The sequence below is a fragment of the Triticum aestivum genome, chromosome 6B, assembly GCF_018294505.1.
Source record: "Triticum aestivum cultivar Chinese Spring chromosome 6B, IWGSC CS RefSeq v2.1, whole genome shotgun sequence".
In the NCBI taxonomy this organism is placed as follows: Eukaryota; Viridiplantae; Streptophyta; class Magnoliopsida; order Poales; family Poaceae; genus Triticum; species Triticum aestivum.
Genome location: NC_057810.1, coordinates 656,365,611 through 656,437,699, shown reverse-complemented (window position 1 = coordinate 656,437,699; position 72,089 = coordinate 656,365,611). Strand labels below are relative to the sequence as shown.

Sequence of the window (72,089 nt, the reverse complement as noted above, 5' to 3'; positions counted from 1 at the left end):
AATTAAGAGTTGCTGAATATGTCTATCTGAACACTACTTCTATTAAAATTAGAGTACTCTTAAAACTATCTCATTGTGTGATATCGACTGATGTATCTATGATTTGGGTGTCTTTCTTCAGGAGCAGCCTGGTTGGGTGGTGACGTTTCCGAGTGGCCAAGCAAGAGCTCTTTTTGGTCTACACCTATGCAGTGGTGACTTCTGCTACAATGTGCATCAACACCAGAACCATGTTCCCGATCATGGTATGGTGCTTAGCATCATCATTTGCTTCCATTTGGTGTAGTTGAAGGGCTCCAAAAGTTTGTGTTGTCAAATGCTACCTCATTTTGGGATGTCCCTCTAACTGGTCCTCCCATTATCTTGGTTTGCAGGACGCTGTTGTGTCCCTCACCGACTCTCTCCTTGCCATCACCGAGAGGGTTGTGCAGGCCACTACTCGCGCAACTACTTTGCAGTGTGGAGCATGCCATCGAGATAGACCAAAAGAAGAACATCGCCGGCAACAACACCAATGGGGGCCTCCCTGGTTGCCACCACCGCCGCTGCCGTCGTCGCCCTCCCTGCCGCCCCACACCACACTGCTAGATAGGTCTGTGTGATTTTCCCTTGCCCCCTGCTTATTGCACTCAGGATGTGTTGGTGCCATGCTTTGCCTATATGTGATCTCCTATTCTGTTGTAAAATTCTTTTTGCTTATGATTTCTTACTGTAGTGTGAAATTTTAATTGCTTGGGTTGTTACTGCTATGAAAATATATTGCTATATTTAGGTTTGTTACTTTAGTCTCTCTTCCTCCCTTGTTTTATAATGGTATGAAATTCTATTTTGCTGCAAGATCGAAGAGATTCTTTTTGAACACAATCTGTGTCATGAGGACTGAATTACATGTAGCTATGATATCTTTTAATTTTGATCATCTGTATTTTACAAGAGTTCCAGTGTATATTTATTTTTCATCCTTATGAGAATAAGGATGCACCTTGAATTATATGCAGTTTTCAAGACCATCGTTTGGAATTTTATGCAGATTCTTTTGATGAAAATATTTAGTTTGTCGTAAAATTCCAATGAATACAATTCTGGATGAGGACAGAATAATGTGTAGCTATGATGGATGTTCTTATTCCAGTGACTCATCATCCGGAGATAATAGTAAGATGAATTATCAATTATGGCTTTCTTTCAATATATCATACTGAACCTTCATCCTTTGGGCAGCACTTGCATGCAATGGGCTTTGGCGCTCTTGGTCTTTTTAGTTTTTTCTGAACCTTCGGAATATAAACCATATCTTAGTAGGTTGGATATTGATGACACAGGTGGGGTGTGGCAAGCCGCACACAAGACTCATGGGAGAATCCTTGGCTCCTCGGAGTTTAGAAATTCCTGGCTGTCGGGTGTTTTTATGCGCATGCTTTTTTTATGCGTTCTCGGCCATCGGATCTGCCTCCTGGATGACCTCGGTCGTAGGATCAAAGTTGAGCATTGTAGATTGAAATAGTGTCAAACAAGGAAGCCACCGCGTGTAATTCTCAAAGCCCATCGAGTTGTGATTTCGCGTGTTGGGTGGTAAGTGGCGTCGTGTAGATGGCTGCAAGACAGATAGGGGTGAGGAGGTCGTCTTCTTCTCTTCTTCCTGGTCCACATTTCCCGGATTGAAAAAAAAACCTAGCTGCCACTCCCCATCGTGCAATCGTCACCGTGCTTCCGCCCCTCTTCTCAGTTCCTCTTTCGTCGCTGAGCTTGTCGCTGCCACTACACTCCCCATCGAGCTTTGCCTCTCGCCATCCTTGGGAGGAGAGTGGCGGACGAAGCTATCGTTGCCTCCCCACTAGGTCGCATCAAAGGACCATGATCTCGTGCAGAAGTGAGACTCCATTGCCGGGATGTGTGTTAGATGCATCCTTCCGAGTGTCGAGAGGAGCCCTTGTAGCATGCTCCTTCTTGGATGCAGCACCCTGCTGCAACACAAGAGTGAGCGGCGGGTCGAGGTGGTCGTGGCCGTGACCGGCACCCTCGCGCCAAGGCGCGTTGCCGATCTAGTTAATATGAGCCGGGACGACGAGTTCCTGACAAGGAAGGTTGATGCAGTGCGGAAGTGTCTGGCCGGGCAGGAATGTTGTCCGGCAGGTGACCAGGCATCAGATCGCGGCCCGGCGGCCGTCTGGCTAACAGCAGACTAGGTGGTACACGATAGCATCATCCCGCGCCTTTGTCCCAAATATCTCCTAATCCTAGTTTCTACTAAGGTTCATACATAATCAGGGGGGTAAAACGTTGATTTGCATTGCTCTAAGTATTGTATATATATCTTCTGAATCATAGGAGCAGGTTTCTCTGAAAATGAACTCTTGCGCTAGCACACACACATATATAACTCCACGGGCTCGTGGGATGCATGTGCCCGAACAGACTATCATGTATCACTGATAGAATCTTGGTCATAATGTGCCACACCAACGTGTCCTCCGGATATGAATTTAATTCAAAGCTCGAGGAGTACTTTATGATCTAGACAATCAAGGGGTAAAACAATGATTTGCATTGCTCTAAATATTGTATATACTAGAAGCATACTCGCGCTTTTCCACGCCGCTTTCTTTTCGTCGGGGAGATATTTATAGGCAACAAAATTGGTGTCGTTCATTGGCAGTCTTATTGGTTATTTGTTGCAGTAGTGTGGAAGTAGACTCAAGCATCTTAATGTTGTTTCATATAATCTCACAACAGTCATGAAGTAGTCTTGCTGAGTAATCAGAGCGAGAAGCAGAGCAGTCTTGAAGCTGTTCCATATGATCTCACATCAGTTTTGAGGTTGCGGTACTGTGTTAGTATTCTTCTTCCTCCTCTTTTTGTGAAAATAAATATATAAGAGGATGTGTTTGTGGCAATTGCTGATTCTCAACTCCTATGTTAGCATCCGGTTCCAACTTGTTAGATAATAACGAGAAATAAACGAGACAGAGAAACACGGATTTTTACGTGGAAACCCTTGCGGGAGAAAACCACGGACGTACGAAGGCGCAATCACTATGAGGAGGAGTATTACAAGCACGAGACGACAGGCCGTCTGAGGTGCGACTACATGGGGTATATAAAAGGGCAATACATGAGAGTCCTTGGAGGACAAGTAAACGAGTTGTACTCGTACGCGTCGACGTCAACGCAACGCCCACACCGGTTGTACTACGTCTAGTCAACCCGGTACTAGAATTTGGATCACAATTTAACAATCTCCATCTTGAGCCAAATTCCCTCCAGTAGTCGAAGAAAGTTAATAACTCCATCCAAATCAGCATAAACACCTTGTGCGTCAAAGTCCATAGGACTAGTGAGAAATACCAACTAAGCCTGAGCAAAACTCAAACTTATTGGTCGGAACTGGCTTTGTCATCATATCAGCAGGATTATCATGAGTACTTATCTTGCATACCTTCAAATTGCCTTCAGCAACAACATCTCGAATATAATGAAATCTGACATCAATGTGCTTTGTCCTCTCATGATACATTGGATTCTTTGTAAGATATATGGCACTTTGACTGTCAGAAAATATGGTAGGGCAAGATGAATCTCCACAAAGCTCAGTGTATAAACCTCTCAACCAGATAGCTTCTTTGCATGCCTCAGAAATAGCCATATACTCGGCATCAGTAGTGGAACAAGCCACAATAGACTGCAAAGTTGCTCTCCAACTCACAGCACAACCACCAATGGTGAAAACATAACCTGTGAGTGATCTTCTCTTATCTAAATCACCAGCAAAATCAGAATCAACAAAACCAATAAGTCCATCTCCAGTTTTCCCAAACTGTAAATAAGCATTAGAAGTACCACGCAGGTATCTGAAAATCCACTGAACTGCTTTCCAATGCTCTTTTCCAGGATTAGCCATGTATCTACTGACAACACTCAATGCATATGATAAATCAGGACGAGAACAAACCATGGCATACATAAGTGAACCAACTGCACTTGAATAGGGAACTCTAGACATGTACTCAATATCTGCATCTGACTTAGGACATAAAGCTGATGACAATTTGAAGTGTGCAGCTAACGGTGTACTCACCGGCTTGGCATTATGCATATTAAAACGACGAAGAACTTTATCAATATATCCCTTCTGACTTAGATATACTTTTCCAGACGGTCTATCTCTGGATATTTCCATGCCAAGAATTTTCTTTGCTGCACCCAAATCCTTCATCTCAAATTCATTACTCAATTGCTTCTTTAGTTCATTAATCTCTGACATACTCTTTGCAGCAATAAGCATATCATCAACATAAAGGAGCAAATAAATAGTTGAACCGTTGACAGTTTTCAAATAAACACAACTATCATAATTAGACCTTTTGAAACCTTGAGAGAGCATAAAGGTGTCAAATCTCTTGTACCACTGTCTAGGGGATTGCTTCAATCCATAAAGAGATTTCTTTAACTTGCAGACAAGCTTTTCTTTTCCAGGAATAACAAAACCTTCAGGTTGTTCCATATAAATATCCTCTTCTAATTCTCCATGTAAAAATGCAGTTTTAACATCCAATTGTTCAAGCTCAAGATCATGCATGGCAACAATACTGAGTAAAGTGCGAATAGAGCTATGCTTCACAACAGGAGAAAAGACTTCGTTATAGTCAATACCTGGAATCTGGCTATAACCTTTAGCAACTAACCTTGCTTTATATCTTGTCTCATCATTAGGAGAAACACCTTCTTTCCTCTTGAAAACCCACTTGCAACGAATAGGTTTCTTCTCTCTAGGCAATTTTACTAAATCCCAAGTGCCATTCTTTTCAAGTGATTCCATCTCATCATGCATAGCGGTCATCCACTTATTACTATCACCAGAAATAATAGCCTCGGAATATGAAGAAGGCTCAGCATTACCTTCAATTTCTTCTGCAACAGATAAAGCAAAAGAAACAATATTGCACTCTTCAATTAACCTGTCAGGTTTATTAATACCCCGTCTAACTCTGTCACGTGCAAGATTCCAACTGGGTGGAACAATAGGCTGATTTGGAGTGGGAGTGACATGATCATCATTAACGACGGGTTCATCATGTGCATCACCAATTTCATTACCAGATGTATCACCTGTTTCAATAACATGCTCCACCTGAACAGTAGGCTGTTGAATAGTAGGCTGCTGTTCACTCTCAACAGGAACGTTAGTGGATGGAACATCATGTAACATAGCAGATTCATTGAAGATAACATTTCTGCTAATAACAACCTTCTGGGTTTCAGGATTCCACAATTTAAAACCTTTAACACCAGACTTATAACCAAGAAAGATGCACTTAACAGCCCTAGGCTCCAACTTTCCATTATCAACATGAGCATAAGCAGTGCAACCAAAAACTCTCAACTGTGAATAATCAGCAGGTGAACCAGACCATACCTCAATTGGAGTTTTCTTATTAAGAGCAATAGATGGTGAACGGTTAATGAGATAACAAGCAGTGGAAGCGGCCTCAGCCCAAAAACGCCTATGCAAACCTGCATTGGACAACATGCAACGGGCTCTGGAAATAATGGTCCTGTTCATACGCTCAGCAACACCGTTTTGTTGAGGAGTATAAGGAACGGTGTAATGTCTGACAATGCCTTCAGACTTGCAATAATTCTTAAATTGCTTAGAACAGAATTCCATACCATTATCAGTGCGAAGTATTTTTACCTTCCTTTCAGTTTGTCTTTCAATCATAATCTTCCACTCCTTAAAAGCTGAGAATGCTTCATATTTATGCTTCAAGAAATAAGGCCAAACTTTTCTCGAATAATCATCAATAATAGTCAGCATGTAACTTGCACCACCTAATGACTTCTTGCGAGATGGTCCCCATGAATCAGAATGCACATAATCAAGAATACCTTCAGTTGTATGGGTCGAAGTATTGAACTTCACCCTCTTGTGCTTGCCGAAGATACAATGCTCACAAAATTTCAATTTACCAGGTTCATATCCATCAAGAAGACCTCTCTTATTTAACTCTGCTAAACCAAGTTCACTCATATGTCCAAGACGCATATGCCAAAGGTTAGCAGCATCACAATCAGAATTCTTTAAAACAACTAGAGTAGCGTTACCTGAAACTGTAGGACCTCGAAGGTAATAAAGACCATTGGTCGAACTTAAGTCACCTTTCATCACAATAAGGGAACCTTTGGTGACTTTCAAAACACTATCTCCACCTGAATACTTGTATCCGTTTGCATCAAGGGCACTCATAGAAATAAGATTTCTCTTCATCTTCGGAATATACCGAACATCTATCAAAGTTCTGATTGTGCCATCAAACATCTTGATTCAAATGGAACCTATGCCTTCAATCTTGCATGGTGAATTATCAAAACCCAAAACGGAACCAGCAGAAGTAGTGGAATCAAAAGTATTAAACCAATCTCTATGTGGACACATATGAAAAGTGCATGCAGTGTCAAGTACCCACTCATCATTGGTCTCGGCACATCCAGCAATAACGACAAGAGCATCATCGGAACTATCATCACGAGCAACGTTAGCAGAATTTTCACCTTGTTTGTTACCTTTCCTCTTTTCCTTGTTCTGCAACTTGAAACACTCAGAGATGTCATGCCCGTCTCTCTTGCAATACCTGCAATACTTCTTGTCTCTGGATTGCGACCGGCCCCTGTAGCCGTTTTTACTTTTGCCTCTGTTTCCATTATTGGAGTTCTTCTTCTTTGTCCTGCTACGAACAGATAATCCCTCGGCTTGGGATGAACTCGAACCATCATGAGGCACCATTAATTTCATCTTCTCCTTAGAGTTCAAAGCTTCATAAACTTCATTAAGCGTGAGAGTATCACGACTGTATAATATGGTGTCTCTAAAATTGGTATAAGAACTTGGCAGTGAACAAAGTAACATTAAAGCAGTATCTTCCTCTTCATACTTAACCTCCATTGCAGCAAGATCAGATATGATCTCTTTAAATTCTGAAATATGATTCAAAACATTACCTCCCTCGGGTAACCTATGCAGGAATAATTTTTGCTTCAGATGCATCTTGCTGGTGAGATCTTTAGTCATGCAAATCCCTTCCAGCTTTAACCATAGAGCGGCGGCAGTTTTCTCGCTCAAAACTTCCTGCAAAATATTATTATGCAAATGGAGTTGAATTTTTGACAAAGCCTTACGATCAATTCTTTTCTCCTCATCAGTCCAGTCCTGAATTCTGTTCTTTCCAAAACTATCCAGTGCTTCATCATAGTCGGACTGTGCCAACAACGCCCGCATCTTGACTTGCCATAGGGCAAACCTTGTGTCACGGTCCAGCAACGGAAGATCGTACTTCATGGATGCCATGAGTCGATAAAACTGTGTACACAAAGTAGTACAAGTCGAAAGAAATAATCCTTGATAGAATTACTTTGCGAAGCAGACAAAAAAGTAAGGTAAATAGCACCTGGATAGACGCTGGTGTGGACGTAGCAGAAGAAGTTGAATATCAGTTGAATATCTGATCTAGTACTCAATTAGTACTAGTCTTCGTCACGTACTAGTGCTGGTAGTACTAGTACTTGATCGGCTTCACGTCAAGGAACAAAGTAGCAGCAGTGGATGAATCCCTCGGGACTTGAAGCCTTCTGATTTGACGTAGAGCAGTAGCAGGGCAGCGTGAACAGCGCCCCTAGTGCAACAGCAGTGGCAAAACTCGGCGGAACTCTCGACGACTTGGTACGAATGGCTGCAGCGGAAAAAACTCGGTCTGTCGACTTGGCGATTTGACGCGACGGAGCGGCGGCGGAAGCTGTGTTGGCCACGGACGACTGCTCCCGTGGGAAATCCTGTCGGTCTCGGCTGAAAAATCGATCTGGCTTCGGATCACTTGGTCACGCGCCGGCGACTGCGCAGAACCCTAATCCTCTCAATCTCAAATCTCGTATCTCGAACCTCAGCTCTGTATACCACTTGTTAGATAATAACGAGAAATAAACGAGACAGAGAGACACGGATTTTTACGTGGAAACCCTTGCGGAAGAAAACCACGGACGCACGAAGGCGCATTCACTATGAGAAGGAGTATTACAAGCACGAGACGACAGGCCGTCTGAAGTGCGACTACATGGGGTATATAAGAGGGCAATACATGAGAGTCCTTGGAGGACAAGTAAACGAGTTGTACTCGTACGCGTCGACGTCAACGCAACACGCACACTGGTTGTACTATGTCTAGTCAACCCGGTACTAGAATTTGAATCACAATTTAACACAACTAACCACAATGAGTATGCATGGAGCTGCATCACATTCCATGGTACTACAGTGAACGAACATACAGGCTAGTAGTATACCCAAAAGCGCTCTCATCGTCCTGGCCCAGTAGTGTTTTCATAGACAAATACATTACTCAGAAAAGGAATTAACAAAAATTTCAGATGACAGATTTCTAAAGTTTTAAGTTGCCACTTCATAATGACTACTCCATCTCTGTTTTGAATAAATGGACTTTTGTCATGGTTTGTTGCTACCATCCTTTCTTTGGACACAGTTTGCAGAGCACGATGCAATGTCAGATGGCACTACACCGAAAAGTGGGGAATCCGCATTTGCCATGAGGTGCTAAATTGAGAGAGTTCCAACAGTGAAAATGCATGTTCAATCAGAGGAAAAGAGAAATGCAGTCAGAAGAGATTTAACATTTCAAGTCCCCAAAGATCACATCAAGGGCCCGCAACCCATGCACTCAAGCCACAACAACATCTTGTGCAGGCTGGGCCGTCTGCCCTATTCTGTCAAGGCCACGACTGCAGCATCGCTGGAAGTCATTGTTGTCGCCGTCCCTCGGTACTCCCTTCTGAAGATTCTGGCCTCGTTGGTGATCTTCACCAACACCCTGACTAACCAGTCTGTGTGCCGCCGTGTCGGCCTCGCCACCCGATCCTCACTTCATTGGATCTTGGCACATAAACATCTAGAAGCTCCATACCGAGGTATATAATAGAGCAGGCATATCAATATCCATATGACAAAATGATAAAGCATTCGGACCAGGCACCTTAGGAAACCATGTTCTAAACATAAAAATGTGGATAGATAACTCATTTGATCATCACAAGAAAATTCAATAGTTCTGCTCAAGGATTTTATCATTTCCTGGCTTGGATGTGCATGTAAGCATCAAGAGGAACCCTTCTCAAGCAGTACTGAAATTAGAAAGCTTTAAACTGGTTATTCCTGGGATCCATAGAAATAAAAACATTGCACAACAGCATGTGAGCATCAACCACAAAATGAAAATGGATGAGATGTCACGCACCACAATGTGAGAAGGAGATTAAACCATCAAATATACATGCAGACCATCATTTTTCATGCCCACAAGTATCTATACTTATAAAAAAATCAAGCTCTTAAAATATGAAGGTATTCCTATGATCAGTGTGGCTCATCAATCATCATCATAGGCCTAAAGGACAACAAACTTTTAAGTATCTCTAGACTGCTGTAACTTTATGACAGCAAGAGGAGAAAAATGACTATAAAAGTGCACAGTCCTAATAGTAGGAAAAATAATCTGCTAGCAATAAAAATGAAGAAAATCATTCAACTACAGTTCAATTTCATTGGTTCGCGATTTACAACATGGTAAGTGGTACCAACATCTGATGGAGTATGCACTTGCAAGAAGCAAGCTAACAATTTAAGCACATATCAACAACGCCGATTCGGAATGTATTCCGATGCTAAAGCTTTGAAAACAGAAACAAAGTGGAAGTCTTGGCTTATTGACTTCCAAAACAAAAGTACAATTTAGCCTAAATAACTTGTTGTGTTCACTGTGACAAATTAGGAAGACAATGTTTTCTAATTGTAAAGAAAAGTCCACAGTCAACTTCACTGGCATATATGTAAATATAAAATAAGGAAGCATACATATTTGGAGATGGTGTGCGATAGGCTTGAAGCGTCGTACCCTGTTCGGGACTGCGCCTTCGTGTTATATAGACAGGGGCTTATCCCTGGATATGCATACAAGTAGTTGGATAAATTACATCTTGGGAGGCAAGGAAGGAATAAGAGATAGAGATAAGTACATTCGGTTTAGAGAGAATCTAAACTATCTCCTAACTATCTCCTGCCAAAGCCTACGTTACATATCATCGTGACATGATGTTTAACACCATCCCTTAGTCACAACTTAGACAAGTTGAGATTATGCTTAAACTCTTCAAGCTCGGTGTAGGTAATGCCTTGGTAAAGCCATCTACAAGCTGATCTCTTGAATGAATAAACCGAATTTCCAACTGTTTGTTAGCAACACGTTCTCTGATAAAGTGGAAATCGATCTCAATATGTTTTGTTCTGGCATGAAAAACTGGATTTGCAGAAAGATATGTGGCACCAAGATTGTCACACCACAAGCATGGTGCTGGGATTCCTCTTATACCAAGCTCTTTGAGTAAAGATTGAACCCATATAATTTCTGCAGTTGCATTTGCTAATGCTTTATACTCTGCTTATGTACTGGACCTGGATATTGTAGCTTGTTTCTTGGCACACCAAGATATAAGATTGGGTCCAAAGAAGATTGCAAACCCACCTGTAGACCGTCTATCATCCAGACATCCTGCCAAGTCAGAGTCGGAAAAAGCACTAACCAGAGTTGATGGAGACTTGCTGAAAGTAAGACCAGTGTTTTTGATGTATTTGACTATGCGTTTAGCTGCAGTCCAATGAACTGTTGTAGGAGCATGAAGAAACTGGCATACTTTATTAACATCAAATGAAATATCTGGTCTTGTAAGCGTCAAATATTGAAGTGCACCTACCAGACTTCTATAGTTTGTGCTATCCTCTTGATTCAAGGGATCTCCTTCTATAAGTTACAACTTTTTTGAACTAGATAAGGGAGTCGGTGATGGTTTACAACCTTGCAACCCTACTCGTTTGACCAAATCAGTATCATACTTTTCTTGAGAGAGATGAAGATCATTACCATGTTTCTTGACTTCAATCCCTAAGAAAAAGTGCAAGTCTCCAAGATCCTTCAAAGCAAACTCATCACTTAAATCCTTTAATAGTCCTGTCACTGCCTAATCAGATGAGCTTGTAACAATTATATCATTCACATAAATAAGTACAAATATAGATGTATTTGACTTATTGTATATAAACAAGGAAGTGTCATACTTGGAAGGAATGAAACCAAGAGCTTGCAGCTTGTGACTGAGTCTGGAATACCATGCTCTAGGAGCTTGCTTCAACCCATAAATGGCCTTATCAAGCCTGCAGACATGAGAGGGAAAATTTCTGTTTTCAAACCCAGGAGGTTGTTTCATGTAAACCTCTTCTTCCAGAACACCATGGAGAAACGCGTTTTGTACATCTAGTTGCCTGAGACTCCATCCCCTTAAATCAGCAATAGACAGAACAAGACGAATGGTAGCAATTTTTATAACTGGACTAAAGGCATCTTCGTAGTCTATGCCATACCTTTGTTTAAAGCCTTTTGCAACCAGTCTAGCTTTATAGCGATCTATTGTTCCATCAGATTTCCTCTTGATTCTGAATACCCATTTGCAATCTATCAATTTTTTACCTTGCTTTGGGGGAACCAGATGCCATGTTTTGTTCTTTTGAAGAGCCATGTATTCTTCTTCCATAGCCCTTCTCCACTTCAAATGACCAAATGCTTCTTGCAGAGAAGTCGGTTCACCTGTGGTACATGCCATGCCAAACTTGGTAATATGCTTGTAATTGACAGGTTTAATTACCCCTTTTTGAAGACGTGTACGTGTTTGTGAGGAAGGTACAGCCACCGGATGCATAGAAGATCCATCAGTCGCCTGGGATCCTACGCCAGATCTTTCCGCAGGAGATGATGGCGAGTCGGGATCTTCTGTGGCTTCAGCTGATGAAGAGGAGACGTGACCCGACGCATAAGATCCGGACCCGGCCCCCGCCAGCGGCTTGTCAGGGCGTGATGATGGCACCGGCCGACGGGGATCTGCGCTGGATCCCGAGCCGATATCAGGCCGATCGGTCGGCTGGCTTGTGGAACGACGCGCATAGCAGCGGTCCACTCCTATGGGCCACCGACTCAGGGGCGGCCCAGTGGCAGGCGCTGATTGGCGCGGGTCGGTATCCGCTGCATGGCGAACAGGATAGGTTCGCGTTGCAGAGGTGGAGCCGCCGCTGTTGGCGCGGTTGTCTCCTGGCGCGCCTACACGGTCGCTGCTGTCTCCTGGCGCTGGACCCGAGGCGCAGGTTCCCTGCTGCGGCACGGATCCCGCAGAATATGGCATGGCAAACTGCGGCGGTGACGATCCCGATATGCTCCCTGGGGCTGGACACATAAAATGCCGCCTATTTAGGGTGATTTCTTCACCGTTTTGCATGATTTCTTCGCCGTTTTCTTGCCCTGTTTCACCATAAAACTCAGCCAAACTATTGTTATGAGGGTCGGTCAATATTGGATCATCACAATTATTTCCCCGTTGATCAGTGCCGGTTAGGTGAGATGGGAGAAGAAGAATTTCTTGACGTAGAATGGCGCCGGCATTCGGATGTAGATCAGAGAAGGGGAATTTTGTCTCATCAAAAATTACATCGCAAGAAATATATACTCGACCAGTAGAGACATCAAGGCATTTGACACCTTTGTGTTGAGCACTATACCCTATGAGCACACACTGTTTTGATCGAAAACATGAGTTTACGCTTGTTGTATGGGCGCAGATTTGGCCAACAGGCGCACCCAAACACACGAAGAGTGATATAGTCAGGTTTAGTGTGAAGGAGACGTTCCATAGGAATTTGATTATTAATGACATGACTAGGTAACATGTTTATGCTGTGCACGGCTGTGAGGAAAGCCTCATCCCAGAATTTCAAGGGCATGGATGCGCCAGCTAAAAGAGAGAGACCAACCTCTACGATATGACGGTGTTTGCGTTCAGCAGACCCATTCTGTTGATGAGCATGAGGGCATGACACATGGTGAGAAATACCAAGTTTTTGGAAGAAGGAATTCAACTTTTCGTATTCCCCTCCCCATTCGGATTGGACAACAATGATCTTGCTATCGAATTTTCTTTCAACGAGTGCTTGGAAATTTTGAAATACTTGAAAAACATCAGATCACATTTTAAGTAGATAGACCCAAGAGAATTTTCTATAGTCATCAATGAAACTCACGTAATAAGTGTGTCTACCCACGGAAGAGGGGGCAGGACCCCAAACATCAGAGAAAATAGGTTGCAGTGGTTTAGCAGGAACACTCATAGAAATAGGATATGGCAACTGATGACTTTTAGCTCTTCGGCAAGAATCACAAATTGTTTCAACATTACGCTCTCCAATATATGGGAGTTTATTTTTCCTAAGCACTCGTTCTACTAAAGAAAAATATGCATGCCCTAAACGATCATGCCACCGGGTTGAAGATGACTTGGTGACGGCACATGTTGTTTTATTGAATCTCCTAAGCTCGGGAATCAACGGATATAGCCCTCGAACGCATCTACCTCGATAGAGAATTTTCTTCGTGACCTGATCTCGAATCAAAAAGAAATAGGGGTGAAACTCAAGAAAGACATGGTTATCAATGGCAATGCGATGAACTGAAAGGAGATTCATGGAAGCTCTAGGGACATGCAATATTTTTCTAAGGTGGATTTTTGGTGAGGGGTTTTAATAATTGAGTGACTAATATGACTTAATCCCATACCTTCTCCGTTTGCGGCATGGACTTGCTCCGGGTCGTGGTATTTCTCCCTCATGGTGACCTTCTCTAACTCGCCGGTGATGTGGTTTGTAGCACCACTTTCAACATACCAGTTGGTGTCGACTCCATACGAGGCCTCTGCCCCGCCAGCAACTTTTTCATCTTGAGAGGAGTCTTCATCCTCTTCGAAGCGATACCAGCAATCCTTCGCTGAGTGCCCCGGTTTGCCACAAATTTGGCACTGGATGGTGTTAGGATGTTACTTGGGGGAGTTGCAACGGTCCTTGGAGTTGGTGTAGGAGGGCCGCCCGCTGCCATTGTTGTTGCCGGGGCCGCGGAAGTTGTTGTTATTGCCGTTGCCGCCGTTGCTGGTTTTTCTCTTCCGTGGTGGCCCATGGTAGCGTGATCCGCCGCCGGCACCACCACGGCCGCGAGTGGCGGCATTTGGCGACGACTTGAAGCCATCGTTCCCCTGGAAGAGCGCAACATGCTGGTCGAAGTTGCTCATCTGGGAGAAGATCTCGTCGATGGTGACCGAATGTGTGCGCGCGTCGAGGGCGGAGACGAGGGGCTGGTACTCCATGTCGACGCCAGCAAGAGGATGTAGGAGACCAGCTCGCCGTCTTGAAGAGGCTTGCCCGCAGCAGCAAGTTCGTCCACAAGCGACCGCATATATGCGAAGTACGTCGCCACGGACTGCGTTCCCTTCTATGCATGAGAGAGTACGATGCGGATGTTGTTTACCCTAGACAGCGACTGCGAGGATAACATCCCTGCTAGTGCTGCCCAGAGCTCATGTGCATGATCAATGGAGGTGACCTGCACTAGTACTTCTTTGGTCAGATTGTTCAACAAATAGCCCAATACATGTTGATATTCTCGGATCCAAACAGAGTGGAGAGGATTGGGAATCGTCTCTTCTTTCCCATCCTTGTCCTTGGTGACGACATGCTTGGCCGGCTCTGGTGTGGTTCCATCCACGTATTCGAAGAAGCCGGCTCCTCTGATCTGCGGAGTAATCTGGGTGCGCCAGAGGACGTAGTTGGTGCAGGATAGCCTCTCGGTAACCTGGCCCGAGAGGTTGGAGTTGGCTGCGGCAGAGGAGGACATGGCGGTGAGCTTTGGTGGTAGGAAAACCTAGCAAACTAGATGTAATGGAAAAGAGGGGCTCTGTATACCATCTGCGATAGGCTTGAAGCGTCGTACCCTATTCGGGGCTGCGCCTTCATGTTATATAGACAGGGGCTTATCCCTGGATATGCATACAAGTAGTTGGAGAGATTACATCTTGGGAGGCAAGGAAGGAATAAGAGATAGAGATAAGTACATTCGGTTTAGACAGAATCTAAACTATCTCCTAACTATCTCCTGCTGAAGCCTACGTGGCATATCATCGTGACATGATGTTTAATAGATGGAAATAATTGACATTGGGAGAATTGATTACACTAAAACTTGGAAGCAATGAGAAACTCCAATAAAAGCAAAAGCTCAATTTGAAGAAAATCTTGAATTTACAACATTGCATTCACTGTAGCTTGTTCACATTAAAAGATATGATACACTTCTACTGAAACTGCCAGAGGAGGTCCCCATCCCCGCGACCCGCTCCCGTCCCCGCAACCCTAGCCGCCGCCGCTACCTCCCCCCCTGCCCATCGCCGGCGAGATCCAGTCGCCCTCGCCGGCGCGCGGCCCGAGCCGGCCCTCCCCCCCCGCCCTTCCTCCCCCTCCCCTCCTTCCGCCCTCGCGCCGCCTCCCTGGGAGGCGGCCGGGGCGGCCCCCGCGCCGCTGCTCTCGGCCTCGCTCCGTTCTTCCTCTCCCCTGCCGTCGCCGGCGGGCGCCCCCGGCTCCGGCCCGGGGGGTGCCGGCGGCGGCAGGATCTCCCTCCCCCGCGCGCACGTCCTCCTGGCCCGGGGCAGGGGGCGGTAGCGGTGTCGCTCGGCTTGGCGGCGGTCCAGTGACCCGGCGGGGTGGCCGGCGGCAGACGTGGTGGCGGTGCTGCTCCTTGGTGGCGGGGCAGCGTGGTGGTGCTGGGTGACCGATGTCGCGCCCCCAGCCCAGATCTGGGCCCGACAGGCCCCATCTGGGTCCTAGCGGGCCGGCCCCCGGTGTGGCCTCGTTGTCTGCGGTGCGGTGAGGAGAAGGAGCGGCTCGAATATGGGGCGTCGGCACCGATGGCGTGCCGGCAGCAGCGCGAAGGCGGGAGCTTTACGGGCCCACGAGGGCTCGGCCGGGCCTGTGGGCCCACGGGCCTGGTGTGTTCCTGCTATTGCGTCCGGACGGCTACCGTCGCTGACGGTGGAGGTGGGGCCCTCCCGCGTGCCGACGGTGTTGATGCCCTAGTCCCGGCTCTAATCCTTCGCCGCACTGCCCTCATTTCGTGGTGCCGTGGTGAGACGGCGTGGGGGCCTCATGACCGCGTTGGCGCAGGGTGGTGGTTGGTTTGGTGGATGGATCCGGAGCGCCCGAGGTGCGGGTTGGGATCGGGGGAAACCCCTATCGGCGTGGCCGACATCGGCGCGGTGGCGCTTGAGGGTGCCACCTGACCTTCCGGGAGGGCGTCGGGGGCTACCCTGCCTCTCGCCTCATCGTGTACCGGGGGAAACCCTTGGCAGCAGCGTCGTCATCGTCACGATCCTTCTTGGAGGTGTTGATAGGTGCCGGCACTTCGGAGTCTTGGAGCCTAGGGGTAGATTCTGGTGGGCGCAGCGATCGCGAGGCTTCTTCGTTTTTGTTGATCCGCCGTTGTCGGCATTTGTTTCTTTTGATCTTTCTCTGTCGTTTCTTTTGGGCGTGTCTGTGCTGCTTCCGCCCCGGCACCTATCCCTGTATGGTGCGGTTGGTTGCTTTGTATACAAAGCGGGGGGAAACCCTTTTTCGGTATACAACAGACCCTCTTCTTCTACATAGACATAGCAATAATTCGTATTGGCACCTAAGTCCTAGATGGACAACAAGTAAACAAACACCTTGGTACTTTGTACTTTCTAAAAAAATTAATATACTATGTATTTAAGCAGTTCAGGACTAAATGAGAAGCATGGTACATTGAAAAGAATCTCAAAGATCCTGCAATAAAAAAATTATTACTACCGTCATCCAAGCATTTGAAAGCTCAAGAGTGTGCTACTAATACAATTAAATATATCTTATGGATACAAGAAACTCTTTACTTTTAATACCTACACATAACTGGAAGTCTGGAAGTAACTGACTTAATCTTTAGATAAGGGCCAAAAAAATTTGTGTTCCCTTTAGAATAACTGAGACAAAAGTTTAGGTGAGAAGTCCCATATCACAACACGACATAATATTGGCAGAAAAATCTTTTATGGGTCACAGCGCAATTTGACATTCCAACAAAATTATGATGTCAGGAGCGGCTTGCTTTCTGCCACTTACAAATGGTACATCTATCCTGACATCTGGAGCAGACTAAAAAGAACAGTGAACAATTTCACCATGAAGAATGGGACTCGGTAGCTACAAAGAGTAATTTGATTCTATACAAAGTATTACAACCTAGAAATTTAATTCTTACCAGTTCAGATTTGTTATATGTATAATGTAATCCAGACCAAAACTGATAACAGTCTAACCGCTGCAGGTCACACAAAAAATCAATACATGGGAAATTCACTAAGCATTAGTAAATTTGTTTAGTGTGACAAACTCTTATAATCTCAACTGCATGCCATATCTTAATCTCCTGTGTCATTCACTGCAAATTTTAGAACGTTGTTACAAAATCTCATGTTGTGTATGCTATCTATAACTCCAGGAGCAGTGCGAATAAGAGGTTTTGCACATACCATTTGGATGTGGGCGAGCTCCCGGAGTGCTTACCTGAACTTGGGATTATTCTAAAGTTCTCACCTGAACTTTTGTCTCAGTTAGAAACCCAACGATTGTTAAAACCACATTGAGAAAATGGTACGACACATAACAGGAAGAAATCATCTTAATTTGCAAAGAACATCCAAACAGAACATGAAAAACATGATAGATTTACCCTAAGCATTGGGGCAGAGCACAGCTCACAGGCTGCATCCAACGGTATCATGGGCACTTTTTCTGTACTACAACTATTACTCTGCAGTTGCCATTCTTGGCATGAGACTTGAGACATTCTAAGATGGAGCGGGGGGATTGATCTGATGCTTCCTGTATAGTACAATTCATACATAAAGGAATGCAAAACTGAAAAATAGCTAGGTAACCCAAAAACAATAGAGGAACGACCTTTTATTAGCGGATATGCAACATATCACGCATGAAGATGGGAGATTATAATGGTAATGATTGTAAAATAATGATCAGCATTTTGAGTTTTCGTTATGCCATTCACACCATAACACTAAGAATCTCAAAACTGCTTCTGAAGGCCACAATACATATACCTTTGAGCAAATTAGGAAGATAATTGTGTAGCCTAAAGCAGGGAGGGGTTCGATGCTCGCCATGGTTGTCGTTGGGTTGGTGTGCAGCTGAGGCACGGAGAGCCCTACCACCAGATCGAGCGCATTAATGCTTTGGAATTGATGACCTTCCCACTTCACAACGAAGCACATCGCCAGTTCGAACTCCCTCGTCGCCACCATACTGCTGGGCTAGGGCCGTGGAAACTTCCCGTGTTGCTGCCGCTGGCCATTGCCTCGCCGTGGGCAGTGAGAGATGGGCCGAGTGGCGCTGCAAAGGAGGTTAGGGGAAAATCCTTTGCGAATGCTGAGCCGAGGCGAACAAGCGCCGCGCGGAACGCATCCCCAGCGCCAGCACCGTAGACCGGTAGAGGCGAGTCTCAGCGACCGGCATAACGACGCATAGGAGAGGGCGGGGGAAGGAGCAAAGGTGGACAGAGAACTGGGTGTGGCGCGACATTGAAGAGGAGGCAGGCGTGATGGCGGAGGCGGCGACACGGTGGAAGGGGGACGGGGAAGGGGGTCGAGATTCAGGGAAGGGGCTAGCAGATAGGTTGAAATGGGAAGAGAACCGACGTTGTGGTCAAACCGACTAAAGCGCATATACACTTACAGGTGGGGCCACCAGCGCGGCTAAAAGCCTCAATCAACCACAGCGTTGTAATTCTTGAGAGCTTAGAAACTGGACAGATGTCTTTTAAATCATAGGAGCAGGTTTCTCTGGAAATGAACTCTTGAGCTAGCGCACACACATATATAACTCCACGGGCTCATGGGATCCATGTACCCGAACAGACTATCATGTACTCCCTTCGTTCCTAAATATAAATCTTTGTAGAGATTCCACTATGAACGACATACGGATGTATATAGATGCATTTTAAGTATGGATTCATTCATTTTGCTCCGTATGTAGTCCACCTAGTGAAATCTCTACAAAGACTTACATTTAGGAACGGAGGAAGTATCATCAATAGAATCTTGGTCATAATGTGCCACATCAACGTGTCCTGCCGATATAAATTTAATTCAAAGCACAGTCGATGAGCCTGGCCCTTTAGCACAACCGCCACTGGTGACCAAGTCACCAAGTGTGTGGCCGTCGGCGTTTTTGCTCGAGAACAAGCAGCAGGGGGTAGCACATAATTGTGCATGTGGTCTTGTGATGAAATAAAGTTGGAAGAATTAAGCGTCATGTCGGACCGTTGTTACCTATGCTTCCTACTCCTTTGTTGGGTGTCATAATCCTTGGGCTTCATCAACCCTTTGTGTCGTTGTTCTAAGAAAACTGAACTTCCGAATTTTATTAGTTGGGCTCTGTGAGCTCTCTGTGGCGCGCGCGCGCACACACACACGCACACTCATGTACTCCTATCATGCTCACACACTATACATGCATGATCTGATTTACACTTTACTATCGAGATTAGTCGACGGGGTTCAAGTCATACTAGTAATGTTGCATATTTCTGCGGGAGCAACTAAATGCAGCTAATGCATTTAGTTAAACAATATTTTTATTTATTTATTACTTTTTGCCAACAGAAAACAGAAACACCCGACTTATATTTGTGAAGTTTCATGCACTAGTCAACGCAACCAAAAATCAGAACCGATGGAAAAGGCTAGGTAATCCACATATACATTTCAACACCACTCTCACGTGTGACGCAAAAAGTCAACGCGTGAATAGACTCAGAGGTATGGATAAACTGCAAAAACCAGGACTTGAACTCAAGACCTTATGCCCTGATAACACGTTAAGCTTCATGCACTAGTCAACGTAACCAAAATTCTAAACTGATAAAAAAGGCTAGGCAATCCACATATACACTTCAATAATATTAATTGTCGTTGATTTAGTATAAATATGTATATTTTGTACTAAATCAACGACAATTAATATGGATCAGAGAGAGTATCAACTTTTTTGTCATACCAAGCATTTAAGACCTACGACCCGCAAACTGGCATGAGTAATCATGTACTCCCTTCGTATACTAGCGTTTCTATTATTTGTTTTGATTTTTTCCGTCAGGGCTGGTGCAGATGAGCTCGGGTGCAGAGATGGGTTCTCGTGTCTTATGTAAGTTTGTAGAGGAGTATTGTCTAGCTAGCCCTTAGTGAAGCCACCATTGCTTACATATCTTATTTTACTGTCATGTAATGCAAATACATAATAATGTATCACCTTCCCAACATACTATATGTTAGTATTTTTGCTCGATTTCATCCAAAATCTAGTGGTGTTCATATTTGTCTGTAACTTGAAATGCTCTGGATGTTTGTTTTCCATGAAAAAGTTAAAGTAATTAAAAGGCACTCGTGATTGTGCTCACGGCTAATCACAGAATTCAAGTGCAGAATAATGAGTCTTCGTGCTTGAGTACTCGGGAGTTCTCATAGCTCCAGAGCTTCGTCAGCGAATTTATTACCACCTCATGTGTCGCACATATAGGACTGCACTTTTTCACACCACTTCTAAGCTGTTAAAACATTTGTGATACACCATCATGCTTGACTTATGGATTGGCTAGAGATGGGTGGGTTGGAAGGCGAAGTCTTAGGCGTCGACACAAAGACGGGAGAAAGAGATACTGCATATTGTTGCCCTTCGAGGTATAAAGGCTGAAGGGAAATTGGAGTTTCTCTCAAGTGAAGATATGCCATTGCCGAAAACATAGCACATGCAAACATCTCCCATAGGTAGACCATGTGTTAGAGCGGTGGAGAAAAGGCACACATGAGCTAACCAGAAAGTTGGAACACCACGACCAAGGTAGAGTGGACAACGAGAACCGACAAGTCTAGTGTTGGGGAGCTGAGACGTAGCCGAAGAGAGGAGTTGTGTGATGCTTGTTGCTGACACGTTGCCATTCCTTAGCAGATAATTGTAATGTTGGTCTAGTGAAAATTTCAAAATGAGATTATCTGGGAACTATCTAGACATCGATCTCATCCTATATTTTTTTTAATATTTTAGAAAGCCCGGACTAATTATCTAAAACAGAAAGAAAGCGCCAGTCAAACTATATAACTTGACTGTTATTTTATTAACCAAAATTTTGATAGGTAGATTCATATTACATTCACTAGATATGTTATAAATAACATTTAATGTGCTTTCAACTCACACAAGTAATCATCAAAGATGTTTATAATCCTTAAATACATTGCAATTATTGAAGGTCAACTCAGCAAAAAGTAAACACGTAAGAATGATTTTCGATAGACACATATAGTTCATAATTTGAAGTGAAAGCTACGGTCCCTGAGTTTGCAAGATGAAGATATTTGTAGCAGAAATGCTCCTAAATATTAAGGAACTATTATTGGTTTTTAAAATAATGAAAACGCACTCCCTCCGTATCAAAATGTAGACGCTTTTGTAACCTACAAAAGCATCTTATATTTTGGAACAGAGATAGTATATTATACGGGGTCAATTTACAATTGGAAAACAAACTCTGCACCTCCCACACAATGTTTATTAGAGACCATAATATCAAAATAAACTTTTGTTTATACAGACAGAGCAATTAACTTGTGCAAGCCAATACAATCAAAAGCAAAAGAACAATCCATATACAATTTTTTCGAGGACATGAAAAATTGCACATAATTTTCTTAACACATTTAACCATTTCAGCACAAAGTCGTAAAGGGCGCTCTAATGCAGCCTCTATAATTTGACAGGATCTATTGATTCAGTTTTAGCATGTGGCAGCCCAAACCATTATTTATTCTCTACTTCACCCCCGATGCAGACCGATGCAGAGCATCCAAAGCGCTCTCTCTCTCTCTCTCTATCTACAGTGGCTCCATCCTCTGTTTTTGTCCCCCATCGACAAACTGAGCCTGGACTTGGAGTTTCTGTAAGGTAAGGATGCTGCAGCGCGGAATTGTCTGGCCGGGCAGGAATGTTGTCCGGCAGGTGAGCAGGCATCAGATCGCGCGGGGGCAGCCGTCTGGCTATCACCAGACTAAAACAGTGGTTTGCATTGCTCTAAATATTGCATATATATCTTCTGAATCATTGGAGCAGGTTTCTCTGAAAAATGAACTCTTGTGCTAGCATATTCACACATATATATGCATGTGCCTGAACAGACTATCATGTATCACTGATAGAATCTTGGTCATAATGTGCCACACCAACGTGTTTCAAAGCTCGAGGAGTACTTCATAATCTAGACACGCTGAGGACTGCCTGAAAGAAAGGGTTTAAGCGTATGCATCTTAGCAGGGACGCGTGCGTGTTAATATATAGAGATAGAGTACAAGGATTGGCAGGTTGTTTCTAGTCTTGACCTCTACTCCAAGCTATACAATGGATATGATCATCTAGTCTAACAACCTGCCTATATACACCATATACAACGCACGCACACAATATACCCTATGGTGACAACTTGTCACGTTACACAAGCCTATTGTTTAACATCCTCCCTCAATCTCAACACGTCAAGGTTTAGATTGTTCTTGAAGGCTTGTAATTGTCGAACTTGAAGTGGTTTAGTAAAACCATCAGCAACTTGATCTCCGGTTGGAATAAACTTTATCTCCAACAATTTTTGTGCAACTCTTTCACGAACAAAGTGAAAGTCAATCTCTATATGCTTTGTCCTTGCATGAAACACAGGATTTGCTGACAGATACGTTGCGCCAAGGTTATCACACCACAAACATGACACATGTGATCTGGGAATGCCCAACTCATCAAGTAATGTTTCAATCCACATTACCTCAGCCGTTGCATTTGCCAACGACTTGTATTCTGCTTCAGTACTGGAACGTGAGACCGTTGCCTGTTTCTTTGCATGCCAGGATATAAGATTAGAACCAAGAAAGACAGCAAAACCTCCCGTGGATTTTCTGTCATCAGGACATCCAGCCCAGTCTGCATCAGAAAAGGCACTTACTGCAGTTGATGGAGACTTGCATAACTTTAAACCAGTTCCAATACTACCTTGTATGTATCTTAAAATCCTTTTTACAGCTGTCCAGTGCACAGAGGTGGGTGCATGTAAGAACTGACAAACCTTATTAACAGAGAATGAAATATCTGGTCTTGTCAGTGTTAGGTACTGAAGTGCCCCAACTATACTTCGATACCTAGTTCCCTCTTCTGGACTTAACAAATTTCCTTCATGCAAAGATAATTTTTCAGTGGTGGACATGGGTGTGCTGGAAGGTTTACAGTCCTTCATTCCAACACGCTTTAATATATCAGAAGCATACTTTTCTTGAGTGAGCAAAATACCATCTTGCATTTTTTTTAACTTCAATGCCTAGAAAATAGTGTAACTCTCCCAATCCTTAAGTGCAAACTCATTTTTCAAGTTTCTTAACAAAGCTGAGGTGGCATCTTGTGAGGAGCTAGCAACAATTATGTCATCAACATAAATTAACATAAACATTGTCACCTTTCCTTTTCTGAAGAAGAACAAAGAAGTGTCTCCCTTTGATGGCCGAAAGCCAAGTTGTTGCAGCTTTGAGCTCAGCCTTGAGTACCATGCTCTTGGTGCCTGCTTTAGACCATACAAGGCTTTGTCCAATCTGCATACATGATGTGGCTTAGACTTGTGCTCAAAACTTGGTGGTTGCCGCATGTAGACCTCTTCCTCAAGAACGCCATGCAAAAACGCATTCTGAACATCCAATTGGCGAAGACTCCACCCCCTGGAAACAGCAATAGACAGAACAAGCCTGATAGTAGCAGCCTTCACTACTGGACTGAAGGTGTCCTCATAATCAATACCATAACGTTGTTTAAAGCCTTTAGCTACCAACCTAGCCTTGTATCTGTCTATTGTACCATCAGCTTTCTTCTTGATTTTATACACCCACTTACAATCGATAATATTCCTCCCTAACTTGGGTGGAACTAGATGCCACGTCTGATTTTTCACTAATGCATCATGCTCAATGTTCATAGCATTTTCCCAACTCTTATCATTCAAAGCCTCTATCACACTTTCTGGTTCACCAGTAGAAGTGAAGTTTGCAACCTTAAAGTTTTTATTGTACCTGACCGTGCCATCCTTGGGTACCAACGGTTTGACGATGCCTCGCTGTGAGCGTGTTACGCGCGTAGTCGTACTGATGCTAGACACACCAGCGGCAGCAGTAGATCCGTCTTCAGTAGCCGCAGTCGATCCTGAAGCCGCAGAAGATCCGGAGGGAGAGCTGCCTCCTCGTACTGGCGAGGGCAAATCCTCCTCGATAACCGTGCGACCAGTGGCCCGCACGGGGCTGGAGTTGTCCGCGCCGTCACGCGTCCGCGGGAACCCAGTCGGCTCGTGCCAACTGGCAGATGGCGACAGGCGCGGGGTCGTTCCGCCCGACCGCGCCGCAGATGATGACAGGCGCGGGGCCGACCCGCCCGACCGCACCGCAGCGCCTGGTGACGTGCCAGGTAGGGACTGGCTGGGCCGGTTTGTCCCGACGCGTGCAGGGGAATCCACCCCGGGATCCGCCGCTGCTGCTCCTGCGCCCCCTGTGCAGGATCTCTCGGCATTCGCCGCGTCAGCTCCTGCGCCCCCTGCGTAGAATCTCTCGGGATCCGTGCCCTGAGAGGTGTTAGCCGAATCCTCCTCGTGTCCAGCACCTGTACCACCAGCCAAATTCTGCATAAAATCACAGTTTTGAACAACGTTCTTTTCACTGTTTCCGTTAGCATCAGGTGTATGACTTTTAGCCAATTGATCATCAACACATTTATCTCCCCCATGATCAGTTGGATTCAAAAGCTCCGGAGAGAGAAGTAGAATTTCAGCACGTAGGCGTGCACCAGCATTGGGATGTAAAGTGGAGAAAGGGAATACTGTTTCATCAAACACAACATCCCTTGAGATGTAAACTCGTCCGGAAGAGACGTCTAAGCACTTGAAACCTTTGTGCAGATTACTGTAGCCTAGAAAGACACATTGTTTGGAGCGGAATTGCAGCTTGTGGTTGTTATATGGACGATAAATTCGGCCAACAAGCACATCCAAAAATGCGAAGAGAAGAGTAATTAGGCTTCTCATGAGACAACTTTTCAAGAGGAGTTTCAAAGTTAATCACTTTGCTTGGTAGTCTATTGATGAGATATGTAGCAGCAATGAAACCCTCATCCCAGAATTTAAGAGGCATGCTTGCTTGAGCTAGGAGGGAGAGTCCAACCTCAATGATATGACGGTGTTTACGTTTTGCTGACCCGTTTTGCTGGTGTGCATGAGGGCAAGAGACGTGGTGAGATATCCCAACTTTTGTAAAGAAGGAATTTAGCTTCACGTATTCCCCTCCCCAATCGGTTTGGAGAGCAAGGATTTTGCGACCAAATTGTCGTTCAACAAGTTTTTGGAAGTCATGAAATTTTTGAAAAACTTCTGACTTGTGTTTGATGAGGTATATCCATGTGAACTTACTGAAATCATCTATAGAACTCACGTAGTATTTGTTTCTGCCTACGGATTCAATAGCTGGACCCCATACATCGGAAAAAATAAGTTCCAAAAGAAACTTTGATTCACTTATTGAGTTTGGATAGGGCAACTGATGACTTTTGCCCAATTGACAAGAATCACAAATAGCTTCGGAATTGAAAGATTTGACACATGGGAGCTTATTTTCACTAATTATTTTGCTAACTATGGTTGATGAAGGATGCCCTAGGCGTCGGTGCCATCTATCCGAGGAGGGTATGGCACTGAGCACGTGCTTCTTGGCACCTTGTCCCATGTGTTTGACAGGGTATAGGCCTCTCCTACCCCTGCCTTGCAGCAGAACCCTCCTCGTTCCCCGATCCTTTACAAGAAAAGAGTAGGGGTGAATTTCAACGAAAGAATTGTTGTTAATAGCAAGTCGGCTTGCAGAGATTAGACTCTTGTCAGCCTCAGGAACATGTAAGACATTTTTGAGGAGAAGATTACGTTCGGGGGTATAAATATGAGATTGACCAATGTGTGCTATAGTCATACCTGATCCACTCGCGGTGTGGATTTGATCATCTCCTGTGTACCGATCCCTGATGGTGAGCTTCTCTAGATCTCCTGTGATGTGGTTCGTCGCACCACTGTCCAAGTACCAGTTGGTGTCGACGCCATACTGCGGAGCCGCCATGTTTGCCGAGCGTTCCTCCCCCTTGATAGGAGGAGTCGTAACGCTTCCAGCAGTTCCACGTTGGGTGACCAACCTTGCCGCAGATCTGGCAGATTGGTTTGGCAGCGTTGTTGTTGTGGTTGCCGCTGCCGTTGTTGCCTCCAGGGTTGCCACGGTTCTGTGGCTTGGGAAAGGAGCCGCGGCCACGATCACCGCCGCCACCTTGCCTGTTGTTGAAGTCGCGTCCACGGTCACCGCGGTCACCGCCGCCGCCGCGACCGCGCCCGCGCCCGCATGTCGCCGCATTTGCCGATGACTGGGAGGACCCGCCACGAAGATTCATGCGAGTCTCGAAGCTTAGGAGCTGCGAGTACAGCTCCGGAACCCCAACAGGCTCAACCCTAGAGCACATGGCGGACACCACGGGGTCGAACTCCTCATCGAGTCCCGCGAGGATGTGAGAGACAACATCCTCCTCGTCCACCTTCTTCCCTGAAGCAGCTAGTTCATCACAGAGGGTTCGGACCTTACCAACATATTCAGTGATGGTCATGTTGCCCTTCTGGAGGTTTGCCAACGCGATCCTGACGTTGACGGTCTGTGCACGGGTATGCGATGCCAGCATCCTCTGCACCGTGTTCCACAGCTCTGCTGCGGTGTGGCACGTCGCCACCTGGATGGCCATCTCGCGAGGTAGCGTAGTCAGCAGGTAGGAGAACACCTGCTGATCACGCGCGTACCACGCACCTAACTCTGGATTGGGGGCCTTGGACTTGGTCTTACCGTCGCTGCTGGTGACCTCAATTTCCATCGGGGGCACCACCTGCTCGACGTCGAGGAAGGACGCCATCTGCGCCCCTCGGATGGCCGAGAGCACGGTGGCGCGCCATAGCGCCTCGTTCCCTCTCGTAAGCTTTTCTGTTGCGGTGTGTGCAAACGGAGATGAGGGGAAGGAGTTCGCCGAAGATCTTGCCATGGATGAATTCGAGGTAGGCTCTGATTACCATGAAAGAAAGGGTTTAAGCGTATGCATCTTAGCAGGGACGCGTGCGTGTTAATATATAGAGATAAAGTACAAGGATCGGCAGGTTGTTTCTAGTCTTGACCTCTACTCCAAGCTATACAATGGATATGATCATCTAGTCTAACAACCTGCCTATATACACCATATACAACGCACGCACACAATATACCCTATGGTGACAACTTGTCACGTTACACAAGCCTATTGTTTAACACTGCCAACCAAATAAGAACTAGGAAATTAGTAGCAAGGATCAATCGCCAGTGCAATATACTCCCTCCGTTCACTATTATAAGATGTTCCAGTTTTTTTTTATATAATTCAGATGTATACAGACGTATTTTAGTGTGTTTGTTTCCTCATTTCAGTCTGTATTTGGTCCATATTAAACATCCAAAATATTTTATATGTATGAATGGAGTGAGTAGGTTTCTTAAGACCCTAGTTGCATATTACTCCCTCCGTTTCAAAATATTTGTCTTTTTAGAGATTTCAAATGAACAACACATACGGATGTATATAGACATAGTTTAGAGTGTAGATTCACTCATTTTGCTCCGTATGTAGTCACTTATTGAAATCTTTAGAAAGACAAATATTTAGGAACGGAGGGAGTACAATGGAGTGTTGTCTACGTCATGCCCGGATCAGACCAAAGCATTGGCTACTGCTTTTTCCCACAAAACGTTTGCGATGCATGTAATTTTGGCAATAGCTGCTTTGTTTGAAGAGTGTGTGAGCCTCAATCGCATTTTTAGCCATGTGTATGTATGTTGGGTAACTACAGTCGCATCACATTCGAATGCTACCGTCGCAGTCGTAACGTTCGCAGTCGGATAAGTACTTGATCGCGGGAAAAAAGTCCCGATCGCTCCAGGGCTCCCTCGATCGCTCCCTCCAGGGCGATCAAGGGGCCAACCCCAGCGCCCCGGCCGCTGCCCCCTCCCTCCTCTCCTCCACCTCATCGTCTCCAGAGACGTGCACCGGCTAAGCCCGGGCACCGCCGGTGATGGGGACAACGGGGATCTAGGCTACAGCCCCGCAACCTAGAGGGACCGGCGGCGCGAGATCTCTCTTCGGTCTTCGACTTTCCCGACGGTTCGGCACTGCTCCGGCGGCTTCGTGGGGAGGGCGGATCAGGAGGGATGTGGCCATGGTTAACTGGTCGGCGGCACCTCCGGCCAGACTTAATCTGGCCGGTGCCGCTGGCGGTGGTGGACATCTCCTCCGTCGGAAGTGGTCGGCCTGAGGCTGGATGGTCCGATCTCGAGATCCTCCATCTAGTTCCGGCTGCGAGTCGGAAAGACATAGTTGTCGATGAAAACCGAGCCGATGGCAGGCGATAGCGGTGTTCCGCGTCGTTACCTTGATGAAGGCATCGTCGTGTAACTATTGTCGACCCAGTCGTGCTGCTCCGGGGAAACCCTAGAATCTGGTCTTCTAGATCAGACGATGGCGGTACTGCGGTGTCGTTTTCTCTCTGGGGAGCATCGTTTCTAGAGCAGAGCTGGAAGACAGAGGCAGGAGGTGGAGCGGCTTCGTCTTGCACGGAGCTTTCAGTGGAGATGTCAAGTCATGCTTGGCCGACAGGTGCTACGCTGTGTCATGCCTGGTCGACAGGTGCTACGCATGACAGATCTTCCGAAATCTTCGCGGTTGGACAGACGAGCGCGGGGTGGTGGCGCCGTTGAGCATGGGCGGAGCTAGGGGGGACGAGCGGGGGCCACGCCCCCCCCCCCCCCCCAACGGCGGCATTTCCTAAACGGCGCCCTAAGCGCCCGTTATAGGCTGATTCCCAAACGGGCGCACACCCCCCCCCCTCCCGTCATGGGCCAGGCCCGTTTTACCTTTTTTTCATTCCTTTAATGATTCAAAAAATACCTAAACGGCGCCCTAAGCGCCCGTTATAGGCTGATTCCCAAACTCCCCCCCCCCCTCCCGTCATGGGCCAGGCCCGTTTTACCTTTTTTTCATTCCTTTAATGATTCAAAAAATACCTAAACGGCGCCCTAAGCGCCCGTTATAGGCTGATTCCCAAACGGGCGCACACACACCCCCCCCCCCCCCTCCCGTCATGGGCCAGGCCCGTTTTACCTTTTTTTCATTCCTTTAATGATTCAAAAAATACATGCCTTCCGCAGGAGTCGAACTCTATACCCACGGCCTTTGTTCGAGTGCAGCTAGCCAACCGGGACAACTTATGGCAGTGATTATATTTCTGCTTTTACGATTTTGTATAGTAAATAGAACGGTAATAAAAGCACCCACGTTTCGAGTCCGGTTTCTTTTTTGTTTTGGTCGTATTAAGAAAATGTTCATCATATATTACGAAATAGTTCACCTTTTGAATTTATAAAAATGTTCATCATGTATTATAATTCATCCTATATTATGAAATTGTTCAACGTATATTAAAAAATGTTCATTACGTATACACAAATTGTTCAACGTATATTAAAAAATGTTCATTGCGTACTTAAAATTTGTTCATCGTACATTAAACAATTGTTCAACACATACAACAAAATGTTTTCATTTGTGTATTTGAAATTTGTTCGATGTTTGCTTACTAAAAAGTTCACTGCATTTTAAAATTTGTTCAACGTATATTATAAAAAAATATTTTTTTAGAAAAAATGATGTGCCGCTGTCTACTTTTGGGCTAGCGTTGCTATAAACTGCTGTAGGATGCTAGCTCGGCTGGCCAGGCACGCTAGAATCATTCAGGAGGTCTGGAGTTCGACCCACACGGGCGCTTCTTTTTTGCCGCTCTTTTTTGCCGCTCGACGTATACGCGGGAGCGAGGGAGAGAATCCAAAGTGGGCCGGCCCATGAAGGGGGCGCGCGTGGGCGCCGGTTGCTCCGAGTGGCGCTTAAGGCGCCACTTAGGAGCTCCCCCCAACGGCTGCCGTAACGAAGTATCGTAATCTAAGAAAGCCACGTCCAATAAATTTACGACTAATTAGCCCCCCTGACAGTGCGCTCAAAGCATGAAGCCCACGAACTTTGTAAGTTGAAGCCCATGTAATTGTTGGTCAGCCCAAACTAGAAGAAACAAACAGCCAGGCAACTGACGAGGCCACAATCTAGGGCATCCTCTGTTAGATCGTTTCGGTGCCGACGCACAGGCGCTCGCTTCCGGTAGCCGCCGGCAAGTTCGACCAGGCCATGCGTACAAATGGATCAGCAGCGCCGGTGTAGATAGCAGAATAATCCTCCTGTGAGTCTCCTCGATTCCTTCGTTGATTTATACTGTAGAATACTAATAAACTGATCCGCATCTTCAGTCGAGGAGATCAGAAACTTTTTGCTATAGACGGAGTTATTAATTAGGGATGCACTGATTCTATCATCTTAATTTCAAATTTCACACAACACAACGCTACTCACGCCAAATCTAAGGTATACCATCGGCTCATGTCTAGGCTATCTTGCAAGTTATTATTATTAGATTTGCACAAATTGTTATTTGCTAGTTTCTATTTTTTTGGGGGGGGGGGGGGGGGGGGGGGGGGGGGGATGATTAGAAATCTACATACCAGTTTGTACACATGATGGCTTAAATATGAAATTAGCTGATACAGAAACTGCCAATCAAATGTTCTGGCACAAGTAAAATTTGCACAACAAGCTAAAATCGGAAGCGCGCCATATAAGATTATCGCCTTTATTCTATGTATTTTAGGCATATGAGCCACATTAAAACTAATGAAAAAACTACATATTTCTTATAGCAAAATACATATTATCTTGTGTTCCCCTTGGTATGGTCATAGTCAGAAAAAAAAAACTTTGCATGTCATTGTCTTCTTCGCCCCCCTATGGTCAAATTCTGGCTCCGCCCCTGCCGTTGAGTGCCATGGTTGCATCGACAGATGGACAGACTGGCAAGGATGATGCAGATCTCTCTCCTGAAGATGGGTCAGCGGTTCGATGATGATGGCGACGTCTAAAACATGTGCATGTGGTGTATGTTTTAGGTCTGTTGCACCGGCGGTGCGTTCCGATGTGTTATGTGGATGGATCGGCGACGGCACAAGGTTTAGATATGGGGAGTGAGAGCAATCCATATTATCAAGTTTTGTAGATGTGAGTGGTGGCTTCGGATGGTTTAATGTATGCTTTTGTTAGACTTATGTTGAATAATAAATAAAAATGGCTGTATGCATCGATTGATGCAGAGGCCCGGGTCTTAACCTCCTTTTCAAAAAAAATGTGTATGTATGTTCAGGTCGGAGGCGGCGGCAGCAAATTGTTGGCGCGGCGACGGCAGCGAGAGATTGTCCGAAGCCGGGGAGCAGCGCTCCCATGCGGCCACGTACGAGCAGAGCACGCTGCATTGATTGGCTGGGGCAGAGCATGTGGAGGGCTAGTTAGCTTATGCATGAAGAGGAAACGACATGTATGGTGGGTTGCAAGGCAAAAGCCAATGACAGATGTGTGCTCAAACTTCTATTAAATTTAGTCATGAGGGGTTGCAATTTGCGACCTTTTTTTCCGTCCCCTTTGTATGTCTGCTATAGAAAGTAAGGTGTTTGATTTAAGGCAATGTGTGTCCTATCAAAACCTGGCCATCAAAATTTTCAACAGGGATTCTCTTGGCCAATATCGGTCAGGTCCCTAAACTTCAACATTTAAATCTCTTATTTGTGGGTTGTAACGTGAACCTACGGATCTAAATTCTCAAGGCCTAGTACCGAGCTGAGTGGAGGGTGTGGGGAGTTGAGTGGTGGTGTTGCAATGATCAGTGCTGACCTGCATGTTGGAGTTTGCTTTGTGCAATTGCAAGCATATTTTTCCTAATTATTATGCTACAAGTTTAAAAAAAAACTCCCGGTCTAGTATTCTGTTGTTTTCTTCAATTTGGGTTGAGAACAGTTGTTGGATTTGAAGCTTCTAACTCGCGTTGTGGTTATCTACTCCTTAGTTGAACAGATCATATGAATTTACCATTTATCTCTTGAAACGGAGCTACTGATCATGTGAAATGGATTTTTCTCAATGAAACAAAGCGGGGCACATGCATGTTGTTCAAGAGCTCGGTGTAATTACTCGTCCAACTCTGGTGGTCATTCCGCCGAAAAGCTATTTGCTTATAACATACATTTTCAATTCCGCGTGGGTTAAAGTAGTAAAAAGCCCGGGGATCAGTGGTAAAAAGCTTTGTCCGGCTGTCTACAAGGACTCGATCTCTGTTAGCAAGCTTGATCTTTTTCAATGCACTGAACTGATCTGTTAGATAGGTTATTAAAGCAGCAAGCCATGTTAGTCATTCCTCGCACTATATATGAATTGTTGCAAATTATCAAACCAATACGAGACTATTCTTTCAAACCCCGAAATGCTTTAACATAGCTGAACTTCCCTGCATGATCCATATGGTTTGGCCTGAAAATAAGACCAATTCTGGCTCCATCGTCTGGCCTAGGCCTAATTTTACGATATGCTCTACCGGCTCTGAATGCGAGAGGGTGTTTATTTTTTTTTAATTTTTTTGAAACAAGCGAGAGGGTGTTTAGGGTGGAGAGTTTAGTGATGCTCCATTGAACAGAGCAAAAAAATGCTTCATGTCTAGCTAATACCAGGCGGGGTGTGTAGCTTGTCGTGCGCCACTAGCTTCAATGGTGGGTGACACACCCGGACGATCATATCGAATGTGGGATTGTGAGTTGTTGAAGCTATTTTCATATGCATGAAGCTTGATTTCAATCAGGAACAAAAACAACCTACCAGTTACCGGAGAGGAGGGTATAGAATCCAAATGATGGTTGAGTCTATCTAGTCTGCCCATAGACATACAACTTGACAGTTGTGCATATCATAAATGGAGAAATATATCGCTACCCCTAGTGCAGTATACCATTTGTTGATCTGATGCCAATTCATGCTTTGGGTTCACATATTTTCATCATATTTTGTAGCACATATTTTCATTTCACAACTTAATGAATTTTTAATCAACTAAATATGACTGATCATAATGTTATAGTGTTAATAAAAAAATTGTGAAACACATCATAATCCAATGGTACATAGTACGGTGGTCCAACTGTTGGGGACAAAATGCATCCTAGTACCCCAAGTCAACACTATTCAACAAAAACAATCTCAAAGGAGTGGATAATCTGAACCAATTAAACAACTATCTATAGGGAGAGATGGTCCTTGAAATGTGTTCTTCGAAACATTATCTTGTTTGACTACAGATTAACTAACTACATCAAGAGAGACACATGTTGTCACCGCCGCCACCTCATGTTGGAATGGAATTCATTAACGAAGTTGCATTGTTCATCATAGGATGGATTCAACAGACTTCTCAAGACCTTATTCTTGGGGACCAACCTACCAAACATGGCAGCTCATGTTTTAGGAGATAATACCCGGCTCATCTCCAACGTATTCGGAAGGCCGCCCAACCTAGAATGTGTGTGCTCTTCCAATACAAGGCCCCGAAGGCATTCCTTGACTGTGGATTTACATGTATCTCTACTGATTACACAACAAGGGCAACTAAATCGATTTTCGCGGTACGTCTCCATCATCTGGGGCCGCAGATCACGTTTGTCTCGCCCCTGGGCTCCCATGACATTGATCCATGCCTCGCGTGCGTCGGCGTTCGTGACCCGGTCGGTCCGGTTCCTTGGTGATGGCGTTGCGGCATGTGGTGGATCTGGGATTCCTTCCCATGTCCGGTCGGTGTAGACTGGGGATCAAGGTGGGGTCGGCCGATGGATGCGCTCGGTGATCATTAGCATCCTCTACCGTGGTGGATCTCCGCACGGGTGTTGCGGTCCAGCGTCGGCCACACGGTCATTTGGATTCTACCGCGGTCAACGGCCTATCCCTGTGGTGTGGCGGCTCCTAGTGGCAGTGGCATTGTTGCGGCTCCGGTTGTGTGCAGTTGTTTTTAGAGGCGGAGACGTTCCCATGGGGTGTAGCCGAAGACAGTGGAGAGATCAGGTGGTCCAAATGGTGTTGGATGCGAGTGTGCTAGCGAAATCTTGTTACATCCTTGGTCGGAACTATCGACGACAGCGCCTATGGGCATCGTTACGTTGCTGGAGGCGCTGTGCGGCGATTCTCGGTCCCTGTGTGCTCCAGGGAAAACCCAAGATCTAGGCTTTTCAGATCGGATAATGGCGATATTCCTGCGTCGTCACCACCATGGGGGGCATCATCTTTGGACTCATACATCAGCTGGGGTACAAGTGTCTGGCTTCGGTGGCTGAGCGCATGTCTCCGCATGCTTCTCATGTGGCAATCAAGATGGAGCGGCGTGAAATCTATGGTACCGACGACGGCGAGTCTGAGCGACATGGTGAAGTGTGGTCTCGGCGCTGGTCACTGTTTCATGGGCGTGCACAGGAGGGTGACGCTATCTAGCGCCGTGTTGGCATTGATGGCAGAAGGGTCTGTTGGGGAACGTAGTAATTTCAAAAAAATTCCTACGCATTCGCAAGGATCATGGTGATGCATAGCAACGAGAGGGGAGAGTGTTGTCCATGTACCCTCGTAGACCGAAAGCGGAAGCGTTATAACAACGCGGTTGATGTAGTCGTACGTCTTCACGATCCGACCGATCCAAGTACCGAACATACGGCAGCTCCGAGTTCAGCACACATTCAGCTCGATGACGATCCCCGGACTCCGATCCAGCAGGGTGTCGGGGAAGAGTTCCTTCAGCACAACGGCGTGGTGACGGTGATGAGGTTCTATCGGCGCAGGGTTTCGCCTAAGCACCGCTATGATATGATCGAGGTGGAATATGGTGGAGGTGGGCACCGCACACGGCTAAGGAACGATCACGAAGATCAACTTGTGTGTTCAGAGGTGCCCCCCTGCCCCCGTATATAAAGGAGCCAAGGGGGAGGGGGCGAACGTCCAAGGAGGGCGCGCCAAGGGGGAGTCCTACTCCCACCGGGAGTAAGACTCCCTTCTTTCCTAGTTGGAGAAGGAGAAGGGGGGAAGGAGGAGGAAGAGGGGAAGGAAAGGGGGGGCGCCGCCCCCCTCTCCTTGTCCTATTCGGACTATGGAGGGGAGGGGGCGCAGCCCACCCCTTGCCTCCTCTCTTCCTCTCCACGAGGGCCCATGTAGGCCCATTAAGCCCCCGGGCGGTTCCGGTAACCTCCCGGTACTCCGGTAAAATCCCGATTTCATCCGGAACACTTCCGATATCCAAACATAGGCTTCCAATATATCAATCTTCATGTCTCGACCATTTCGCGACTCCTCGTCATGTCCGTAATCTTATTCGGGACTCCGAACAAGCTTCGGTACATCAAAACTCATAATATAACTGTCATCGTAACGTTAAGCGTGCGGACCCTACGGGTTCGAGAACTATGCAGACATGACCTAGAACTGTTTCCGGTCAATAACCAATAGCGGAACCTGGATGCTCATATTGGCTCCTACATATTCTACAAAGATCTTTATCGGTCAAACCGCATAACAACATACGTTGTTCCCTTTGTCATCGGTATGTTACTTGCCCGAGATTCGATCGTCGGTATCCAATACCTAGTTCAATCTCGTTACCGGCAAGTCTCTTTACTCGTTACGTAATGCATCATTCCGTAACTAACTCATTAGCTACATTGCTTGCAAGGCTTATAGTGATGTGCATTACCGAGAGGGCCCAGAGATACCTCTCCGATAATCGGAGTGACAAAACCTAATCTCGAAATACGCCAACTCAACATGTACCTTTGGAGACACCTGTAGAGCTCCTTTATAATAACCCAGTTACGTTGTGACGTTTGGTAGCACACAAAGTGTTCCTCCCGTAAACAGGAGTTGCATAATCTCATAGTTGTAGGAACATGTATAAGTCATGAAGAAAGCAATAGCAACATACTAAACGATCAAGTGCTAAGCTAACGGAATGGGTCATGTCAATCACATCATTCTTCTAATGATGTGATCCCGTTAATCAAATGACAACTCATGTCTATGGCCAGGAAACACAACCATCTTTGATTAACAAGCTAGTCAAGTAGAGGCATACTAGTGACACTATGTTTGTCTATGTATTCACACATGTATTATGTTTCCGGTTAATACAATTCTAGAATGAATAATAAACATTTATCATGAAATAAGGAAATAAATAATAACTTTATTATTGCCTCTAGGGCATATTTCCTTCAGTCTCCCACTTGCACTAGAGTCAATAATCTAGTTCACATCGCTATGTGATTTAACATCAATATTCATATCTGTATATGATTAACACCCATAGTTCACATCGTCATGTGACCAACATCCAAAGGTTTTACTAGAGTCAATAATCTAGTTCACATCGCTATGTGATTAACACCCAAAGAGTACTAAGGTGTGATCATGTTTTGCTCGTGAGAGAAGCTTAGTCAACGGGTCTGTCACATTCAGAGCCGTATGTATTTTGCAAATATTCTATGTCTACAATGCTCTCCACGGAGCTACTCTAGCTAATTGCTCCCACTTTCAATATGTATCCAGATTGAGACTTAGAGTCATCTGGATCAGTGTAAAAGCTTGCACCGATGTAACTCTTTACGACGGGCTCTTTTATCACCTCCATAATCGAGAAATATTTCCTTAGTCCTCACTAAGGATATTCTTGACCAATGTCCAGTGATCTACTCCTAGACCACTATTGTACTCCCTTGCCAAATTTAGAGCAAGGTATACAATAGGTTTGGTACATAGCATAGCATACTTTATAGAACCTATGACTGAGGCATAGGGAATGACTTTCATTCTCTTTTTTATTTGCTGCCATGGTCGGGATTTGAGTCTTACTCAATTTCACACCTTTGCAACACAGGTAAGAACTCTTTCTTTGACTGTTCCATTTTGAACTACTTCAAAATCTTGTTAAGGTATGTACTCATTGAAAATCTTATCAAGCGTCTTGATCTATCTCAATAGATCTTGATGCTCAATATGTAAGTAGCTTTACTGAGATCTTTCTTTTAAAGAACTCCTTTCAAACACTTTTTTATGCTTTCGAGAAAAATTCTACATCATTTCTGATCAACAATATGTCATTCACATATACTTATCAGAAAGGTTGTAGTGCTCCCACTCACTTTATTGTAAATACAGGCTTCACTGCAAGTCCGTTTAAAATTATATGCTTTGATCAACTTATCAAAGTGTATATTCCAACTCCGAGATGCTTGCACCAGTCCATAGATGGATCGCTGGAGCTTGCACATTTTGTTAGCACCTTTAGGATTGATAAAATCTTCTGGTTGCATCATATATAACTCTTCTTTAAGAAAACCATTACGGAATGCAGTTTTGACATCAACTTGCCAGATTTTCATAAAATGTGGCAATTGCTAACATGATTCGGACAGACTTAAGCATTGCTACAGTTGAGAAAATCTCATTGTAGTCAACACCTTGAACTTGTCAAAAACTTTTTTGCAACAAGTCGAGCTTTGTAGATAGTAACACTACTATTAGCGTCTGTCTTCCTCTTGGAGATCCATTTATACAATATGGCTTGCCGATCATCGGGCAACTCCACCAAAGTCCACACTTTGTTCTCATACATGGATCCCATCTCAGATTTCATGGCCTCAAGCCATTTCGCGGAATCTGGACTCATCATCGCTTCCTCATAGTTCGTAGGTTCATCATGTCTAGTAACATGACTTCCAGAACAGGATTACCGTACCACTCTGGTGCAGACTGTACTTTGGAAGCCCTACGAGGTTTTGTAGTAACTTAATCTGAAGTTTCATGATCATCAACATTTGCTTCCTCACTAATTGGTGTAGGAATCACTGGAATTGATTTCTGTGATGAACTACTTTCCAATTCGGGAGAAGGTACAAATTACCTTATCAAGCTCTACTTTTCTCCCACTCACTTCTTTCGAGAGAAACTCCTTCTCTAGAAAGGATCCATTCTTAGCAATGAATGTTTTGCCTTCGGATCTGTGATAGAAGGTGTACCCAACAGTTTCCTTTGGGTATTCTATGAAGACGCACTTCTCCGATTTGGGTTCGAGCTTATCAGGTTGAAACCTTTTTCACAACTCCAAACTTTAAGAAACGGCAGCTTAGGTTTACTGCTAAACCATAGTTCATACGGTGTCGTCTCAACGGATTTAGATGGTGCCCTATTTAAAGTGAATGCATATATCTCTAATGCATAACCCCAAAACGATAGAGGTAAATCGGTAAGATACATCATAGATCGCACCATATCCAATAAAGTGCGGTTACGATGTTCGGACACACCATTATGCTGTGGTGTTCCATGTGGCGTGAACTGTGAAACTATTCCACATTGTTTAAAATGAAGGCCCAACTCGTAACTCAAATATTCTTCTCTACGATCAGATTGTAGAAACTTTATTTTCTTGTTACGATGATTCTCCACTTCACTCTGAAATTCTTTGAACTTTTCAAATTTTTCAGACTTGTGCTTCATTAAGTAGATATACGCATATCTGATCAAATCATCTGTGAAGGTCAGAAAATAATGATACACGCCGCGAGCCTTAACACTCATTGGATCACATACATTGGTATGTATTATTGCCAATAAGTCAGTAGCTCGTTCTATTGTTCCGGGGAACGGAGTTTTAGTCATCTTGCCCAAAAGGCACGGTTCGCAAGCATCAAATGATTCATAACCAAGTGATTCCGAAAATCCATCTTTATGGAGTTTCTTCATGCGCTTTACACCGATATGACCCAAACGGCAATGCCACAAATAAGTTGCACTATCATTATTAACTTTGCATCTTTTGGCATCAATATTATGAATATGTGTATCACTACGATCGAGATCCAACAAACTATTTTCATTGGGTGTATGACCATTTGAAGGTTTTATTCATGTAAACAGAACAACAATTATTCTCTGACTTTAAATGAATAACCGTATTGCAATAAACATGATCAAATCATATTCATGCTCAACGCAAACGCCAAATAACATTTATTTAGGTTTAACACTAATCCCGAAAGTATAGAGAGTGTGTGATGATGATCATATCAATTTTGGAACTACTTCCAACACTCATCGTCACTTCCCCTTCAACTAGTCTCTGTTTATTCTGTAACTCCTGTTTCGAGTTACTAATCTTAGCAACCGAACAAGTATCAAATACTCAGGGGCTACTATAAACACTGGTAAGGCACACATCAATAACATGTATATCAAATATACCCTTGTTCACTTTGCCATCCTTCTTATCCACCAAATATTCAGGGCATTTCCGCTTCTAGTGAACATTTCCTTTCCATTGTAAGCACTCAGTTTTAGCCTTTGGTCCAGCTTTGGGCTTCTTCGCAGGAGTGACAACTTGCTTGTCATTCTACTTGAAGTTCCCTTTCTTTCCCTTTGCCCTTTTCTTGAAACTAGTGGTCTTGTCAATCATCAACACTTGATGCTCTTTCTTGATTTCTACCTTCGTCGATTTCAACATCACGAAGAGCTCGGGAATCGTTTTCGTCATCCCTTGCATACTATAGTTCATCACGAAGTTCTAGTAACTTAGTGATGGTGACTAGAGAATTCTGTCAATCACTATCTTATCTGGAAGATTAACTCCCACTTGATTCAAGCGATTGAAGTACCCACACAATCTGAGCACATGCTCACTAGTTGAGCGATTTTCCTCCATCTTTTAGCTATAGAACTTGTTGGAGACTTCATATCTCTCAACTCGGGTATTTGCTAGAAATATTAACTTCAACTCCTGGAACATCTCATATGGTCCATGACGTTCAAAACGTCTTTGAAGTCCCGATTCTAAGCCGTTTAAGCATGGTGCACTAAACTATCAAGTAGTCATCATTTTGAGCTAGTCAAACGTTCATAACGTCTGCATCTGCTCCTGCAATAGGTTTGTCACCTAGCGGTGCATTAAGGACATAATTCTTCTGTGCAGCAATGAGGATAAACCTCAGATCACGGATCCAATCCGCATCATTGCTACTAACATCTTTCAACACAATTTTCTCTAGGAACATATCAAAATAAACATATGAAAGCAACAACACGAGCTATTGATCTACAACATAATTTGCAAAATACCACCAGGACTAAGTTCATGATAAATTTAAGTTCAATTAATCATATTACTTAAGAACTCCCACTTAGACAGACATCTCTCTAGTCATCTAAGTGATCACGTGATCCAAATCAACTAAACCATGTCCGATCATCATGTGAGATGGAGTAGTTTTCAATGGTGAACATCACTATGTTGATCATATCTACTATATGATTCACGCTCGACCTTTCGGTCTCCGTGTTCCGAGGCCATATCTGTATATGCTAGTCTCATCAAGTTTAACTTGAGTATTTCGCGTGTGCAACTGTTTTGCACCCATTGTATTTGAACGTAGAGCCTATCACACCCGATCATCACGTGGTGTCTCAGCACAAAGAACTTTCGCAACGGTGCATACTCAGGGAGAACACTTCTTGATAATTAGTGAGAGATCATCTTAAAATGCTACCGTCAATCAAAGCAAGATAAGATGCATAAAGGATAAACATCACATGCAATCAATATAAGTGATATGATATGGCCATCATCATCTTGTGCTTGTGATCTCCATCTCCGAAGCACCATCGTGATCACCATCGTCACCGGCGCGACACCTTGATCTCCATCATAGCATCGTTGTCGTTTACGCCATCTATTACTTCTATGACTATCGCTACCGCTTAGAGATAAAGTAAAGCAATTACAGGGCGTTTGCATTTCATACAATAAAGCGACAACCATATGGCTCCTGCCAGTTACCGATAACTTCGGTTACAAAACATGATCATCTCATACAATAAAATATAGCATCACGTCTTGACCATATCACATCACAACATGCCCTGCAAAAACAAGTTAGACGTCCTCTACTTTGTTGTTGCAAATTTTACGTGGCTGCTACGGGCTGAGCAAGAACCATTCTTACCTACGCATCAAAACCACAATGATAGTTCGTCAAGTTAGTGCTATTTTAACCTTCGCAAGGACCGAACGTAGCCACACTCGGTTCAACTAAAATGAGAGAGACAGACACCCGCCAGTCACCTTTAAGCACGAGTGCTCGTAACGGTGAAACCAGTCTCGCGTAAGCGTACGCGTAATGTCGGTCCGGGCCGCTTCATCTCACAATACCGCTGAACCAAAGTATGACATGCTGGTAAGCAGTATGACTTGTATCGCCCATAACTCAGTTGTGTTCTACTCGTGCATATGACATCTATGCATAAAACCTAGCTCGGATGCCACTGTTGGGGAACGTAGTAATTTCAAAAAAAAATCCTACGCATTCGCAAGGATCATGGTGATGCATAGCAACGAGAGGGGAGAGTGTTGTCCACGTACCCTCGTAGACCGAAAGCGGAAGCGTTATAACAACGCGGTTGATGTAGTCGTACATCTTCACAATCCGACCGATCCAAGTACCGAGCGTACGGCACCTCCGAGTTCAGCACACGTTCAGCTCGATGACGATCCCCGGACTCCGATCCAGCAGGATGTCGGGGAAGAGTTCCGTCAGCACGACGGCGTGGTGACAGTGATGAGGTTCTACCGACGCAGGGCTTCGCCTAAGCACCGCTACGATATGACCGAGGTGGAATATGGTGGAGGTCACACGGCTAAGGAACGATCACAAAGATCAACTTGTGTGTTCAAAGGTGCCCCCCTGCCCCCATATATAAAGGAGCCAAGGAGGAGGGGGCGGCCGGCCAAGGAGGTCGCGCCAAGGGGGAGTCCTACTCCCACCGGGAGTAGGACTCCCTTCTTTCCTAGTTGGAGAAGGAGAAGGGGGGAAGGAGGAGGAAGAGGGGAAGGAAAGGGGGGGCGCCGCCCCCCTCTCCTTGTCCTATTCGGACTAGGGAGGGAAGGGGGCGCAGCCCACCCCTTTCCTCCTCTCTTCCTCTCCACTAGGGCCCATGTAGGCCCATTAAGCCCCCGGGGGGTTCCGGTAACCTCCCGGTACTCCGGTAAAATCCCGATTTCATCCGGAACACTTCCGATATCCAAATATAGGCTTCCAATATATCAATCTTCATGTCTCGACCATTTCGAGACTCCTCGTCATGTCCGTAATATCATTCAGGACTCCGAACAAACTTCGGTACATCAAAACTCATATACTCATAATATAACTGTCATCGTAACGTTAAGCGTGCGGACCCTACGGGTTCGAGAACTATGCAGATATGACCTAGAACTATTTCCGGTCAATAACCAATAGTGGAACCTGGATGCTCATATTGGCTCCTACATATTCTACGAAGATCTTTATCGGTCAAACCGCATAACAACATACGTTGTTCCCTTTGTCATCGGTATGTTACTTGCCCGAGATTCGATCGTCGGTATCCAATACCTAGTTCAATATCGTTACCGGCAAGTCTCTTTACTCGTTACGTAATGCATCATTCCGTAACTAACTCATTAGCTACATTGCTTGCAAGGCTTATAGTGATGTGCATTACCGAGAGGGCCTAGAGATACCGCTCCGACAATCGGAGTGACAAAACCTAATCTCGAAATACGCCAACTCAACATGTACCTTTGGAGACACCTATAGAGCTCCTTTATAATAACCCAGTTACGTTGTGACGTTTGGTAGCACACAAAGTGTTCCTCCCGTAAACGGGAGTTGCATAATCTCATAGTTGTAGGAACATGTATAAGTCATGAAGAAAGCAATAGCAACATACTAAACGATCAAGTGCTAAGCTAACGGAATGGGACATGTCAATCACATCATACTTCTAATGATGTGATCCCGTTAATCAAATGACAACTCATGTCTATGGCCAGGAAACACAACAATCTTTGATTAACAAGCTAGTCAAGTAGAGGCATACTAGTGACACTATGTTTGTCTATGTATTCACACATGTATTATGTTTCCGGTTAATACAATTCTAGCATGAATAATAAACATTTATCATGAAATAAGGAAATAAATAATAACTTTATTATTGCCTCTAGGGCATATTTCTTTCAGGGTCTTGCAAGATCTATGCATAGATCGCGCCTGAAGCTGGGAAGGCAGAAGATGGTAGCGGAAATTCTAGAGCATGCGCATGCGATGCATGCTGAGGGTCTGCTACACCTGTTGGTGCTCCCGCCTAGCTGACGGGTGGTCTGGTAAGGCCACCGGTTTTCACGGTGTGTGTCCGCAAGAGGCCAGAACACATCATCTACCAGTGGCGGAGACAGGGGGACCAGCAGGGCCCTGGCCCCCCTGACATCCCTGCTTTGCTAGTAGTTTGTAGATGAACAGTGCAAAAATTAAGAGAAAATGCATGCATCAGTGTAGTTTGGCCCCTGTAATAAAAAATTGGGTCATTTGGCCCCCCTAATCTTAATTTCCTGGCTCCGCCATTGTCATCTACCTTGTAAGTAGGGCGACAGTTTTGGCGAGGAAGGTGGCTTTGCGATGGTTCATGTATTTATTTTGTAAGGCTTTGTTGAATAATATAATAAAGATGACTGTGTGCATCACTCTATGCAGAGGCTCGAGGTTATCCTCCTTTTCAAAAAAAAAAGGATAGCATCAAAAGTCCTAAAATAAATAAAGAAAAATGTGTGTGCTTATACAAAGTCTCGGACTTGAACCAAGGTGAGCAGGTCCACACAGTTTGAGATTTCATAGTTATTTCTACGTAGGATCCCAAAACTGTTGTTCCTATACACACTATTTTGGCCTTTTGCCAGAGTCCAGATTAAAAAATCTTGCATCTTACTTGAAACTTGAGAACACGAATACAAAAATGAAAGCCAATAAGACGGATAAAGGAGACCTAGAATGATGTTGATCGCTCTGAAATTTTACATTTTTATAGCCGGGTAGTAAGTATGAACAAGATCGAAAGCATAACTGTGATATAAATGTTTCCTTGAACCAGTATTGTTTTTCTTTTGGCTAGGGAAAACCAGTATATTTCTTACTTAAAAGTGACAACTAGATCCTTAAGAACTAGAGGGTATCCAACACAAACAAAGATTAAAAAAATCAATAAGAAAGCATGTGGAGAGCTCTTAAATGCTCTGAATTTTTTCAGCCGAACAGCCATGCCCTCAATTCTCTCTAACTTCATCTGTTTCCCAAAAGGCCCATCTCGAACTTCAAGGGCCACCGCATGTCCCTACTCCTATCTAAGACCCAATCGAGGAACTGGATAAGGGTCATACGCCCGACCATGCCAACTCCCAATCTTCGTTCACCAACGAGGTTTCGACAGTTGCCTGCAACACTGGCAAACACGACAGCATCCTCACACAGAGTTGGGCGGCTGTAGTTGTTGCTCATCCGTCATTGACCTCCCAATAAGACAACACACATGGGTGCACTATTGTTTGCAGCTCTAGAGAGGAAAGGAATGGGACTGATGATGGTTGCATATGTCTTCAGTGGAAGTGTTGAGCTAGTTGACAGTAATTTGTACCATGTGGGTTCGGTTGTTCCCGATGTTTCCTATTTCTATGTTGTGTGTAATCATGCTTGGGATGCATCAATCCTTTATGTTGTTCTAAGAGAATCGAAAGAGAACTTATCTTTTGAGGGGTACAGCTCTTCTCTTTGACCTCTCTAGCTATATATTTACTCCTAGCTAGCATATAATTGCAGACTGCCGCATGTCCCTACTCCTATCTAAGACCCAATCGAGGAACTGGATAAGGGTCATACGCCCGACCATGCCAACTCCCAATCTTCGTTCACCAACGAGGTTTCGACAGTTGCCTGCAACACTGGCAAACACGACAGCATCCTCACACAGAGTTGGGCGGCTGTAGTTGTTGCTCATCCGTCATTGACCTCCCAATAAGACAACACACATGGGTGCACTATTGTTTGCAGCTCTAGAGAGGAAAGGAATGGGACTGATGATGGTTGCATATGTCTTCAGCGGAAGTGTTGAGCTAGTTGACAGTAATTTGTACCATGTGGGTTCGGTTGTTCCCGATGTTTCCTATTTCTATGTTGTGTGTAATCATGCTTGGGATGCATCAATCCTTTATGTTGTTCTAAGAGAATCGAAAGAGAACTTATCTTTTAAGGGGTACAGCTCTTCTCTTTGACCTCTCTAGCTATATATTTACTCCTAGCTAGCATATAATTGCAGACTGCAAGTGCCAGATCAAGGAGATACAACTAGCTGAACAAAATTGAGCTATAACAAAGGAGTTATACAACGATGTGATCAGCTTGTGCTAATTAACGGCTGGTGAATGCAGCATGCCTATAGCCTTGTCATGCACGCGAACATCCTCTAGCTGCTAGGATATGTTGTTGAGTAATCTTGTATCTCTGGCCACATGGAATCGATCGGCTAGCTAACTTAGACTGCTGTGTATAACTTTGCTTAGTAACTTAGAATGCTCATAGGAAGAATAAACTCACACTAACACATAATTATTACCGATAGGCTAACACCACACATCTTCAAATAATTCCAAGATAATTCGTGCAGTAGGCACCACAATGTGATCACACAAACAAAATAGCCTCAAACCAGTTATTCTCGCATGATAATATGAAAATGCATATGGCACTGCCAAATTATACTATCCATATTTCGGTATAATGTCATTATTCCATACAGCAGGCAGCACTGTCACCTGCCCTGTGAAACCATCTCCTCTCGGGCACAAATCACCATCAATATTTTTTTCAAGAGACAACATGCATGAAGAATGGCTTTAATCCTGTTCCTTTTCGATTGAATATAAAAAAGAAGAAGGGAAGATGCTACTATCTATGAAAAAGGAAATGCAAAACCATGCATGGAAAATTAGACCATATCAAAACGATCAAGTAACTCATCGATAGGAATTACAACCAAGTTGTGTGCAAGTCCATTACTTGACTTTCGTCAGATCATAACTTTGATCAACCAACTTGGCATAGGTAAATGTTCATGATATACCCCTACTAACCCTCTAACGATGGAGGTTATTAAGCACATGAGCTACTACATATCCTGATTAATGTTCTTAGCCCATGTCAATGTGATGCACTGCACATGATACTTACTTCTCACCTACATCTCCCTACATTGTTGCTACCTATGTATCTGTCACCTACGTACATCAATCCGAAAACAGAGACACTACATTGCAAGGGATCCATCCAACTAATACACCAGATTATCAGTGACTCAATGATAATATTTAATTTGCTCATCATGTCATCTACTACCCTTGTCAAACTTCATCATGCAATAACAGCAAACATACAATCAAGCAGGCATTTATCATACTCCTGACTCCTTTGTTCCTCCATCAGATTTATACTATCTATCAGCAAGTAAATTATGCCATTTGAACAGATTTGAACAGCGAGGGGGAGAGGGGGAGCTCACGGGGGCGGTGGTGTGGACGGGGCGACGAGGTGGGGCGACGAGGTCCGGGTGGTGGTGGTGCGACGAGGTCCGGGAGGCGACGAGGTCCGGGTGGTGGTGGTGCTCCAGCGACGGTGGTGTTGACGGGGCGGCGTCCGGGCCATCGGCGACGAGGGCGGCGGGGCGATGGCGTCCAACGAGGTGGGGCGATGGGGAGAGCGGCGCCGAGGAGACGAGGACGACGGGGCGGCGGGGCGGCGGCGTCGGGAGAGGAGAGGCGGTGTCGCGGCGTCGGGGCGTCGGGCGGAGACGAGGACGACGGGGCGGCGTCGAGGCGGCGTCGGGGCGGCGTCGAGGCGGCAGGGCAGCGGCGTCGGGAGAGGAGAGGGGAAGGGGATCGAGGGCGAGGGCGAGGGAGAGAGAGGGGATAGGTTTGGGCCGGGATATGGATGGGGGCGGCACAATACTAATGGCGCACCACCCCTCGGTGCGCCATAAGTACATCCATACTAATGGCGCACCCCGCCCTGGTGCGCCATTAGTATTTTTTTTATTTCTGCTCGAGCCAATAGGTTATCTTCCACCTGACCTGATCCACATCAAGTTCCCTCTACTAGCTCGACTGGTCAGCAGCCAGTTCTCACACCAGGAGGTCCTAGGTTCGATTCCTAGGCTCCACAATTTTTTTTATGCATTTAAAATGCTGTTTGATACTTATTTGTGTTTAAATATGTTCAAACTTGTTTAAATCATAACAGTAATATTTTTTTTATAAGACAGTAATAATTTTTTTTAAAAATATCATCAAACAGTAATGCCGGTGGAGCGGGGGAGGGTGCGGGGTGTGCGGGGGGTCGGCGGCGGCGGTTGAGTAGGGGAATCGAGGGTGCGGGGGGTCGGCGGCGGCGGCCGGTGGACCGGGGGGTGCTCGGCGGCGAGGGGGACCGGATCTGGCGAGGTGGGATAGCGATCGAGATGGAGGGGGATCGAGATCAAGTGTCCATGAAATTTAAAAATATTCATGATAGTTTAAAAAGTGCCCATGAAATACAATCGAGAAATGAAGGCTACGATTTAAATACAATCGATCTTAGCTAGCTATCTGTTCACAATCTTCTTGCCCTTCTTTTTCACAAATGGAGTTCTTCTGTGGAATGGACGTCCTTTAGGTAGGGTGGTCCTGCTTCTTCTTGTGGTGTATGCTGCTACTTCATCATCGTTGTCATGTTCGATCCCCGGGTCGCCGTACTTGTCGAAGTCTTGCTCATTGGCTACTCCATCCATTCCGAAGATCTTCCTTTTGCCTCTCCTCACGACAACACGACTGGGCTTTGGCGGGTCGGTAATGAAGAAGCATTGGTCCACTTGGGAAGCCAGTACCCATGGCTCATTTTTCGCGGTGACGTTTGCACCCGCGGTCTTGGATTTGGCTTCGGGTATAACCATGGTGGTGAAATATCGGTCTTCTTTTAGGACGCTCTTGGCCCATCTGACACGGAACATCGGCACCTTCTCTTCAGCGTAGCTCAGCTCCCAAATCTCCTCGATCCTTCCGTATTATCTGTCCTTGTCCTTACCGGTGTAGGATTCCATCGTTACCCCGGAGTTCTGATAACCATCGCTCTTCATGTCCTTGTCCTCGGTGTAGAATGTGTAGCCGTTGATATCGTACGCCTCATAGGTCATCAGGTGTTGTGCTCGGCGCCCTGTGACAAGGTGAATATGAGTTGTTCTTCCGCGGAAGAATCTTCATGTAAAGGGTACGACAGAAGCTTCTGCTTGAACCACCGCGTGAAACATGAGTTGTGCTCTTTGAGTATATCTCCGTCCGTCCTCTGTTGGCCTCGGTCATTGTACGTCTTCTCAATAAAGGTTTTATGCTCTACCACCCAAGGATCGACCACGTCTATGTGTTGTAGCGCGACTAGGTTTGCTCTTTCAAAGTCGGCGAGTCGACCCTCGAAGTCGACATGCATTTCGCGGCGACCCTCACGGTGACCCCATCCAGTGAGCCTGCCGAGGTGCCTGTTGACGGGCAGACCAACGGGGTTCTTGATGCCTAGATAATTCGTGTAGTATGAGATGCACTCTTCGGTCAGAAAGCCCCTGGCTATACTTCCCTTTGGACGTGACATGTTCCGAACGTATCCTTTGATGACACCATTCATCCTTTCGAACGGCATCATGCTGTGCAGGAACGTCGGCCCGAGTTGGATGATATCCTCCACGATATGGACCAGCAGATGCACCATAACGTCGAAGAATGCGGGCGGGAAGTACATCTCAAGCTCGCATAGTATCACCACGATCTCTTCCTGTAGCCTTCTGAGTTGCCTCACGCCAATCAACTTCCGAGAGATGACGTCGAAAAAGTTGCATAGGCCAAATAGCGTTTCACGGACGTGCGCGTCCATGATCCCACGGATTGCAACTGGAAGTATCTGCGTCATCAGCACGTGACAGTCGTGAGACTTCATCCCGCTGAACTTCGGCTTCGCTGGGTCTAGGTATCTGCTTCTCTGGCTGCCAAACGGATTGACTCCATCGGTGCTCGCGCCCAGCACGATGTTCCTTGGATCGTTCCCAAATTCTGAGTCTTCGAAGTTCAACGCTTGCCACTGGCTCGCATCCTTAGGGTGACTCAGCATCTTGTCTTTTTTATCTATCTCCGGATCATTTGCGTCATCTTCTCGCTTCTTCTCCTTCCTATCCGCGTGCCAACGCAGGAGCTTTGCTACCTTAGGGTCCGCGAAATACCGCTGCAGATGAGGAGTGATTGGAAAGTACCACACCACTTTTCGAGGAGCTTTCTTCCTCTTCTTGTATCGAGTGACGCCGCACACCGGACATATGGTAGACTCCGCGTGCTCGTCCCGATAAATGATGCAATTGTTCATGCACACATGGTATTTCACGTGCGGTAAATCCAGAGGACACACGATTTTCTTCACCTCCTCCAAACTGGTCGGGCACTTGTTCCCCTTGGGAAGACGTTCGTGCCATAATGACATGTTCTCGTCGAAACATGCATCGGTCATTTTGTGTTTTACCTTCATCTCCAGAGCCATGAGCGTTACTTTCAGGCGGGTATCCTCGGGCCTGCATCCTTCATACAATGGATTAACCGCGTCTAACTCAAGTTGATCCATCTTGGCTTTCTCTCGGGCAGCTCTTGTGTTATCCGTCTGCTTGAGAAGCAGCTCTTGAATATGAGGGTCCTGCACCCAGCCCATCGATGGTCCAGCGTCGTCTGCTCCGCCGGCATCATCATCTTCATGATCATGCCCGTCGTCTGCTCCGGCATCTTCCTCATCATCATGTCCTGCATCTTCTACATGATGACTGTGTACAGCTTCACCGTCGTGATCATCTCCTGGGGATCCTTCGTCTTCTCGCCCGCCCGAGCCGCGGTGGTTGTCTTGCTGCCCTTCCTCATTTCTTGCCCGGCCCCCATGGACGACTTCGTAGTCATCTTCATCACCTTGCCACCGATAGCCATCCATGAAACCATGCAAGAGCATGTGGTCCCGCACCTACCCAGAATCCAGGTCCGCAATAAGGCTCTTCAGCTTGCATCTTCGACACGGACATCTTATCTCCGTCTCGTTCTTTTGAAGCATCTCGGCCTTCGCGGACCTCAAAAACCTATTCACGATGCCTTCGGTCATCGTGCGGACCATGGTCGCCTGCGGGGTAGAGAAAAACGATATTTTAGAACCAAGAAATTTTTTTGCATGACTTTCCCTAAAAATAGGACCAAAAAGAATGCTTAATGCCAAAATTCTCGCCGAAACATAAATGAATCAACATTCCGGCAAAATATTGGCAACTATCACATTTCAAATACCGGTACACCTCCAAACACAAACACATATGCAACACCACAAACATATGCAATACCACGAACATACATAGATCTAGCTAGGCCATAAAAAGTGCATGTGCACATTGTTGTAGGGAGAACAACATAAATATAGCTTCCCCCCTTACTTACCTATCAAAACAAGGTAATTTAACCACTTAATTTGAATGAATCTATGGTGGAAATGAGGTGAAAAAGAGGAGGCACCCGAGACAAGGAGGAAGTGGAGAGAATGAAGTGGGGAGAAAGTGAGTGTGTGTAGGAGAGGCTGTCCAAAATATCTTGTTGCTGCCCACTTACTAATGGCGCACCAACACTAAATGCGCCATTAGTAATCCAGGTTACTAATGGCGCACCTTCTGGCGGTGCGCCATTAGTAGTTTTGCAAAAAAAAACATACTAATGGCGCACTGTTCTACAGTGCGCCATTACTAGTTTAAACTAGTAATGGCGCACGGTTGAACAGTGCGCCATTAGTAGTATTGCAAAAAAAGGAATAAAAAATATAATAAAAAACAACATTAGTGGCGCACTTTCCGACGGGTGCGCCATTACTAGTTACAACTAGTAATGGCGCACTGTGTCTAGATGCGCCATTAGTATGTTTGGACAGGCGCACTAGTTCAAAAAAAATTTGATACTAATGGCGCACCTTGGGCCAGGTGCGCCATTAGTAGTTTCAACTCTAATGGCGTATCAGAAGGTGGTGCGCCATTAGTATATACTAATGGCGCACCCCTTGTCTGGTGCGCCATTAGTGTCAATCCCATCTATAGCCCTTTTTCTAGTAGTGAATGCTCCCCAAGAAGCCACTAGGGCCACCGTATTCTCCTCACGCCCTCACACAATGCGAGATGTCGTGATTCCACTATTGGTGCCCTTGAAGGTGGTGACCGAACCTTTACAAACAAGGTTGGGGCTATCTCCACAACAATTGGAGGCTCCCAACAACACCACGAAGCTTCACCATAATGGAGTATGGCTTCGAGGTGACCTCAACCGTCTAGGGTGCTCAAACACCCAAGAGTAACAAGATCCGCTAGGGATAAGAGAGGGAATCAAATTTCTCTTGGTGGAAGTGTAGATCGGGGCCTTCTCAACCAATCCCGAGCAAATCAACAAGATTGATTGTCTAGGGAGAGAGATCGGGCGAAAATGGAGCTTGGAGCAACAATGGAGCTTTGGGGGAAAGAGGTAGGTCAACTTTGGGGAAGAAGACACCTTTATATAGTGGGGGAACCAATCCAACCGTTACCCCACTGAACAGCCACGCACAGAGCGGTACTACCGCTTGGGTAGGGCGGTACTACCGCTGAGGGCGGTACTACCGCTCTCACCCAGCGGTACTGCCGCGCTGACGAGGAGGTCAGGGTCCTGGCCCCAGAGCGGTACTACCGCGGGAGTAGGCGCGGTACTACTGCTTGGAGCGGTACTACCGCCACTACTACCGCACTTAGTACCGTAAAACCCGACACAAAAAACATCGGTCTCGAATCGAGGCGGTAGTAGCCCGGAACCACTGCGGTACTACGGCCGAAGACCACAAGCGGTACTACCGTTGAGTGCTTCGGCGGTACTACCGCTGAGGACCGCGGTACTACCGCTGGGGCAGGACAAGGCAGACACAGGGGGAAAGGCAGCTCCAATGAAGCGGAAGGAAAACGTCGGGTGTGATATGGATGTGTACGTGTTGATTCCACCCTAGCCTTACCAAAGCGGATCCCCTCTTGATAGTACGGTGACTCCTACGAAACTAGTCCACCAACAACGAAACGAAGGAGCTACACCATCTTGAATAAAACACCGAGGGGAGGTAATCATCTCGTGCCAATGGATGAATCTCTGAAAGAACTTAACGCACACGATTAGTCCGCACAAGCATTGTCATCAATCACCAAAACATCTTGGGGATAAATATGCCCTTACAATCTCCCCCTTTTGGTAGACTGATGACAATACAGGATTTGCACAACATGAGAGATATAGGACAAGCGCAAAAACCCCACCGTCCTAAAATGTAGATGGGCTCCCCCTAGATGTGTGCTATCTAGATAAGTGCTTTGGACTGCACGGCACACATACTAGGATCAACACTCCCCCTACATTTTAGAGACCAACCACCTAAGCAGGGTATATGAGAGTAGCATAGATAACTTAACAGGATAAGCATGCAACTCATAAGCTAGATAGTGACATAGATAATGATATTGGAAAGATAAGGTAGCATATGTCTCACACCATATGACTGGAACTTAGGTCTCACTGACACAAGCCAAACAAAGAAAATTGCGAGGAAAACACAAACACAGAAGACGAAAGACACAAAGACACAAAGAACAAATCCCTAAACTCTCTCCCCCTTAGGCATCGAGACACCAAAAAGGAGAGGCAGTGTTGCTACGGCTCCAGGTGATAGCAATAGAGGGACACACACATCAGATCTCAGCGGGATCATCTGTGCCACCGTCGTCAGTCGGGAAGTGCTCGGCATCAGAATCGGTCCACGGACAGTGCTGCTGAATCCACTCCTCCCCCTCAGTAAGTTGGTCCTCAGATCCACTATTAACGGTGGCACCCAGCTGGCGCAAGAGCTCCTTGTGACGACGAAGGGCCTTCTTCTCACCCACATGAGTCATGTACTGACCGTGAGCCTCCATGCAGAACAGCTTCTTCATCTTGAGCTTGAGCTTCTTTGCCCACGAGGGCTCTGTTGCAGAAGGCACATAGTCATCATCATCCTCAGCCTCAGCCTCCTCCTCGGTCTCCATGGCAGTGGCAGACGAAGGAACTCCAGATTTAGGGACCTAAGAGCCCCAGTTGTCCTTCTTCCTTGGACGCTTGACGTCGTGAGAAACCAACTCCCCGGTCTCTAGCATCACCTTGGGATAGACACGACCCCAGGCCTGCTCAATAAGTAACATGATGAACGGACCATAAATCGGGCACTTGCGCTCAGAGATGGCAGATAACAGCTCAGACCACATAACATGGGATATATCCAGGGACTCTCCGGTGTTTCGTTCCTTCTCACGCTGGCAGAAGAGAAGCATGTCCACGAGATAAGAATGGACCATATCCAGATTCCCGATGCGAGGGAAAAGAGTCTCACGGAAGACACGGTGAAGAATGTCCAGAAAGGCAAGCAACTCATAAGTTTCCTTCTTCGTCTCAGGGTTGATCCTCAAAGTGCAGTAGGGCCATAGAGCTTGCTTGTGAGTGGCGTTGGTGTTGCGGTGTGGGCGAAAGCCGACAGGAGACTCAAGACCGAGATCTTGCACCCCAATCAACTCCATGAAAGCTTTCCACTTGACTGAAAGCAACTTGCCATTGGTCATCCAACTCAGTGTCCTGTCCTCATCAGTCCCGAGATGAACTGTGGCATAGAATTGGGCCACAATATCAGCATCATAATCTTTGTTGAATTGCATGACCCCAAGAATGTTCAGTTGAGTGCACATCTGAAGAGCTTCACCAAAGTATTCAGGATCCTTCTCCATATGGTCGGTGTCGATGGAGTGCACGTTGACAAAGAGGTTCTTCTTGGCTTTGAGAACATCAAAGAATATGGCAAACTGGAACCTGTTGCAGAACGGACGGTTGACCAAAGTGGGATCTTGGTCTGCCTCATAGGGGTTGCGGCGACGCCTTGCCCAGAACTCCTTGGGCTGCATTTCTGGCACGGTTTTGCCTGGCTTCGGCTTGACACCAGGCTTCTTCTGGAGTTGGGGTGGAGGAGCAGCACTTGAGGAACCTCCTGCAGACTCAGTTGTACGGTACCGCTTGGACGTGGCACGACCGGGGTTGACACACCGAGCCTGATGCTCAGGAAGCTCATCACCTGGAACCACACACACGAACACGCAAACAACTAGAAAGAACGAGCATAAGCCACCAAACACAACCAAAAAGGATCATTGATTAGTAGAAGTATGGTGGAAACTGGTAGAGAGCGGTAGTACCGCGACCAGTGAGCGGCAGTACCGCTCCAAGCGGTAGTACCGCTCCAGGGGGAGCGGTAGTACCACTTGAGATGGGAAACAGTAGTTTCCTACTGTCGTGGTCAGATCCGGCACTACCGTCCTACCAAATTCAAAAATACTCCTACCAAACACCAATCCAAACTGCCTAGAAGCCTTCTCCATCCTACTCAAGCCTAGATTTGGCCAAAAATCTAGAGATGCAACTACTATTGCCCCTAAGATGCTAGATTGGAAATCTAGATAAGAAAAAAAGGGAACGGGGGCAATACCGGCATCCATGGCAAGAGGACAAGGTGGGGATCGACTCCACCGAAGGAAATGGAGAGGAGCGCCCCGGAGAGGGAGATCCGCCGGAGCCCTCCCGCGGCGCCGGTTGCTGGAGAGACGAACAGGGTCGTGGGGATGAGCGAATGGGTATGGGGGAGAAGAAAACTCCCCCTGCCCCCGATATAACCCCCTGCCCCCCCCCCCCCCCCGCCTCGCAGTAGTAGTACCGCGCTGGTGGGCGGTAGTACCGCTTAGAGCGGTAGTACCGCACACCACCAGTGGTAGTACCGCTCAGCAACCATGGGCCTCTAAACACACGGCTTAAGCTCAAAAAGAACGGGAAAAACACAGCCAAGAAGGAGGAAAGACCAACAAGACCACAAACACACTAACAGTGGTCCAGAACCCACTCTTTCAAAACAACCACACGAAACAGAGCGAGCTCTGGCCTCTCTCAAGAGAGGGCGGTGGCCGGAGCCACCTATGTTTGAGTCAATTGGTATGGCACCGCGAAGAATTATCCTTGGGCCCATGACCAAAACTCGTCTTTGAAGCACAAGTACCATCAAAAATGGCTAATGTGAAAGAGTTGATCGTTTTATGCATAATGGGGGGAGGGAAAGTTCATTGAGAGAACAACACTCCCCCTATGTCCATGCCTACATCTAAACTAGACACCAAGTTGAGTGAGGTGGGGTGTGCAAGGGTTCAAGTCACATTGCTCGAGTCAATGATATTTAGCTCATGCCTTAACTCGCGAAATCTTGCTTCATCCAAGGGCTTCGTGAAAATATCTGCAAGATTATCATGAGTGTTAACATACTTGAGCTCGATCTCCCCTCACCTAATGTGATCCCGGATGAAATGATATCGAATCTCAATATGCTTCGTCTTGAAGTGTTGCACCGGGTTGAGAGAAATCTTGATGGGACTTTCGTTGTCACACCAAAGAGGCACTTTGTCACAAATGACACCATATTCCTTTAAAGTTTGCCTCATCCATAAGAGTTGTGCACAACAACTACCGGCCGCCACATATTCCGCTTCGGTGGACGAGAGAGACACACAACTTTGCTTTTTGGAAGACCAACTCACCAAAGAGCACCCAAGAAACTGGCACCCTCCGGAAGTGGACTTCCTATCCACTTTGTCCCCCGCCCAATCGGAATTCGTAAATCCTTCAAGCTTGAAGTTTGCCCCTCTTGGGTATCATAAGCCAAAGTTTGGGGTATGAGCCACATATCGAAAGATTCGCTTGACCGCCACATAGTGACTTTCCTTCGGTGTGGCTTGAAACCGTGCACACATCCCCACACTCAACATGATATCCGGTCTAGATGCACAAAGGTAAAGCAAGGAGCCAATCATGGAGCGATATACCTTTTGATCCACCGCTTTACCATTGGGATCAATGTCAAGTTGGCACTTGGTGGGCATTGGAGTAGTAGCCGGCTTGACATTACTTAGCTTGAATCTTTTTAGCATGTCTTGAGTGTATTTGGCTTGGTTGATGAAGGTTCCTTCTCTTCTTTGTTTGATGTCAAAACCAAGGAAGAACTTCAACTCTCCCATCGAAGGCATCTTGAACTTGGAGGTCATGAGAGCGGCAAATTCTTCATTGAAAGCTTTGTTAGGGGAACCAAAGATAATGTCATCAACATATAGTTGGCATACAAACAACTTCCCTTTGACCTTCTTAGTAAAAAGAGTGGGATCGATTAGCCCCACTTCAAATCCACGATCTTGTAACAACTCGGTAAGGTGGTCATACCACGCACGTGGGGCTTGTTTAAGGCCACAGAGTGCCTTATCGAGTTGATACACATGATCCGGGAAGTAGGGATCCTCGAACCCGGGGGGTTGCTTGACATAGACCAACTCATTAATAGGACCATTAAGAAAAGCACTTTTCATGTCCATTTGTTGCAACTTAAAGTTGTGATGGGAAGCATAAGCAATCAACAACCGTATGGATTCAAGACGAGCAACGGGAGCAAAGGTTTCACCGTAGTCGATACCCTCGACTTGGGAGTAGCCTTGTGCTACCAATCTTGCCTTGTTGCGAACGATGTTCCCATGAGCATCTTGCTTGTTCTTGAAAATCCACTTGGTTCTAATGACGTTGTGGTCCCCCGATGGCCTTGGCACCAATCTCCACACCTTGTTGTACTCGAAGTTGTTGAGTTCTTCATGCATGGCATTGAGCCAATCCGAGTCTTCGAGCGCCTCATAGACCTTTTAGGGTTCAACACAAGAGACAAACGCATGATGTTCACAATAGTTTGCTAATTGTCTACGAGTGCTTACCCCCTTTCTTAGGCTTCCAACCACATTTTCCATGAGATGGCCTTGGGTGGTGAGCTTGGAAGCAATCTTCGCGTCACGACGCTCTAATTCCTCCTCGGGTGTGGACGGAGGAGGGTTAACTTGATCATCTTGAGTGTCGTATTGAGCTTGTTCTTGATCTTGGGCTTGCTCGTGATCTTGAACTTGCTCAAGGGGGAGAACTTGACCTTGGGCATCATTTAGAGGTCCACCACCATCTTGATGTTGATCTTTCCCTTGGTCTTGTTCACGAGGTTGAGGGCCTTCACTTTGTTCTTCGGAAGCGTATGGGTCTTGGGGAGGTGATGGCTCCACTTGAGTGGAGCATTGTCCTTCTCCTTCGGCCACAAGGGGTTCCTCAATGGGTAGAATATGACCAATACCCATTCTTCTTATGGCTTGGGGAGGAATTTCATCACCTACATCACAAGTACCACTTTGCTCCACTTGGGAGCCGTTATTTTCGTCAAACTCCACATTACACGTCTCCTCAATGAGTCTGGTGGACTTGTTGAGAACACGGTAAGCATGGGAGTTTGTAGCATAACCAACAAATATGCCCTCATGAGCTCTAGCCTCAAATTTAGACAAATGAACACCTTTCTTGAGAATGAAACACTTACAACCGAACACCCGGAAGTACTTGAGGTTGGGCTTGTTGCCGGTGAGTATCTCATAAGGAGTCTTGTTCAAGCCTTTGCGGAGATAGAGCCGATTGGATGCATGACATGCGGTGTTGATGGCTTCGGCCCAAAAGTTGTATGGAGACTTGAACTCCGCCATCATGGTCCTAGCCGCATCCATCAACGTCCGGTTCTTCCTCTCCTCCACACCATTTTTTGAGGGGTATATGGAGCAGCATATTGGTGCTTGATCCCCTCATCACTAAGAAACTCATCCAAGGTGTAGTTCTTGAACTCGGTGCCGTTGTCACTTTTGATTGTCAAGATCTTTGCATTATGTTGACGTTGAGCTTCATTTGCAAAGTTGATGACGGTTTGTTGAGTCTCACTCTTCCTTTTGAAGAATTATACCCAAGTGTATCTTGAATAATCATCCACAATCACCAAGCAATACTTTCTTCCTCCAAGACTATAAAAATATGGAGGCCCAAAGAGATCCATGTGAAGGAGCTCCAAGGGTCTCTTCGAGTAGATGATGGTCGAGGGAGGGTGAGCCTTCTCATGAAGCTTTCCTTCAATACAAGCACTGCAAGCACGATCTTTGGCAAAACTAACATTTGTTAGTCCACGGACATGGTCCCCCTTGAGAAAACTTTGCAAAGATCTCATATTGACGTGGGCTAAACGGCGATGCCAAAGCCATCCCACGTCAACTTTAGCCATTAGGCATGTCGCGGTCTTAGTGGGTCGCTCCGAAAAGTTAATCACATAGAGACCGTTCTCGACATGCCCAACAAAGGCTACTTTAAGAGTCTTGCTCCACAAGAGGGCCACGGTATCAATGTCAAAGAAAGTAGCAAAACCCATGAGTGCAAGTTGATGAACGGAAAGCAAATTGTATGCAAGGGACTCAACAAGCATGACTTTCTCGATCGTTAGATCATGAGAAATGACAACATTGCCGAGACCCAATACCTTAGAATGTGATGCATCACCCCACTCGACATTGGTGGGCATAGATGGAATCTTTTGCACGTCCACCACCAAGTCCTTGCTTCCGGTCATATGATTTGTTGCTCCACTATCAAGCAACCATGATCCCCCACCAGGAGCAAACACCTACATGAGATCAATGCTTGGTTTTAGGCACCCATTTAGTAATGGGTACTTTGATGTTAGTAACAAGGGTCTTAGGAACCCAAATAGACCACTCAACGTACTCATAAGGAGAACCAACAAATTTAGCATAAACATGTCCATCACTCGCACGGCACAACACATATGACGGGTTAAAGTCGTCGGCTTTGTTGGAGGAAATGCTTTTTCCCTTTTGGACGTCAACTCCCTTCACTTTTTCCTTCTTCTCCTTAGGAGCACCCTCTCCCTCTTTCACAAAAGTTTTCTTGAGATGAGGAGGACGTTTGGTCTTGTCATTCTTCTTCTTCTTACTCTTGGACTTGGGTGCAAACCCAATTCCTTCCTTGGCCACAACTTCCTTTTGATTGCTCAAAAGTTCGTTGAGGTTCTTCTCACCTTGAATGCATGTCACAAGGCCTTTCTCAAGTTGATCCTTCAATTTGGCATTCTCCTCCACAAGATGCACATGCTCACAACATGGGTTAGTAGCACATGCATCATCAATTAATACCATATGAGGGAAGGTGGCCTTTTCCTTGGTTAGCTTAACTTGGAGTTGAGCATGAGACTCCTTGAGGTTAGCGTGAGCACCCTTCAAGACCTTGTGGGCCTTGTCAAGTATCTCAAACTCCTCTTTGAGTCTAGCATGATCAACCCCAAGTTTAGCCTTCTCGGAAGTTAGAACATGAGACACGACAAGAGCATGATCAAGATCTTTCTTTAACTTAGCATGGTCATCATTATGTGACTCCTCAAAAGTCAAACGATGAACACGCTCTTTCTCAAGAGCATTAGAGAGATCCGATATCTCATCGGCATAGTCACGACTATGACCTTCCATCTTAGAGATGGTTTCTTCGTGAGCCTCGATCATGTCATTGGCCTCACCAAGTTGTTCCAAGAGAGCAACAAAATGCTTCTTGGACTTGCCCTTGAGCTTACTCATAAAAGACTCAAATTCATTCACTTCCTCATTAGACCCATTATGTTCATCACTGCAATCCTCCGAGGAGGGATTAATAATGATGGTGGCTTTGATGTTGGGGGTTACCTTGTTTGAAGCTTTAGCCATGAGGCACTTGGCGGTGATGTTCTCGTTGGGTGAATCAAAGAGAGACACCCGGGGAGTAGTACCAATGGCAATTGACGCCATGGCCATTGCTTCTCCATTTTCATCATCATCATCATCCTCTTGGTATTCTTCTTGAACCACCAACCCACGAGTGGGAGTCTTCTTGGTGAAGTTGTTCTTGTTGGGGAAGGACTTGGCTTTGTCTTTTCGGATGAACTTGCCGCCATTGTCTTCCCGCTTCTCGTAAGGACAATCCGCAACGAAATGGCTCACATTGCCATAGTTGAAGCAAGTTCTAACTCGTTGCTTGCCCTTAATGCCACTTGAGTTGTTCTTGTTGAAGTTGGGTCTTGTATTCTTCTTGCTCCAAAATTGTCTTGAAGCAAGGGCCATGTGCTCATGATAATCATATTTAGTGTCTTCGGGGTTGCTCTCCTCATCTTCCACTTCTTCCTCTTCTTCCATAATAACCTTGGCCTTCAAAGAAAGGTTGGGCGTCTTTGCCCTTTGAGAACGGAGCATCGCATTGTCGGCGGTCTTGTCCAAGATGCCCATTGCAACGAACTCATCCAACACTTCACTTGAGGTCATGGAGTGGAAGTTCGGTCTTTGACGAATGACGGAGGACATGGCCTTGTTGTAGGGCATCATGGCCTTGAGGAACTTGCGCTTGATCCAATTGTCATCCGTGTCCTTGCTTCCATGATCTCGGAGTGAGACAGCGAGTTTGGTCACTCTTCGAAAGAGCTCACGAGGTTCTTCATCTTCTTTCATTGCAAACTCATCGGCTTCATCTTGCACCACTTCATAGTTGGAGCGTTGAATGCTAGCACTTCCTCGATAGAGAGACTCAACACATTTCCATGCTTCTTTAGCCATGGCATGAGGTCGAAGATGAGGGAGATCTTCGGGAAGGATTGCATCTTGGATGATGAAGAGAGCACTCTCATTGAATTGATTGTCCACGGCTTCTCGAGGGGTGAAGTTGCTTGGGTCATGAGGATAGAAACCTTCTTCAATGATTATCCAAAGGTTAGTATTCACATGTTTTAAATGACGCTTGAAGCGATAAACCCAAGAATCAAAATCTTCATGTTTCTCATATTTAGGAGGAGGACCGGCATGATTCAAATGAGTAGAGGGGATCGGTCCTCCATAAATTGGGGGTTCCACATGGGCAAAGATGCCGGTGCCATTTCTACCACTAGTAGAAGGACTCTTTTCACTGTTAGCTTCCCCCTTGTCGGAGGTAGCATCCGTCACCTTGTTAGTGGGATCACCCACTTTCATCGGCGAGGTAGATAGTTTAAGTCCTTCTAGGAATTCAGAAAACATGCTTTTAACCTCGGCCGTCATGGAGGTTTTCAATGTGTCTAAAGCCACATTGAATTCCTCACGTGAGACTGAGGTTCCCCCTTCGGCCGAAGACGAGATGGGATTCACACCGGAGTGCTCCTCCGCACCGTCGTTGGTGTCAACCATACTCTTCAGACGGCAAAGTCCTTAATAAAGAGACAAGGCTCTGATACCAATTGAAAGGAACGATATGGTTGACTAGAGGGGGGGTGAATAGGCAACTAACAATTTTTAAGCTTTTCTTTACCAATATAAACTTTGCAACAAAATAGGTTGTCTAGATATGCAACTAGGTGAGCAACCTATATGATGCAAAAACAACTAGTACATAAGCAATCAAGGGATACAACACAAGTAGGCTTGCAAGAGTAAAGGCACGAAATAACCAAGAGTGGAGCCGGTGGAGACGAGGATGTGTTACCGAAGTTCCTTCCTTTTAAGGGGAAGTACGTCTCCGTTAGAGCGGTGTGGAGGCACAATGCTCCTAATAAGCCACTAGGGCCACCGTATTCTCCTCACGCCCTCACACAATGCGAGATGTCATGATTCCACTATTGGTGCCCTTGAAGGCGGCGACCGAACCTTTACAAACATGGTTGGGGCTATCTCCACAACAATTGGAGGCTCCCAACAACACCACGAAGCTTCACCACAATGAAGTATTGCTTTGAGGTAACCTCAACCGTCTAGGGTGCTCAAACACCCAAGAGTAACAAGATCCACTAGGGATAAGAGAGGGAATCAAATTTCTCTTGGTGGAAGTGTAGATCGGGGCCTTCTCAACCAATCCCGAGCAAATCAACAAGATTGATTGGCTAGGGAGAGAGATCGGGCGAAAATGGAGCTTGGAGCAACAATGGAGCTTTGGGTGAAAGAGGTAGGTCAACTTTGGGGAAGAAGACACCTTTATATAGCGGGGGAACCAATCCAACCGTTACCCCACTGAACAGCCACGCACAGAGCGGTACTACCACTTGGGTAGGGCGGTACTACCGCTCTCACCCAGCGGTACTGCCATGCTGACGAGGAGGTCAGGGTCCTGGCCCCAGAGCGGTACTACCGCGGGAGTAGGCGCGGTACTACCGCTTGGAGCGGTACTACCGCCACTACTATCGCACTTAGTACCGTAAAACCCGACACGAAAAACATCGGTCTCAAATCGAGGCGGTAGTAGACCGGAACCAGTGCGGTACTACGGCCGGAGACCACAAGCGGTACTACCGCTCGGAGAGCGGTACTACCGCTCTGGGAGCGGTACTACCGCTTGAGTGCTTCGGCGGTACTACCGCTGGGGCAGGACAAGGCAGACACAGGGGGAAAGGCAGCTCCAATGAAGCGGAAGGAAAACATCGGGTGTGATATGGATGTGTACGTGTTGATTCCACCCTAGCCTTACCAAAGCGGATCCCCTCTTGATAGTACGGTGACTCCTACGAAACTAGTCCACCAACAACGAAACGAAGGAGCTACACCGTCTTGAATAAAACACCAAGGGGAGGTAATCATCTTGTGCCAATGGATGAATCTCTGAAAGAACTTAAAAAACATGATTAGTCCGCACAAGCATTGTCATCAATCACCAAAACATCTTGGGGATAAATATGCCCTTACACTAGCAATCTAGTAAACTAATGCCCCCAACTCTTCAGATGAAACATCGCTATCAGCATGAAATTTGCACTAAACACAAGGTTAAACAATACTAGTAGCTCAATAATCTAGAGATGTAACAAACAAATATATGGCAAAACATAACAATACTTTCATCTCATCTCATCTTCGTTAATCACAACAAAGCACACTAAATAAACTACCCCCTTCTCATATCAGTAATCCTAAATCTTGATGATTTCTGAGTATAGCACTTACAAATTAACTATTTTTCTATGATAGGAACATGAGCTTGTAGCTTTGTCTCTCACATGAACAACACCTAGTGACCAAGCCCATACTTTTTTGGCCATGAACATCACCTCAAAAAATCTACATTTTTTAACCAAACCGAACACTAACCCATCTGACCATCAATATTAATTCATTAGGGTTAATTTGAGAAACAACAAGGAAAACACTTGATACAACCCGAACCGAGCACTTACACTCCTATAGAAGCAATATCCATAACATCACATCAGAAAAGTCGAAACCGCCCAACCACAAAGCAAAAAATTAAACATGAGCCAGCCCAATCCAATGCCAAATCGGCACCACCCTGGTAACAATAAGCACACATCAAACAATCAACCCAAACCCCAACATGAAAACCACCAAAATCCTTTACTCTCTCCCCTATGAGCCAGCACGTAAAGAGAGGAAAAGGAGCCAATCATGTCAGCAACAAACAACCCAAATCCTCTACTCTCTCCCCTATGTGATACTAATTAACAGTAGGATCTAGAGATGCATATGTGATACTAATTAATAGTAGGATCGATTGGAGCCATGCATAGAAGCGCGGAGCCACCATGCAATCCCTAAATCCCAAAACATGGCGAGCCGCCGCGGTAAATCGATTGGAGCCCCTACGACGAACCCTAACCGAGAGATCGAGAGGAGCTATTGTGGCGCGCGCAGGGAGGAGGAGATCGAGAGAGGGACTTACGAGGCTGGAGCGTCGGAGGAGGCGAGAGGCGACCGCGCGTGGTGGCGACGCACGGCACCGTCGACGGGGGTGAGGCGGCCGGGGACGAACCCTAACCGCGGCGGCGGCGGCGTCGGGTGGAGGGGATCGATTGTGAGAGGAGGGGTGCGGGGGTGCTGGATCGGGCCGGTTTTCTTTAGCTATAGTAGTAGCGCTGGCTGGAGCACCACGCTACTGCTAAGCCCACCAGCTGTAGCGCCCTTTCGGAACAAACGCTACAGCTAAGTGGGCTACAGATGCTGCCCTACGGCCCATGTAACAGTAGCGCGGCCCAAGCAAACAAACACTGCTGTTATATGTTAGTAGTAGCGTGTTTTCTACACAGCGCTACTGGTAATTACTAGTAGCATGGGGTCACAAAAACTCGTTGCTGGTAAACTTCTATCTATAAGCATTTTCCTAGTAGTGCAACCATGCTCACCTCAAATCAGCAGTACTTTCAAGCAATGTCCATGAGAACTTTAGTCTTGCAAAATGATGATGTTGGAAAAAGAAAACGTTTTTAGTCATAAAAATTTAGTAGGTTATACCCCCCTCCCCCCCCCCCCTCCCACACACACACAACCCAGACGTACCATAGTGAGGTTGACATCAAACTCTTTCGATCAATTGTTAAAAAATAAAATAGGAGCAATGATTATCCACGCCAAGCAATCACGAGAACCACTTTCGATAACACCGGGACCATGAGAATAGTTCTCCAAAATCCCCTCTAGAAAGACAATGATGCATCGGTCGATGTCGCCAAATCTAACCAGAAAAGGCTAAATAAGTCTGAAAAACTCAGAGCAATACTTGCAATGAGGAAACAATAAAAAATGACATTGCCAGAAGCAATTTTGATCGGAGAAATGGTTAGTTGACATATTGTACTGCTAAGTGTCAACTGTTACGAATAATCCATGGCTAGCAGTAGCCCTGGAGTGTATAGACTTTCTATTGCGTTTTCTCTACTATTTAGAAACAAATAGTGTTCCTTTTCTTGCCAAGCGGAGTGCTTCGTCCGAATGACCATTCATTAAAAACCACCTTAATTGTCACGTCTTTTATTAACTAATCAAATAAACTCTATTTTTCTTTGGCAAGTCAATAAGTGATAAGAAATCCCCGCAAAAAATAAAATAAAATAAAAAGTGATGACAAAATAAAATCACGAGCAGAATTTGGTAAACATTTATTTACACAATCATATAATACGAATAGATAAATTATGGGCTGATGCACTAGGATATTTATACCCGGTAGCAAAGCATGGGCAGTACCTATTATAATTAAGAAAAACAAGAGACTTTGTGTTCCAATTTTTAGGTAAAATCTAAAAGGGCACATTACAAGAGAACACAAGTTTATCGAGGATAGATGTTAGCTTACAAGGCATAGTAGTAAGATGACAATACTGGAAAGAGACAGGTTACACCCAAAGACGCCTACATCCCGAATTTAGATATGTTTGCACTGGATAATGTGAAAAGTGTGATATTTCCCTTTGGAATATCTTCACATTGAAGGCTGGTTTCCATAGAAAGTTTGTCCGAATTTGAGTGTGCCAGCCTATGTTTTGATAGAACTAGTAACTGGCACACATAATCATAGTTTCCAAGGTATTCCAGAGGCCTCCCAATTCTAGATTATGTGCTATGAGGGTTTTCTATCGCAACAAAAAAAATCCAGATTATATCCTCTACCACTACCAAATCCTAAAGGGATGCATTGCATCCTATTAATTTATCTGTATTTCTACTCACCATGGATAAGAACTAAAGCTACGTCAAGTTTCGTGGTACAATAAATAGCTGGAGGATGAGGTGCGGAGGCAGGCCACCATGGCATATTTAGAGCCTTACCACAATCCTTCTACATAGTTGCAGATGCGATACTAAAGAGAACTAAAGTAAATTGTTTTTTAGACAACATCTAAGGAACGCACATCTTCCCCCTGATAGTTATTCCACTCTCCGCAACTTGGACCGGAATTTTGTGCATACTAAATTCCTAAAGAGATGTGAGTCTTTGGCAATGCAGCCTCTTCTGGGGGAAGGCTGAATTTACTCAACTCCTCTTTGTCTAGTATTGTGTATTACTATATGCCCATGTTCTTGTTGTCTAAGACATTTACTAAAAGGCTTGACAATCATAGACAGCGTTTCTTTTGGCACGGGGGAAGTGGGAAAAAGAGAGATAATATCTGGTCAAACGGTCTCGAGTTTGTATATCTAAATGTAAAGGTGGACTTAGGGTGAAAGACCTCTGCAAGCAAAACATTAGCTTGCTTGTGAAGTGGTGATAGAAACTTGACACCCAAGAGGGACTTTGTCAAGATGTTGTTAGGGCCAAATACCTTAAACATGATATTGTTGCCACTGTTAAAGAAAAGTTCTTTGATTCCCCTATTTGGAAAGCCACTATCAAAGTCAAGGAACACTATATGCCTGGTAGAAAAATAATCATTAATTATGGTAATTATCATTTAATCCTCTTAGTGGGAATCAACCTTTGTACTCCAAGTTTCCACAACTTTTTAGTATCTGCAATATGCAGGATATTACTGTGGAAAAATGATCTTCTATGACAGTGACAGAGACAGGCCCCAGGCCCGAGGATTTATTCCTTTGTAGACTATAGCGTTTTTACACTGTTGATCACTTTTATTCACTATAACAATGAAGCAGGCCCGGGGCCCGATGCTAGCCTGGCTCCGCCCCTGTTCTATGAATACGAATACTTCTTTTAGAAGTCGTATTTATCCTCCTTTGAGTACTCAGTGGGAAGAACTGTGTTCATTAGAAGTCGTCTTTATCCTCCAAACGCATGGTATATATGTAGGGTTAATTGAAAAGCCGGTCAAGAATTTTGTTGATCACATTAACAGTTAAGGGTTGAAACAGCAGCACATGAGGAAGACTTTAAACGCAGAAAAAGAAATAACTACAATTTTTCTAGAAACTTTGGTCAAAAATAGTTTGCAACCAAATAGGGCCTAGATGCAAAAAAAGGAGTATTCCTTCATTCCTTGCATCGCATTCAAGACAAGATCGGAGTGGCTAAAGAAATCAACCGAAGAAAAAAAACGGAGCTTTCTGATCCACCTCAACCAGGCATGCACTTCAATCGCATATATATTTACACATGAAAATTTATACTCCCGTGGACAATACACAGTTTTAAGAGAAAAGCAAATTATCATACCCTATATCTATTTTCTATTCGAAATGAAAAAAAAAACTCTATCTACTCTCCTCTAAGTACAAACATAGGAACAAATAAACGGAACTGTGTGCTTCACTAAAGGAGTCCGGGGATGATAGGAGACAACTTGTCACTTTTAAGCACATTGCCCTTCAGGTGGAATGGGCGAAATCCGGTATGGTATGACACGGCAACCGACTGAAGTACTGAACCACCATCACTTCCCACCTCCTAATCTGCTAACTCAAAGGGCTCTGGCGACTGTTTGGAAAAGAGATGCTTGGTCTTCCAAGCAAACAAGCATGCATGGCACAGCACCAGAGTGGTCTCAAAACCAAAAGTTGTCGCCGTCGTTAACCCATTGCACGAATTGCTCGGGTAGCTTCTGAGCCTGGACCCCTGCGACTTGGTTTTCTTGAAAAGGTTTGGATAAGGTGATTGGTTTTATTCATAGACACAAATACAATGTCAATGACGCATATCTGTGTAGCCTGCCATTGTAAATCAACACACTGGTACTTTCCAAATTAATCTAAAACAAACTCCAACACATTCAGAAGCAAAAAACAAGAACAAAATGCAAATCTGAGTGTGGAGATCCGAGGGAGGGAATTTATGCTCACCATAGTCTCAGGAATTATGTCACTAATGACATTCTCGGTTGAAAGGTGAGCATCCGGTGTGCTAACTGCAAGCGACCTGTTCAAGCACGGTTTAGCAAGATACAGTGAGAAGAATATTGTTTTGTCGGTATCTTTAGAGCAGTAAAGCAAAATGAGCGGGCTGGAAGAAATTGGATGAACAACAAAAGCTAACAAAAATATTTCTAATTTACTTCGCTGTAGATATGATTTGACCAAATGGTACCACGTAAGATCATGCTGATTTTTTTCAATAATACTAGATGGTTATGTCATTGCCAGAGCAGAAGGACTTCATACTGATATGGAACTATTGTATCTAATAGCGCAATGATGGTCATGTGATTGCCAGCGCAAGAAAATGATCGTAGTACAATGAATCAATGAATCAAATGAGCACAATTTAATGTTATTACTAGGATATTAGTCAAGTTAAAGGGTCGATGTTAAGCATACATGGGAGAGACAATTACAAAATATGAACACAACGCAAAATATGACCTTTCATCACTTGAATTGCCTGAATTTGAGAGCCATTCAAGATCCAGGAAGTTTGAATCGCCCGAATTGCAAGGGTCAAGTTGACTGCTTGGGACATCATGTATATGATCATGAGACGGTGTGGGGGTGTATCTGCAGTAGGTTTTAGAGACGAATAGAGCTGTCAAACATAAAGGATGAACCTGCAATTATTTGGAACAACACAGTTTTACCTTCTAGTGAACGGGCTCTCTTCGATTCTTTCATGGATTATAGTTCCCTTTTCTTTTAGCAACTTAACAACGTCTCCCGCTTTTGACCGAACTTTAGTAGCATAACTTTGCATTTTTCTATCCAATTTTTCAATATGTTCTACGTAAGCATTTTCTTTTCAATAGCTTCGAGTCTTTCCATAACATGCTTGAGAGTCAATATTGTTTCATTGATCACGAGTGGTGGTGAACCCACTAAATTTCCCAAAGCATTAAAAGCATCAAGAGAAGGACACATCAAGAAATTCCCACCGGTAATCGTATCAAGGATGAATCTGTTGGTAATGCCCACATAAAAACAACGAAGAAGAACAACGGTAGATTGCTTACGCATAGATCTATTATGAGCATTACAAATCCTATACCAAACATCTTTTCAATTTTCTCCTCCCCTTTGTTTAAAGTTGAGAACCTCGTTCTTGGGGGTACACGCAATAGAAGAAGAAAAATCCATAACGACAAAAGGTGATAAACAAGATTGCACACGAAAAACAGATCTGATGGGAAAACGGTGAACGAAAAAGAGGGCGAATACAACGGAAAATTTTTGTGAAGTGGAGGAGAGGAAAACGAGAGGAAAGTGGCAAATGATGTAAATTGCGAGGAGATGAGATTTGTGATTAGGAACCTGGTTGATGTGGAAGATCCTCCCCGGCAACGGCGCCAAAAATTCCTTTTGATGTCTGCTAGAACTATGTCGGTATTTCCCCAAAGAGGAAGGGATGATGTAGTATAGCGACGGTAGGTATTTCCCTCCGAGATGAGACCAAGGTTATCGAACCAGTAGGAGAACCTCCTCACACCACGTAAACAGCACCTGCACACAAATAACAAATACTCGCAACCCCGCGTGTTAAAAGGGTTGTCAGTCCCTTTCGGGTATGGCGCCTCAAGATAGGCAAATAACGTGAGGTAAAAGTGGTAGATAGGATACATAGATTGCGGAACAAATAAATTGCATCAAGGTATTTTTGTATTTTTGGTTTAATAGATCTGAAAAAAATACAAAGGAAAATAGATCGCAAAGGCAAATATGATGAAAAGAGACCCAGGGGCCGTATGTTTCACTAGTGGCTTCTCTCGAGAAAAATAGCAAACGGTGGGAAAACAATTACTGTTGGGCAATTGATAGAACTTTGAATAATCATGACGATATCTAGGCAATGATCATTATATAGGCATCATGTCCAAGATTAGTAGAACGACTCCTGCCTGCATCTACTACTATTACTCCACACATCGACCGCTATCCAGCGTGCATCTAGTGTATTAAGTTCATGGGAAAATGGAGTAATACAATAAGAACGATGACATGATATAGACAAGATCCGTTTATCTATTATGAAGATATAGATCCCATCTTGTTATCCTTAGTAGCAACGATACATACGTGTCGATTCCTTTTCTGTCACTGAGATTAAGCATCGTAAGATCGAACCCACTACAAAGCACCTCTTCCTGTTGCAAGATAAATAGATCAAGTTGACCAAACAAAACCCAAAAATTGGAGAAGAAATACGAGGCTGTAAGCAATCATGCATATAAGAGATCAAAGAAGACTCAAATAACTTTCATGGATAAAAACATAGATCTGATCATAAACTCAAAGCTCATCGGATCCCGACAAACACACCGTAAAAAGGCTTACATCATATGGATCTCCAAGAGACCATTGTATTGATAATCAAAAGAGAGAAAGGAAGCCATCTAGATACTAACTATGGACTCGTAGATCTACAAAGAACTACTCACGCATCATCGGAGAGGCACCAATGGAAGTGGTGAACTCCTCCGTGATGGTGTCTAGATTGGATCTGGTGGTTCTGGACTCTGCGGCGGCTGGAATTGATTTTTGTCGACTCTCCTAGGGTTTCTGGAATATTAGGGTATTTATAGAGCAAAGAGGCGGTTCAAGGGGCACCTGAGGTGGGCACAACCCACCAGGGCGCGCCTGGGCCTCCTGGCCCGCCCTGGGGGGTGCTGCTCCCCTCGAGCCACCCCCCAGGTGCTTTCTTGGCCCACTGGATATCTTCTGGCCCAAAAAGATCCTCCAGGAGTTTCGCTGCGTTTGAACTCCGTTTGATATTGATATCCTGCGATGTAAAAAACATGCAGAAAATAACAACCGGTATTGGGCACTATGTCAATAGGTTAGTACCAAAAACTGATATAAAATTACTATAAAATGATTGTAAAACATCCAGAATGATAATATAACAGCATGAAATAATCAAACATTATAGATACGTTGAAGACGTATCATGGGTCGCTGCAGTGCGGAAGTGGCTGGCCAGAACGAATGCCATCGGGCAAATGGGCATGCATCAATCGTGCGCGGGCATTCGTCTATAGCCCACAGCAAGGCGGTCAGCAGGTTGGTGAGGCCTTTGAAGAAAATCAAGAGGTACAAGACAGTGTGCTGCCATACTTTTGTCCCCGATGTCTCTTAATCCTAGTTTTTTTTCCAGAAAAATTTTGATCTATTTATTAATTGTCAAGTTAGTACAAAGAACACTAGAAGTAAAACTTACATGCAGGTCCGTAAACCACCTAGCAATGACTATATGCACTAGAGCGAGCCGAAGGCGCACCGCCGCCATTGCCCCTCCCTCGTTGGAGCCGGACAAACATTGTTGTAGTAGACAGTCGGGAAGTCGTCGTGCTAAGGCCCCATAGAACCAGCGCATCAGAACAGCAACCCCGCTGATGAAGAGAAGCATAGGCCGAAAGGATCCAACCTGCAGACACACAGACATAGACGAACGAAGACCGGATCCAGTCGGATCCACCGAAGACAAACGCCAACCGGAGCCCACGAGATCCGCCGGAGACAAACCTCCATGCACCTTCCGACGATGCTTGAAACATCATCGGGACGGGGGCTAGGCGGGAAGGACCTATTCCATCTTCAAGAAGCCGCCGCCGCCTCATCTTCTTGAGCACGACACAAACCCTAACAAAACTCAGAAAAGTATTTAAAAATGGAGCCCTCCCATTGGCAAGGGCCGGAATCCACCATGCCTCCATGATCCAAGGATGATAGTAGATGAGGCAGACCGGCGGCGCCGGCGAGAGACAAGGAAACCCTAGATGGGAGTTCTCACGTGGGAAGAAACGAAGGGTTACTCTTAATCCTAGTTGCGTACTAGCGTGCATACATTCTCTGGGGTAAAACAATCCTTGGCGACATTGGGGTTGCTCTAAAATATATATCTTCGGAATGATATGAGCTGGTTCTCTGAAAATGAACTTCTGCGTCGACAGTCGACACATACATATATATAACCCCATCTGGCTCGTGGAATGCATGTGCCCGAACTGACTAGCCTTTATCACTACAAGATTTCCTGTCATTGTCTATCACACACACACAAGTTCTACGAATCTAGTTTCAATTTGAAGCTTGAGGAGTACTTCATATTTCAGACACGCCAACACCCACCAACCAAGCGAGAACACGGGAACTAGTGCCAACAATCAATCAATCTATATATATACCTATACCTAATAATAAAGGGGCTATTGCTTCTGGCGATACGTTACGGAAATTGTGCCAAAAATATAAAATATTACCCACCAATACCATCTATTAGGTTTTTCTTGAGGGGTAATGCCACCTATCGATACACTATCGCTTCTCGCGGTACGTCACGTAAATTGTGTCCAAAGTTGTAAAATATTAC

The 72,089-nt window shown here is 45.3% G+C and overlaps 2 long non-coding RNA genes and 1 pseudogene across 2 annotated transcripts in view; 2 read left to right on the top strand and 1 right to left on the bottom strand.

Moving 5' to 3' along the window:
- Window positions 1-168, top strand: part of LOC123134732 (uncharacterized) — a 2,856-nt gene extending 2,688 nt beyond the window's left edge. Inside the window, exon 6 of the long non-coding RNA XR_006465718.1 lies at window positions 122-168. This is a non-coding gene — a long non-coding RNA (uncharacterized lncRNA). The remainder of the gene's footprint in view (window positions 1-121) is intronic.
- A 26,391-nt stretch (window positions 169-26,559) lies between these two features.
- On the bottom strand, window positions 26,560-26,698 carry LOC123140387 (uncharacterized; annotated as a pseudogene).
- A 3,598-nt stretch (window positions 26,699-30,296) lies between these two features.
- Window positions 30,297-31,868, top strand: LOC123134731 (uncharacterized). Its single transcript, XR_006465717.1, has 2 exons — window positions 30,297-30,455; window positions 31,467-31,868. It is a non-coding gene; the product is annotated as an uncharacterized lncRNA (long non-coding RNA).
- The last annotated feature ends 40,221 nt before the right edge of the window (window positions 31,869-72,089 follow it).